The sequence below is a fragment of the Marmota flaviventris genome, chromosome X, assembly GCF_047511675.1.
Source record: "Marmota flaviventris isolate mMarFla1 chromosome X, mMarFla1.hap1, whole genome shotgun sequence".
Lineage (NCBI taxonomy): Eukaryota > Metazoa > Chordata > Mammalia > Rodentia > Sciuridae > Marmota > Marmota flaviventris.
This window is the reverse complement of record NC_092518.1, coordinates 63,822,054-63,894,142: the sequence shown is the minus strand read 5'-3', so window position 1 is coordinate 63,894,142 and position 72,089 is coordinate 63,822,054. Positions and strand designations below refer to the sequence as shown.

The following is a 72,089-nucleotide window of genomic DNA, read 5'->3' as shown; positions in this document are numbered from 1 at the left end:
GGAATGAAACCAACATTTGACCTAACAATCCCCTCTCCTTGTTTTATACACAAAATATTTTAAATCAGCATATGACAGTGATGCAGCCACAACGATATTTATAGTAGCACAGTTTACAATAGCCAAGCTATGGAACCAACCTAGCTGCCCATCAACAGATGGATGCAAATAGATATAAACAATGGGATATTACTCAATCATAAAGAAGAGTGCATTTATGACCTTTTCGAGTAAATGGATGTACCTGGAAACCGTCATGCTAAGTGAAATAAGCCAGTCCCCCCAAACCAAAGTCTGGTGTTTGTGCTGATGTGTGGAAGCTAACCCACTATAAGAGGGGAGAAGGGAAGAAGAGACATTCAATATATTAGACAAAGGGACATGAAGGTAAGGTAGGGGGAGAGGAAAAGGAAAGACAGTGGAATAAATACAAAAATAATTTTCCTAAGCACTTATGCGAATAATGGGGCATAGTGAATCCCACCATCATGTGCATACAAAAGAATGGGGTCCTAACAAGAATAAGACATATTTCATGCTTGTGAAATTTTGTCAAAATGAATTCTACTGTCATGTATAACTATAAAGAACTAATAAATAAATGGTGCCTAAGACATGGCGTATTGACAAGGATGCCAATGTTGAAAAAAAGCACTTTGTACAGAGAAGGCAAATTCACATTCAGAGTGAGGGTCTATTTTAATAAGAACAAGACACTTCCCTTCTTCCCTCGAATCTATGGCAGTGGTTGATGTAAGCAACCTGCAGCCAGGTACTTTGAATGATCACCATGGGGACTCGCTTTGTCTATCACATTGGCCACTCAGTGTCCATTTCTGCAGCTCACTAGGCACTCAGAAACCATTCTGAGAACTTGTGCTTAAGATCCCATTCTCTGGAACTATTCCTGGTGCCAATATCTTATTATGCATTGTTGTCCAGAGACACAGAGGCCATGAATATATATCTCTGCAATTCAAAGAGTTGGCACACACCATTATGCAAGGTGCTGAATCCAAAATCTGCAGGCATCTGTAAGGTGGCAGGGCAGCCTGGAGTTCCAAGGGGTAACCGCTGCTTCATTTCCAGACATAAGAAGTATATCTCCTGAAGAATTCCCTCTTGCTTCTTGTGTATGGTCCAGGTTTTAGTCTCTCCAAGCCTTCAACTCACAGAAGAGTCCCATTTACATTGTGGAGAACAATATGCTTTACTCACCGACCATGGTTCACAGTTATTTTCATCCCAAAGCACCTTCATAGAAAAATCCACAAGGATGTTTGCCCATGCATCCACACTGCAGCCCGGATGAGTTGACTCATACAATTTTTCAGGACTTGTGGTTTACTATGATATATTTTTCACATAATGTCTTCTACATAATTGCTGTCTACATCCTATGAATTCATATTGTCATGTCCCTTTTATACATGAGAAGTCTACATTAAGAGAGATGAGGTGATGTACTCAATGCTGAGCAACCATCATTTTGCTGGCTGGCCCAGGAGTGAAACTCAAGCCTTCTGATCTAAGACTACTGTCTCCATCAAATCTTTGAAATTTCAGTGGAGAGTGCCCTGAATATTGGAATTACAACTATGCCTGAACCACTTACATTCAAAGTATCCAGAGTAGCACTGCCTTTTCTGATGTATAATTTGCAAGGTGTCGGGGTGGGGATGGGGGACATGAGCGTTTTTCTACAGTTTTCTAGATTGCTCTTCCACTTGCATTCTATTTCATTTCCATTACCTTCGATAGTTAACACAACTTAAGGGACACTGGGATCGATCATACAGCTCTAGAAGGAGCAAGATGAATTGTGTTGATCTCCCATCACGTGGGAGCCACCTGTGAATCAGTCAGAAGAAGGGCTTCGGACCTTCCTTGTACTCACAAGGCTGACAGATTTTACTCCTTACATTAGATAATGCTGTCACCTTTTATGAAGGCCTGAATGGAATCTGATGCCTCAGAGTCAGCACTGTTTTGCGACTGAAGCTACAGGGAAGGGTTTCGTTTTTAAATGAGAAGCCCATGGATCAGATGGTATACTTAAACTTTGGTTGACCTCTGTTTCATTGATGACTCTTGGCTGATGACAACAAAACTGTGTGCTTCAATGGATGCGTCGATAAAAGTACAAAAGGAAACAACAGGGACAGAGAGAAGCTGATGGTTAAAATGAAAAAGACAATGCAGTGGCCTTTGAATATTTTACCTTGAACTACTAATTCATATTGTATCGATGCTATTTTTTTCCACTGAGCTTTTCTTCGTGCATAGAATAAAAGCACCAGGAAAGTTTAATAGCCCTCCTTGATGACTCCGAAGCATTTTCTGTATATTTCTTAAAGCAATTCAGTAGAACATATTCAGTCCAACTTGTTGAATCTAGTGAGCCTCTGATTTGTGCCTAGCACGATGTGAGGAACTTAAGGAAGACGAGATTAGGATGTAGTCATTCCCAGTGAACTAACAAGGCATAGATTTCATTCATCAGCATGTGTTCATGGTGGTCTTTCCTCCATCAAGCAGTGTTCCAGGCATCAGGGTTCTCAGAGAGGAGACAGGGAGAAGAAAATTAAAGTGTTTTCTCCTTTTTGAGTTTTGGTGAGCTTAGAACCTCGTTGGGACTAATAGTGAAATGAAGCTTTACACATAGGAATGTGGTAGAGGAAAATTAGAAAGTCATTTGACATTGATCCATAAGTACAACTAGGCTTGAAGGAGATCAAGGTGTACTGGTGCATATGGAAAGGGGGTGGCAAGGGATTCCAAAAGTAGAAATAGACGGGTTGGTGGGATTTATGCAGAGAGCTGGAAGAAGAATGATGGAAAACGAACACAGCAGAGAAATGCCCATGAGTGTGGCATATGTGGAAAGGACAACAGCAAAGTGGACATGAAAGAAAGACCCATTGGTGACATCACAGGAACGAACTTCATGAGATGCTGGAGGATACAGTGAACTGGGAAACAGAGCAGAAGGCCCAAGGGATTCTGTTGTCTCTTCACTTATGAAGTGAATGGTCTCGGTTGGGCCACTTAGGTGCTTTGTGCCCTGGCTTACTTGTTGTCACGTGAACATCTGTTGTACTCTCGTGCATGTTGTAAAATCCTCAAGAGATGATGCCTGAAGAAATATATTTTAAACAGTAAATTCCAAACCCAAACCTCTGCCTTCCATTTTTTATTACACCACCATGGTGAACAAGAATTTCCTCAATCTACAGCAGGTTTTGCTTTTGTGTCAACTCCAGGCAGAAGGTCACCCTGTGGCAGGACAGAGGGTTCTGGTTAATTGATATGAGGGTGACGTTTGCCTCATCGTTGAGGGGACTAGGCTGGTCATTCCTGCAAGTGGTGGATCTTGGCAGGAATGTTGGGATGTATGGGATCATGGCTTCTGTGAAAGAGGTTCCTGATCTCTGACATCATAAGAGACAGGTGATAAAACTGTTCATGAAGACCAAAGGGGTACTGTTGAAGTAGACCTGGACCTGGAGTGAAACCTGAGATGAGATTTTGGGGTTCACACTATAATAAACATCTGAACTTATGCAAGCAATTTCCTGTCTTAGGGTCCCTGACCCCTCACCTCCTAAATTGAACTAAAATGGCACCTGTTCCACCTGCTTGTAGAGAGGGTTAGATCATATGCACAACACATGAGGGGATCATGTAAATGCTAAAGTGATAGGACAAATTATTTTATTTTTCTTCTTATTAAAATAACCCTGGGTTATTTGGCCAGCTACTATGTTAGCGTGCCCTGTCATCACATGAAAAAACGTCGTATTTCAGAGATCTAGCTATGCTCTAACACACTATCAGCTCAGCAGTGAGGCTGGTTTCTTAAGGTCTTTGCCTAAAAAATAAATCAGAATTTTAACTTAGAAGATCACAGAATCAATAAGCTGTTAAAAAATAAGGTTTAGATCTGCAGTCAGGCATAAGTGAAAATTACCTCAGTTGTTTTTTCACTCTACTTTATCATTGACTTTACATATCCAAGATACATGTTGCCATGTTAGCAGCTGTTGCACATTCATGTGTGTTGTAAAAACTTTAAGATATGAAGTGTGAATAAATGTGTTTTGAACAGTAAAATTGAAACCAAGATCCCTTTCTTCCATTTTTCATTACACCACCATGGTAAAAAAAAAAAAAAAAAATGCTCCTCAATCTATGACAGGGTTTGTTTTCTAGCTGGCTGTGGGCAGAAGCACAGAGCCCGATAGAGTTTTCAGAATAATCCAGGTACAAAGGTGTTTCCACTCAGCTTTGCAACCTAAAGCTAGTCTGAGGTATTCTTTACCTGGGGGAGTTTATTGTTCTCTCAGTACAAGAATTCAATCCCTGTCAGGCTTTCAGTGTTCCTCTGAAGGAAACACAGAAGCGCACGCATGTGCACACACACATGGGTCTTTTCACTCTCTCTCTGGGTCTTAATGTCATGCCTTTGTCATTATGTCTGAAGTTACATAAAATTCCTCACTCGGGTGGTTGAGAACAAAAGGGGTTGGAAGAAGGCAAGGGTTTTGTGGAGATCTTTAGAGAGGGCCCTCAGGAGACTGAATTTCCTCAACTGGGCCTGAGAGATGGATGTTGGGTCATTTCTTCACATCTGCTCAGGGAAGCAAGAGGACCTTCAAAGAGACCTCTACCTGGAGAATCAAATCTTTTGCACCCCCAAAAGGGATTTAGCTGTGCTTTGTCTTGGGGCTGGGAGCAAGGGGAGGAGTACATCTTCCCCTCCCCCACCAGCTGGAGCTCCTAGTATTCCCCCATTGAGACGTCATCAGCAGCCACTGTTTGGTCTACTTCTTGTTTCCCTGGGAGACACTACAGGCCTCTCCAATAGCCTCAGGGTGAAGCCAGAGAGTCCTTTCCCTTGGCCAGCCCTCGCCTCAGGAAGGTACCCCTTCCCTTAGCTCCCAAGGGCCCAATTTCCCCCCAGATTCTCTTGAGAAAAGAGAGCAAAGACGGCCTCATGAATGAAGCTGGAGAGGGCACCTCCACAGAGATGGCCGCTTCAATCTCTCCCCAAGCCGCACAGAAACAACTCATATCACTGGGAAGCGGAGATCCTCCAGGGGCCCTAGTCACCGGCACCCTCAGCAGGGACCCGATCACTAAGGCCGCTGTGGCAGGGGGCACCGAGGGAAAGGCTCCCAAGAAAGTCATCGCCAAGAGGGTGCGAGGCTCAGTCAAGTGGTTTAATGTGAAGAATGGGTATGGCTTCATCAGCAGGCATGATACTCAGGAAGATGTGTTTGTTCACCAAACTGCCATCACCCGGAACAATCCTCACAAGTATCAACGCAGCGTGGGCGATGGAGAGACGGTTGAGTTCGATGTAGTGCAAGGTGAGCGGGGCACCAAGGCGGCTAACGTTACTGGACCCGCGGGCGCTCCAGTGGAGGGCAGCCGCTATGCAGCTAACCGTCCCCGCTTCCGCCCAGGCTGCTACATTAATCACCGGGAGCCACCACCGGGAAGATCCCAGGATGCCAAGGACCATCTGGATGAAGGCGAGGACAGCTGCGCGGGCTTCACCGCATGCTTCACAGTAGCCCAGGCCCCGCGGCGCTATCTTCCCAGTCGACCTCAAGATCGATCATTGTGGTGTTTCCCACCCTTCCGCAGGCCGCAGGTCCTGGCCCTCCGTCCATCACTCCTCCCTCGTCCCCACGGCCCGTGGGCCTCTCACCTGGCCTGGTCAGTACCAGCCTCAAAGCCTGAGGTCACATCAAGGAGGGGGCTGGGCCCCAGCTACTTGCTGAGTCGACCCAGGGGCAGAGGAATGCCTCAGGGGCCAGGAACCTCACCGGTCATTTCTGAGGACCTGGAGGCAGAAAATAAGGAAAGCAGGCGCAAAACAGGTGGCCCTCAGCAGAGGCCACCACCACGCTATGGATCCCAGCGTCCCAACAACCCGATCCGTCATCCCCAGAAGGCACACGGCACTGAGGGCCAAGACCTTCAGGAGAAAGAGGGTAAGAACCCTGGGATGGGTCCAGCTGAAACTCCTGTTTGTGCTATTGTGGATAAGAAGAGCAGCGTTGCTGAGAAGGAGGACCCTGACGTCCCAGATGCCTCCCCTGCAGCCCAGGCCGAGTAGCGGCTTGGATCTCTCTTCAGGGACTACCTGGCCTGTGCTGCAGGTGAAGTCCCTTTGAGGAGATGATGATGCCCTTTGGTGTGACCTAGTCTCCAAAGGGCACGTTAGAAAAATAGACATTCAATATTGGACTTGCCATGAGAAAAATACATGACCCTTTACCCAAGATTTGAGGATTAATCTACAAGATCTGTGTATTTCTAAATACCATCTTAGCAGCATCTGTCTCCAAAGTTTCAGTATACATGCTAGCACCCAACTCTGAACATATAATTTCTGATGGCCAGGACCACAGTTAGTATTCTGAATTCCCTGTTGAATTAGTTGAACTCTTTAGAAAATGGCTTTCATTTTAAATTGAACAGCATGAAAATAATTATAAAATATTAAAGACTATCTGACAAGTGGTCAATTTCTCAATAAAGCATTTCATCTTGCTTTCAACTGTTATCAATGTTGTCTGATTTTTCTTAAAGCGGGCCACCTCATTATTACATAATTGTATGGAGAAGACTGTAGTTTGTAATTTCCTTTTGCTTCTCTTGCAGAAACAATTTTAGCAAAAACAAAACAAAACTGACAGGGGCTGGGGTTGTGGCTCAGTGGTAGAAAGTTAGCCTAGCAAGGGCGAGGCCTTGGGTTTGATCCTTAGCACCACATAAAAATAAAGTAATGAGTGGTATTGTATCTAACTACAACTAAAAATAAATATGAAAAAACCCTGAAAGAACAGGTTTACCATTATTAAATCATGAATTTTAAATTAATTTGGCATAGCTATTGAATTCCTCTGGATATTTTAAAATATTAGCACAGTTCAGGGAAAAGAAATCACTTGATCACTTATCATCATCATTTTCCTGCTCCTCCCTTGCCCCACAATTTGAGCACTAAGTGTGAAACAAAACAGCTCTGTGATTAAAGGCAGTCCCAAGTACCCACACTTACTACTTTCAGACCACTATTAGAAAAAGAAAAGAAGGCAAGTGAACAAAACAACAGTACATGTCAAAAATGGGCCCTCGGGAAACAGATAATACTGACTTTTATTTTTCCTTTTAAGTGATTTTATCTCATACCATTTCAGTATCAAAAGTGGTCACAGCAGCAGTCATAACTTTTATTGTGCCTAACATGCAGACCTGAAGAAAAACATCTAGTCCAGAGTTTCCATCTCTGCTCCCTGGTGGGGCTTCATCCAGCTGGCTTTTTTAGTACCCTTGAGAGGCTGAGCGGGTGAAGGTCAGAGCACCTTCAGGGGTAATAGAGACGTTCCAACTGGGAAATGGCACACCGTTCCTGGCTTTCATTTGGACAGGTGGTGGTGCTGGTGGGCAGCAGGCAGGGCCCAGGTTTGACATGGAGTAGGGGAAGGCTGTTAGTAAGTTTGAAAACAACAACAACAACAACAAAACTATAAAATTTTATTTTTCAGGTGAATGACTTTGGAATATCAGTAGAAAAATCAAAATATGTTTGTTGTTTAGATGTTGAGGCAGTTTCACACCACATTGCATTTTGGAGAATGAGTACTGAATCATTAATTGTGGGTAAATATCCTCAAGCCATTTGAGTACAAACTGTGAGATTACTCATTCAACAAATATCTGACCACTTCCTTGTGCCAGGATCTATGAAAGTCACTGGTGGGGGTGGTTGCATCATGCTGAAGAAGATGACCCCTTCTCCCAAAGGTGTCTGCAGTTGAGCAGAAAGTGAGAGAAAACAGGAAGTGGTTGCTCAATGTTATGAGTATACTAGTAGAATTATCGGGGAACATGAAAGTTAATGCAGGCAACCCAAATATTGGCAGAGTTGTTCCACAATAATGAAATCACCTTGGACAAAAGCTTAGCTACTCAGATACCTGAATTTAAATTTACATCTAGTAATCATCACAAAATATTCAGGATTTTGTACAACATCCCAGACCGAGCTCAGACTTTCCGTTTCACAAGTGACCATTCTGGGCATCTTGGGCTGGTTTCTTGAGCAGTGTTTTACTGGACCTCTTGCTTGTTAATGGAAGGATTTTCCCCTTTGTTGCTCTTCTCAGTTTGCCACAGGCCCCAACCCCTCTCCTAGGAAGTGACCTATTATCTCAATTAAGGGTCAAGTTGTTGTTGCCAACTGTGGAATAGAGCCACCTAACTTTAAAAACACAGAGGTGGACCCCACGGTTTGGTCAAATAACAATACAGTGGGAAGAGCACAACTGCAACCCCTGTTGAAATCCATCTCAAGAATTCTTCCAAATTTTCTTACCAACAATAGTGTCCCTGAAAGTCTAAAGCTAGAAAGGGAGTTTAAAATGATTGAACTTTTGGTAGAATGCTTTAGCCCTTATAATTCTCCTATATTTGGGATCCCATAGGGCCTCCATAAATTGAGGTTAGTTTAGCATCTTCATATAATCATTAATGCAATGGTTCCTCTAAACTCTGTGGTTCCAAATCCATATGCTCCCCCAACGCAGATCCCTGAGGCAGCTGCTTATCATAATGTCCTGAACTTAACGAATGCATTTTTTTTCTGTATTCTTCTGCATCCAAGGAACCAGCCACTATTTACCTATGAGATTTATATCTCTAAGGGTAGACAGGTTGCTTGGACAGTCCTTCCCCAAGGGATTCATTGAGAGCCCTCATCTGTTGGGAATATTGGTACAGGACCTCATGGGTTGTTAAACAGTGTTTAAACAAGTAAAACTGTATTATTTCAATATGTAGTGGCCTTCTCTTATGTAGAACTTCAAAAATTTTATCCTTGAAGGGACTGGCTCTCTTCCCAATTTCCTGGCTAACGAGGGATATAAAGTATCCTAAAAGAAGGCTCAAATGTGCCTACCCCAGGTTACCTACTTGGGAATAATAGTGGAATGCGAAACTCAAAATTGTGGCCCAGAAAATATTCCACCCATACACGCATGTCCCTTTCGTCAGACAGTCAAACTCAGCACTTTTCAGGGAACTGGCTACTGTAGCATTTGGATCCCTGGATATGCTGAAAGTGTATAACCCTATTATGAATGCTTTTAGGAAGCATGGGGACTTTCACAGGCCAATTCTTAACTAGATTCCAGAGGCAAGAAAAGACCTTCAATACATTACAAATATAACTCACCAGGCACCTGCTTTGAGTCTACCTACTCAGGAAATCTTTCAATTATATGCAACAGAAAATAAGGGAGTGGTGCTGAAAATAGTTACTCAATTGTTGGGGGGCACTCCTCAGTCTGTAGGTTACCTATGTAAAGATTTGGACAAAGTCACCAAGGGCTGGCCTCGAATGTATTAGAGCTGTGATTGCACAGGGACTCCGTCCCTGAGGCACACAAACTTACTCTGGGAGGGTTTCTGACTGTACTTACCTCCCACAACATAGCAAAAATCCTAATTTCTATAAGTAGTCTTTGGTTAATAGATAGCCATATACACAAACATCAGGACCTTTTGTTGGAAGGAACTGAAATTTCCTTAAAGAATTATCAGATTCTCTTTTATTGGAAATTTATGCTGCCAGATGTTATTTATCTGATCATGGTATAGATAAGCCTGATCTTACCCTGTACACCAATGGGAATGCATCAGTGATTGATGGAATTGAGTGGTCAGGATACTCAGTGGTAACAGATTTTTAGGTTCTTGAATAAGAAACACTTTTCACCAATACCAGCACCACCTGGTGAAACTAGTTTCTCCCACCTAGAACTGGAACTTTTTAATAAAGGATTCAACATAAATACTGATTCCAAGTATATCTTTCATATACATCATGTTCATGCACCTATCTGGAAGGAACAAGGATTATTCACTACTGCTACTACTCCTGTTAAAAACACCAGGAAGATTCTTTATCTCCCAGAAGCAATTTCCCTGCCATCCCGTGAAGCAGTTATCTATGTTCTTAGACATCAGAAGGGAGAGAACACAATAGATAAAGGAAATAAGAAAATAAGTTGCTCTGCTCCTATGGGGGGAAAATGTCTTCCAAAAGCCATCAACATTTGACAGAGGAGACTCAACAGGCTGTTAATACAGGATACCCACTAGATCATACAGAATGGTGGGTTTCTCCCAAGGGTATCCTATTACTTATTCATTCATCACAATGGAAATTTTTAAAGTTGTTCCATCACCTTTACCACTTGTGAAGAGATAATGGTCTTAGCTTAATAAAAAAATATTTTCTTTACTTTATTGATTGTTTCCTTTGCTGACAAGAAACTTTTTAGTTTAAATATATCCTATTTAATAATTCTTCATTTATTTCTTGCACTTTAGGAATCTGCTTAATGAAGTCAGGACTGAATTTGACATGATGATGGTTTGGACCTAGGTTTTCTTCTATTAGGCTCAGGGTCTCTGGGATAATTCCTAGGTCCTTGATCCCCTTTGAATTGAGCTTTGTAGATGGTGAGAGATATGAGTTTATTTTAATTTTGCTGCATATATATTTCCAGTTTTCCCAGAACCATTTTTTGAAGAGGTTATCTTTTCTCTAATGTATGTTTTTGGGACCTTTCTCTAATATGACATAACTGTATTCTTGTGGGTTTGTTTCTGGGTCTTCTAATTTGTACAATTGGTCTACATGTCTATATTGGTGCCAATACCATGCCATTTTGTTTACTATATCTCTGTAATATATTTTAATATCTGGTATTGTGATGCCTCCTGCTTCACTCTTCTTGCTAAGGATTCCTTTGATTACTCTGGGTTTCTTATTTTTTTTCCAAATGAGTGTCATAATTGCTTTTTCTATTTCTATGAGGAATGTTGTTGGGATTTTAATTGTAATTGCATTAAGTCTGTATAACACTTCTGGTAATATGGCCATTTTGACAATATTAATTCTTCCTATCTAAGAACATGGGAAATCTTTCCATCTTCTAAGGTCTTCTTCATTGTACAGGTCTTTTAACATTTTTTGTTAGATTGATTCCCAAGTATTTTTTAGGCTATTGTTAATGGGGTACTTTTCCTAATTTCTCTTTCTGAGGGTTCATTACTGATGTATAAAAATAAATTTGATTTATGTGCATTGATATGATATCCTGCTACTTTGATAAATTTATTTATTAATTCTAGAAGTCTTCTTGTAGAGTTTTTGAATCTTCTATGTATAGAATCATGTCATCAACAAATAGTGATAGTTTGAGTTCTTCTTCAAAATAAAAACCCAATCAGTAAATGGGCTAAAGAACTTAAACACGTCTTAGAAGACAATATACAATTGATCAACAAATAAATGAAAAAAAAGTCCAATTTCTCTCATAATTAGAGAAATGCAAATAAAAACTACTTTATTATTTCATCTCACTACAGTCAGAATGGCAATTATCAAGAATACAAGCAATAATAAGTGTTGGTGAGAATGTGGAGAAAAAGGTACACTCATACATTGATGGTGGCACTACAAATTGGTGCAGCCACTATCAAAGCAATATGAAGATTCCTTAGAAAATTTGGAATAGAACCACCATTTGACCCAGCTATCCCACTTCTTGGTCGATACCCAAAGGACTTAAAATCAGCATACTATAACGACACAGCCATATCAATGTTCATAGTAGCTCAATTCAAAATAGCTACACTTTGGAACCAACCTAGATGCCTTTAAGCACATGATCGGATAAGGAAACTGTTGTACATATACACAATGAAATATTACCCATCAATAAAGGAGAATAAAACTATGGCATTTGCAGATAAATGGATGGAGTTAGGGAATATCATGCTATGTGAATTAAGCCAATCCCCACAAAACAAAGGCTGAATGTTCTCTCTGATAAGTAGATGCTGATCAATATGGGGAGGACATGGGGAAAATGGGGGAACTTTGGTTGGGCAATGCTGCAGTCTGGCTGGGCAAACTAACCGGGGGGTGACGAGGAACTTGTGAAGGTTGATACAGCAGGAGCGGAAGCCGCTTTATTGTAGGATAGCAAGGGTATATATACATAACTGAATACACAGCTTAACTTAATTAACATAAACTAGATACAGAAGTCAACCAATAAGGAATCCTCATCCTCTTAATTATACACAGCTTAACTTAATTGACATAATCTAGACACAGCAGTCAGTCATTAAGGAATCTCTATCATCTTAATGGCTCACTGGTGTTACTTCTCAAACCACTCCCTCTGGCAAAATGCCAGGCGCCATCTTGACTTGTTTACAGACCCTAACACGGCAAAAGAGAGGGAGGAAAGGGGAAGCACCATGGAGGCAGGAATGATGGTGGCGTAAGATGAACATTATTTACCCTAGGTACATGTTGCACATGTGGTGCAACTCTACATTGTGTACAACCAGATAAATGAAAAGTTGTGCAATATTTGTGTATAATGAAACAAAATGCATTATTCTATCATAAATAACTCATTTGGACAAATAAAAAAGAAAAAAAATGTTTCAAGAAAAGGCTTGAAAGGAGAAGTCCAACAGATCATCCAAAGTTGTGAAATCTACCAGTAGGTTAATCCTTCTATTAAATGTCTTCACATTCCCAGACACCAAATGATGGGTTGCTATCTGGAGACAAACTGACCAATTTTGCCCATATGCCTGGGGTCCAAATTCAAAATATTTACTAGTTCTGGTAGATATATTCACTGTGTGGATAGAAGCTTTTCCTTGTAAAACTAAAAAGCCTTGAAATGATGTAAAAGTTCTCCTTCAGGAAAGTATTTCTTGGTTAAGTATCTCTCAGACTTCAGAAAACAATAGACCAATTTTTAAGGCAGAAATAACAGAAAAATTCTCTCTTTCATTAGAAATAAAGTTTCATCTTTATTGCTCATGCAGACCTCAGTCCTTGGAGAAAGTAGAAAAGACTAATGAACTTCTCAAAAGCCATTTAACTAAACTACTCCAGGAGACCCAGGTCCTGTGGGTTAAATTTACACCATTGGTTCTAATATGTCTTAGAAATACCTCTGGCTGACAGGGTCTAACTCCATTTGAGTCCCTGTATGAAAGGCCATTTTCATCTAGCAATTTACTTTTGTATTTTCAGACCTTTAAATTAGTATCCCATGTAACTCATTAGGACGAGTTTCAACAGATTCTTATGGATATCCAACAAAAATATACTGAAGGAGATCATCAAGGGCCCCTTCTCGTCTCTCCAGGGGATTTTGTCATAGTAAAAACTCTAGACCAAATAAGGGACTACTGAATATCAAGTGAGAGGGGGGTCCTTACTATGTAATAATGCCACCTCTTTAGCTACCTATGTAGCAGGACAAGACTCTTGGATACACTTTAACTGTCTTAAGGCCTGGAGACTCCATATTGAGTCCACCACAAATGAATCTCTTAAAGAACACTACACATGTGAACCAACAGAAGATCTGAAGTAACTATTTAAAAGTGCTAAGTGACATGTTTGATTTTATCAGTCTTTTGATTACAATTTCAATGACTTTACTACTTGCTGTTGTGTTAATGGTAACAATTCCACAAGACTGGGGTCCTAAACATGGGCTATTCTTAACTGCTACCTAATTAATCATAGACACCCAGTTGTGTGTATTTATATTCATGTATACTTAAGTCTATTTCCAGAAAAAAAAACCTAATTATGACCATGAGCAGAAAACAGAAATATCTTATAGGGAACTTTATCCTGAAAACCTGGACTCTGGTATACACCTGAACTCAAAAAATGCCTTTAACTCCATCCCATACTATGCACATCTCACTTGCTAAGACTAAAATACAAAGACACAGGGATAAGATAACTTTACATATAATAGTAACAAAAAATGTGTCCTCCCTAATTTGAATTTTCCTATTTTAATTCAATGTAATCAGAAAAAAATAACTTGATATGATACTGTGCTTTGTGGAGCTGGAAGTGGTTTGCGTATAGTAAATTCAGTTGACCTTGAGAACTTGGCCAGTAGAGTGCACAGTGCTAGACAAGAGGTAAAAGCTTTAACAACTAATGCCCAATGGCTGCCCACAACAATCCTGCCTCAGCAAGATACTGTTAACATGGATAAGCAATTCCTGACCTTATTCAATAAATCTACTCTTGATTATTTGAATATAGACACTAATATGAATATGTTGTGTAACTGGACTCTATGCTCCCTAAAAATATGGATACTTCAATATAGAAAAAAGTGCAATGACTGGTAATTGCTGGAAATGATGTCACTTTTAGAGAATTAATTTGCTACTGATATCCCTATAATTGATTAGATCGCTTTATGGCCACTTAATACACAATGTTCTGATCTGTTTTATACTTGGACTATACAGCATTATTAAAACCAATCAATATATGTTTAATGTAATTTTCATATTTTTCTTGCTTCGTTTAATCAGTACTCATGTGTATTAAAATAAATGTAACCTATTCCTCATCTTAATGATTGAGTAGGCAGATGGAGTCCTGTATGCTTAACCATTTCTCTAGTTTATGTGACCTCACTCTGTACACTGTGCATAACTTTTCTGTATGCTGTGAAGTATCTGCTCAACATGTTGGCTTTCCACGTAATAATCAATCTGATATAAACATTCTCATTCAAGTTGCTCTTTTGCTGAGTTTATCATATACCTAGAGATTTTCCGTTCATAGGGTGATAGTGGATGATATTACTATAATATGGGCCCTCAAACCATTATCTTTACTCCACACGTATATAACTTTACAACCCTTAATATATGCCATTGATCACAATACTGTAGTTAAAGATTCATTGACACATAATCAACATCAAATAAATCAATACAAAATCTATTCATAATTTGCAGTTAACAGACTAATTGATGTTCCATATATAACAACTATTGATACCAATCATCACTGTAATTATTGTCTGTTTGTTTCTCCATATGTACAATGATATTTTTCTGTTATGTTTAATAAAAAATAATATTTGCTTTAGTGCTAACCTTACTTTGTTGTTGCAATATCTAACTGTATGGTAAGATTGAAAGAATGACTATACAGATGAAGCCCTGCATAAATGAGTTTGCCAGTTTTTCCAAGTGCCTTGGGATCTTCATGTAAATACCTCTTCACCTTGATCTCTGCTCAGGAGGACACCTAAACTCAAGCTTACAACACCTCTTTTTAAGCTGAAATAGTCAGATGGGTCATCATCCAAACTCCTAAGAGTATTCCAAGTATCCTCTGAGAGGAGGCATTGAGGAAGATTTAGAACTGTATAGGCGGTCAGGTAAGATGGCAAAAGAGGAAAGTACAGACAGGGGCAGGTCCAGATAGTAAGGGCACAAAGAGTATCCCCCAATAAGGTCAACTTCCTGGCTGATGAAAGTGCTTATGGACATGAAGGGGACCCAATCACGTAGATACTTCCATTATTATGGACACAAGTGGGGGATCCAACAGTAAGACTAAAATAGATATTTGGACATAGGGAGTACCAATAAGTGATAATAAGGAAAGCATGGAGAGGGGAGGAGATAGAAAAGGGATGAAAACCCAAAGTCCATAAAAATTACAAGTAAGTACTTCCTAGGGCCCCTTCTCTTTGAAGAAATGTGTTATTTTGTAACTTTTTTTCTTGCAATAAACCCACTGCTTTCTTGTTCCTTTTGTGTCCAGTCTTTCGATTCTTTGCTGAGTAGAAACAATGCACCCAAGACCCCTAGATAGTAAGATTTATCTAAGAGCTCAGATTACCAATTTCTAACAAAAATATCTTTCCCTCTTCTCAACTCTGTAGAATCAGTTTGCAAGTGCAGAATTTCTGTTTCAGTTCATTCCTGGGAAGCCCCTATGACATTTTAGCTTCCTTTGATCCACCTTGATAATTTCCCCCAAAGAAGTAAACATTTTCCTGCTTTAACAATACACAATATCTTCTGAGTAGAACTTACAGCACCTAAGTGGCACAGAAACTTGGTCCTCCTGAGTATAGGAGAGATAACACATAGATGAATCCCAAGAATGATGAACTTCAGAGTGTTAGAAATTCTGAGGTGCCACAAGAAATTAAACATGTGTTCAAAGGTGGGTGTGCAAGGCAAACTTTACTTCTGCCAGAAGGGAGTGCTACCTAACCTGTCTAGCATAACACACCTAGTTGGTCAGTCTGTCTATTCTTATCCATAAAACAGTCTTACACTTTACCCAGAGTCGAGGAGTTCAGGGTTACAATTGATGTGATTAGATAATTTTACAATTGTGATGAGCAAAGTGCAGAGCTATAATTAAAATGGCTTCAGTTGAATCCAATGAGGGTCTAAATATTATATTCTGAAAGTGGACCACCTAACTTTGTATCTCACAAGAGGAAATATCTGCACCAGATCATGGAAGCAATATTACCATTTTAACTTGGGTGAGATTATTTCTCATTGTAGTTTTGATTTGTATTTTATGGATTGTTAATGACACTGAATATTTTTTTTCATATATGTTTAAGTCAATTGAATATCTTCTTTTAACCATCTCTTCATTTGACCATTTGATCATTTTAAATTGGATTGCTCATATTTTCTTTGTTTTGAAGATTTTTTTCAGTTTTTTAAAATATATTCTGGACACTATCTTCTTGTCAGATGCATAGTGTAATCATTTTATTTTATTTTGATAAATTCTCTTTGTCAATTTTTACTTCTGTTTCCTGTTCTTTGGAGTCCTGTGCAGAAAATCATTGTTTGTAAAAATATATTGAAGTACTTCTGCTAGTAGTTTCAGGGTCTCATGTTTCACATTAGATTCTATGATCCATTATGAATTGATTTTTGGACCATATGAGAGAGTTTCAGGCTCAATCTTCTGCATGTGAATATCCAGTTCAATTAGAACTATTGGTGGAAAAGGTAGTCCTTACTCAACATAGTATTTTGTCACCTTTATTGAGGATCAGATGACTGTAGATATTTAGTTTACTTTGAGTTCTCTATTCTGTTCCATGTCCTCTCTTTTATGTCAACACCATGCTGCTTTTGTTCCTATGGCTCTGTAATATTTCTGGAAGTCAGATATTGTGATGCTGCCAACTTTGCTGTTTTTTGGTCAACATATGTTGAACATTCAAATCTTTTTTGCCTTCATTTAAAATTTTGGGTTGTTATTTTCTAGTTTTGTGAAAGATTACATTGGTAGTTTGATGATGTTTCCTTTGTGTATGTTGAGTTTTTCTTTTTTTCTAGTATGGACATTTGAACAATATTGATTCTTCAATGAGAATACAAGAGGTATTTACACATTTTAATATTTTCTTCAAGATCTTTCACCATCAGTATTTGGTAATTTTCATCAATAGAGGTTTTTACTTCTATAGTTTAGGCTGTTTCTATTTTTTTTTGTGTGTGTGTCTTTCTGTGTTTGTGTGTATAAGACTAATGTAAGTGGAGGTAATTTCATGATATCTTTCACTGAAAATTTATTTTTAATGTATAGAGAATTGACTGATTTTATAGCTGCTACTTTATTGAATTCATGAGTCTTTAGGTTATTCCATGTATGGAATCATGTCATCTATTAACAGGGTTAATTTGACTTCATCATTTCCTATTTGTATGCCTTGTATTTATTTTCCAGGCCAAAATTTCTAGTAGTATACTGAATAAGAGTTGTGAGAGTGAACATTGTTCTCATCTTCCTGATCTTGGAGGAAATACTTCCAAATTTTCCTCATTCAGTTACTTGGCTGTCTTTGCAATATATGCTTTTTATTATGTTGATTTATCACCCATCCTTTTGTACTTTGTTCAGAGATTTTTATTGCAAATGGATTTTGAATATTTTTTCAAATTCTTCTGCTGCACTTATTGACGTGATCATGATTTTTGTACTTATTTCTTCTTATATGGTGTATTATATTTACTGAAGTTCATGTGCTGATTTGAATCTTTGAATGAAGTCAGTGGTGATCTTTTTGATCTGCTGTTGACTTACATTTAGTAGTAGTACTTTAGGATTCTTTTCATTTATGTTAATCAAAGATATTGGTCTATAATTTATTATTTTTTTATTTTTCTATACCCAGGTCAGGTTTTTGTAGCTTTGCTCTAGCCTCAAAGAAGTAATTGTGGGTGTTCCCTAACATTAAATTGCATGAAATAGTTTTAGAAGCATTAATGGTACTTCTTGTTTAAAAGTTTAGTTAAATTCAACAGTGGAGCCATTTGGGAATGGGCATTCCTTTGTTGAGTGACATTATTACTGATTCAATCTCATTACATATTACTAGTTTGCCGCAGTCTGGCTGGGCACAATCAGAAGCCACTTGTCAAAAGAAACTAACTTTATTTTTAGAACCACACACCAAACAAACCAGCCTCTCGGGAAAAACCCTCAGAGCCTCAACTGCCACCACCGGCTTTCCACAAGCCTCTCTCTCCCCCCACAAGCTTCTCCCCACCTCCCACAATCCTCCTGCTCTTGAGGCCGATTGGCTGGGTCACGTGGGCAGAGCCAAAAAAGTCCCCCAATGAGCAGCTCCGTGGTCTGAAAGGGCAGGGAAACAGTCCAATGAGCATCACCGCAGAGGAGCCAATCAGCTAGATGTTGCTGGGGCCGAGGAGCCAATCAGCTAGATGTTGCTGGGGCCGCTGTGAGCCAATCATCAGCCGGCAGCTGGATTGCTGGCAGCTGGAAGTTTGCTGGGGCCCCTTCGGCTGTGGCTCTCAACACTGGTGGTGAGTAATATATAAAGAACAAAACCATAATCATCGCTCCGGAGGTTGGGAATTCCAAGACCCAATGCCCATGGAATTGATCATCTGGTAAGAGCTGCAACCTCTGAATGTGATCAATTCTGTATGGACACATGGGAGATGAACAGAACAGTTTTAAACTCCAAATGTCCCAACATTTAAGGCATCTTATATGCAACACCTGAATTGCAATGGCAGGCTAGATAGCTTTCCATTACTTCAACAACACTCCTGAGCTAATCCATTTTAAAGGAGAAAAAGTTTGTGTCAGACCTTGAAGTTCCTGCTAAGTGATCCTGATATTTTGGACTTATTGTGCAGTGAGAACATATGACAGAAGGATTTTGTTTATTTACTGTAAGTAGGGAAATAGAGAGAGCAAAAGGGTCTCCGTCCCATTATCCCAATCAAGGGCCTGCCCCCAATGACATAACTTTTTCTAACAATGTCCTACATTTTAATTTCCACTAACTTCAAAGTTTACCTAGGGGATTGACCAAAATTTTAAAGCATATGTCTTTTGGGGACATTTTCATTCCAAACTGATATTCTGCCCATGGCCCTCAAAGGCACATGTGCATCTGACAATGAAAATGTCATTCATACAATACACAAGAGTCTGCAAAGAACTACAAGCTTTCCTATGTTCAAAAGGCCAAGTGCAACATCTTCTCTGAGACCCAAGGCAAAGTCAGCTCTGATCCCCTATAAAAGTTGTTTACAAAACCCCAAAGTGACATATTTCCAACAAAAATTGCCAGAGGTTAAATGCTCATGCTAAATGAAATCAAGAGGCAAATATTAAGGAAAAATCAGACCAGAGTGAGACCAAAACCCAGCAGGGCAAACATAAAATTCTACAGCTCCATAGCCAGCATCCACATCTTGTGGTAACATGATGTGAGCTGTAAAGCATTTGGCTGCTTCAAGCCTGCAGTCATGCTGGTTGCAGTCCACATGATCACTCTTTTGGTCTGGCTGTGACCACTGCCTGCAGCTTCCCTCAGCAGGAGTTCCATGCTCATGGAGTCTCAAATTTCCTGGGGTCTCCATCATACCTTTTAGCTTCACTTTGACAGATTCACAAATTGCCTTCTCAGGGGATACATTCAGGGATCCAAACCATAGCATATACTGTCTAGCCTCACCAGATTTTCTTTGAATTATCAGGGAAAGCCTCCATGCCACAATAACTCTGGCATACTGCATGTCTGCACACCCAGCATCAAAGAGGTGACATTGAGGTCTGCTGCCAGAATGAACTCTAATGGGGTTTACCTGTATCAAAACTGCAGTGTCCTCAGTTAGTTTGTGGCAGAACACGGAAAAATGAATCCTGAGGAAATTATTTCTAAGGCAGCCTGCTGTGACTTTGGCACCCACATGCTCTTTTTTCAAATAAAATTATTTGAAACAAATTAACACACCTTTGAGATACTTTTTTAAATTTGGGGGTTGTATTTTCTTTTATTTCATCTATCTTTTGTCTGTATTTTTATTGGTTCATTCTGGTTGTACATAACATTAGGATTCCTTGTAACATAGTCGCACATATGCACACACACACACACAAAAAAAAACAGTATAATTTGTCTAGTAGCATTTTCCAGTATTTCCCCTTTGCCCCGGCTCTTCCCTAGGCCTAGTCCTTTTCCTCTATTCTACCCATCTTTTGAGGAAGCTCCTCACTGCTTTCCATCATAATTATTCTAATGTACAGTCCTACCAACAGTGCAGAAGCATTCTTTTCCTCCACATCATATACAGCATGTACTTTTGTTTTACTCTTAATGACAGACATTCTAACAGGAGTGAGATGAAATTAGGTACAGCATTTACCTAATTGCTAACAATGTTGAATATTTTTACACAGGTTTCTTGGCCATTTCTCTTTTTATCTTTGAGAGGTGTCTCTTTGTTACTTTGCTCACTCATTAATTGGGTTACTTATTTATTGGGGTTAAAATTTTGATTTCTTTATGTATTCTGGATATTAAGCCTTTGTCAGAACAATAGCTAACAAAAGTTTCTCCCATTCTATGGGTTCATGTTTCATATTTGTAATTGTCTCCTTTCCTGTATAGAAGATTCATTTTTTTCATTATTTTGAGAAAACTATAATCAAATCACTATACATTGTATTTAATACAATTTTACCAATTGAAAAAAGTAAGTTTAATCTTTCCAGACCTGCGTAACTGTTAATTTTGGAAAATACCAACTCAACACAGTAAGCAGTGATACCTTTTCCAAGTTGGACCGCACAGCTAATGTTCCCAAAAATACAAATTTCATATATATATATATATATATATATATATATATATATATATACATACCGATAATAGCCGTATGTTATGTATCAATAGCAGCTACAGCTTAGAAAATGTTCCGTAGTCAGTTGAGCAAAATTGTACAGAAACTACAGCACACTGCATTAAAAAATGAAAGGAAAAAAAAAGCAAAACAAAACCCAATAAAACAGCAAATTTATTCTACTGTTGTGATACCTAGCACCAATTTTTTATATTCTCAATCACACCTTGGAAAGAAAACATCTAGAGTAACATTCTTGAAAATGTATCTGATAAAGCATGATCACTACTGCATATCATGAAGCATGAGCAAGAATATTTACATTCATAGTGTATGATACAGTACAGTTCTACATCTTTAATACCAGAGGATCAAATTTAAAAGGCATTATTTGATATTTGATTCTACTTTTCCAGCATAGGGGCCAAAGGATGGGGTGACACAACTCTGTGAAGAAATTCCTTATGATTTCCTTTAGCTGGAGGCACAATTCCAAATACTCACTCTCTTTGTGAACATCAATTTGTGAAAACAGTTTTTTTAAATTTTTTAAATATTTTTAGTTGTACATGGACATAATACCTTATTTTATTTATTTATTTATTTTTATGTGGTGTTGAGGATTGACCCCAGTGCCTCACATATGCTAGACAAGAGCTCTACCACTAAGCTATAAAGCCAGGAAAAAATCAAAATACAAAAAGCAAAACAAAACAATTATAGGATTCATAATTTGAGGTAAGCAAGAGTCACCCTAACTAGTAATCAATCAAATCTGTCATGTTTTAATGGTGAGCACTTCATGGAAGAAAGGAGATGTCATGTAGCACTTTGAAGCTTCAAACCAAAGCCAAAACAACTTTCTTTTTTTATTTTGATGCCATCCCATTTGGCATTATTTGGCATTATTTCCTGAGCTTTAAGGTTTTTCTGACAATGTTGTTATCTGTGCCTTATGTTGGAGTGTGCACACTATGTTTCTCTTCTGAGAGTTTCTGATTTTGTCATCTAATGACTCGGTCTTTGATCCATTTTTATTTAATTTTTGTACATGGTGAGAGGTAAGGACCTATTCTATATAAGTGTCTGATCCTTCTACATGAAGATAACCTCTAATCCTGCTACAATTTTTTTTAAATAAGGATGTCTTTTCTCCACTGTATGTTTTTGGAAATTTCATCAAGGATCAGATGACAGTATCTGTGTGGGTTTGTTTCTGTGTCTTTTATTCTGTACCATTGGTCTATATGTCTGCTTTTAAGGCACTACCATGTTGTTTTTGTTACTTTAGCTCTGTATTATAACTTGAGGTCAGGAATAGTGATTTTCCAGCATTACCTTCTGGGTTTAAAATTGTCTTTTGCTATTCTGGTTCATTTATGCTTCCAAATTAATTTTAGGACTGTTTAATTTGTTCTATTTCTATGAAGAATTTCATTGTTATTATGATAGGAATTGCCCTGAATCTGTATATTGCATGACCAATTTAACAGTGTGAATTCTGCCTATCCAAGAACATGGAAGGTGTTTCCATCTTCTTGTGTCTTCCTCAATTTCTTTTTACACCTTCTATGGTTTTCGTTGTATAGGTCTTTCGCCTCCATGTTTAGATTTATTCCCAGATATTTTTGAGATTACTGTGAATGGGATTGTCTTACTGATTTCTCCTTCAGCAGATTCATTTTTGGTATATAGGAAAGATTGATCTTTGTTTGTTAATGTAACATGCTAGTTGTTTTGCATTTATTTTCTTATTTTTGCTTTTTTATATACATGATTTAGAATGCATTTTCACTATAATATATAATTAGAATCCAAATATTTTGGTTGCATATGGTGTGGAGTTTCACTGGTCATGTTTTTAGATAAGAATATAGGAAAGTTTTGTCTGTTTCATTCTATTGTCTTTTCTAATCCCATCCCTCCTCCCTTCCCTTCATTCCCCTTGGTCTAATCCAATGAAATTATATTCTTCCCTCCACTTTGCTGAATTTATTTGTTAGGTCTAACCATCTTCTGGTGGAGTATCTTGCTTCTTCTATTTATAGGATCATATTATCTACAGTGACAATATGACTCCTTCTTTTCCTCCAGTTATCACAATAGAATGAAACAGACAAAACTTTCCTATGTTCTTATCTAAAAACATGACCAGTGAAACTCCACACCATATGCATAATTTCTCAGGCTATAGTTTCTATACTATATTGAATATAAGAAGTGAGAGTGGGCATCCTTGTTCCAGATTTTAAAGGAAATGCTTCCAGTTTTTACCTATTCAATATGATTTTGGCTTTTGGTATGCCATGCATTTTCTTTATCATGTTGTTGTAGGTTTCTTCTGTCCTATGATCCTTCATTGTTTTTATAATGAATCAGTGCTGAATTTTGCTGAAGGCTGTCTTTGCATCTATTGAGATGAACAAGTGATTTTGTCCTTAGTTCTATTTCTATAATGAATTATATTTACTGACATGTTAACCATCCTTGCATATCTGGAATAAAATCAATTTGGTCAAGATGTACAGTATTTTAATATGCTGTTGAGTATAGTTTGCTAATATTTTATTAAGGTATTTTGCATCTATGTTCATCATTCTCTGTGTTAGGCTTTTTAATTATAATGCATCATGGAAAAGTTCTTTCTCAGTTTGTTGATTTGGGGTCCTGAATACACCCTATATCTTGAGGTCTTACTCACTCTCAGGATTTGATGAATTTCTGTTATTATTTTCCTAAAGAGGTTATCAATTGCATTAGCCTATGTCTGACAGCTCTTTTCAATTCCAATGATTCTTAAATTCAGCATCTTAATGTTGTACCAGAGTCTTTGTATTTGTCATCATGGTTATTTTCTTTTTTTAGTACTGTCTGAATGTTCAAAACTGACACTTTGTCTTCCAGCTCTGCGATTCTGTCTTCAGCATGGTCTGTTTTATTAGAGAGACTTCAAGGTGAACATTTTATTTGATTTATTGTGTCTTTCATTTACATGATTTCTGTTTGTTCATTTTTCAGTAGCTCGATTTCCTTACTGAATTTCTCACCCGAATTATCTACTGACTTCCTTCATTCATTCAGTAGTTTTTCTATGCTCCCTGAGAAGCCATTGATAATTTAAAAATTAATCTTTTAAATTCTTTAACTGACATTTCATCATTCTGAAAATTTTGGGGGCCAGGGTAATGATGAATAATAAACTTTAGGAGGTATAATGTTACAGGTTTTTTTCCCTTTTTTGTATTCTTATATTTGGTTTATGCATCTATTGGGATGTATTTCTCTTCCATTCTTATATGTGGGCCATGTTATGGCAAGGACTTCTCTTGCCAAAGGGTCTCATATTGATATATATTGTGAAACTGCATAGGTTCATTCAAGCCTTTGTACTAATATCTCCGTTTTTGCCGTATAAGTAGGTGCCTATGGGTGGTACATGAAGACCTCCCTAGGGTTCTTGCTTGGTGTCTGGTCTATAGTTCAGGGGATTTTGGTCACTCTTATTATTTATACTAAAATATAGCATATATTTTGGTTAATTTGTGTGTGGAACAAGGTGCACTGTCTTTTGGTTTGCATTAATTCCACATAATAATCTGTACCCTGTGAACTTGTAGTGTCCCTTTAGACTCCCAGCACCACACAGTATAGGAAAATAACAGAAACCACTGAAACAAGAAATATACAGCATTAAAATAAGTACCTCACACCTACCAGGACACATGCAACCTAGTTACCCCAAAACAGTAATGAGGGCCAAATATTGTCAACAGCAAAAATAATAAATAACCCTGAACTAGATCTGGCATAAAAGTAAACAACAACTATCAACCATTTCATGTATTGTGCCACCAACTGCAGCACAATGAATGTTAGGGACAGTAGTTATTAAAACCAACTATTTCTGTTAGATGGTCAAAATACAGTTCAGAGGCTGGGGTTGTGGCTCACTGGTAGAGCATTGTCTGATATGTGTGAGGCACTGGGTTTGATGCTCATCACTACATACAAATAAATAAATAAATAAAATAAAGATATTTAAAGAACAGTACATTAGTAGAAAATAAAATGTGACAGGAAGGTAGAAGAAAATTTAGAATTTTCAAAATGTGAACCAAGAGAATGTAGAAGAGACATAGCAAGTGATGGTCATAAAGAAGGAGGAAAAAATAGAAAAAAATAAAACAAAAATGGGGACAGAGAGAGAGAACAAGAGGTTTGGGTTGTTATTGGAAAAAGGAGGGAGAGAAAAAGAAACAATAAAAACCAACAAACATAAAAAGGAAACAAAAATAAACCAAAACTCAAGGAAAATTAACTGTCTTAAAATATAGTAAAATTGAGAACAAAAAAATTGTGTTTATGTGTGTATTCATATAAATTGGCATATATATGTGCATATATAATTTTTAAATACAGGTATACATGCATATGTTTACATATGCATACATATAACCAATAAGCACAATAGGAATGATAAAAATAAAAAAAAATATTCTTAATATAAATTAATATATTTTTCCACTGAGAGTCAAAACAGTCAAAAAAGTTTATCAATGCTTATGCCCAATTTTCTTTTCCATGTCTTCTTGGGATATGTACTGAGAAAGAAAGCCCTGAGGGTTGTTAACCCCTTACACTTTTTGTGTTGCTCACCAAGCTGCAAGCTGAAATTGCCTAAATTTGAAGCTGGTTGAAATAGCTATCAGAATCCTTTCTCACAGTATATGGTAGGGTGGAATGGGAATAAATGTCAATTGGAGTTTTGTTTGAAAATACCAGTTCAATGCATGCCCAGGGTGGTGATGCTTTATAGTTCTGAGGGAAATCCAAATGACTAGGAATTATACGCAATCAGGCCTTAGCGAGTTTGTTGGATGTGGTGTGCTCTGGAAATATTAGATCAACATGTTCCTATGGCTGGGAAGATTCCAATCTCTGCTGGGTTCCTGAATCTCAGGAGATTCCCAAGAATTCTACTCACTGGCAGGGGATCCAACCCTTTGCTGGTCTTATACACTTCAATGTCCATGAGCACATCCTCCCTGGGCTTTAGTTACTGATTTTATTCATGGCCTTCTTTTCATTCCCCAGACACTTCCCTTGGTTTCATGAGCCTCCAGACTCAAAAGGAAAGCAAGTTGAACTCCTCTCCAATTTTCTGTTTTAAATTCCCCTAGATAAAATCTTCTCTGTGCCTGTTTCACTCATGTTCTTCTTGGTATCCTCTAGGCCATATGATAGATGCATGGAAGGACAGTATGATGATGAGATCTCCCAGGCTCCAACATTGGAAAGCTGCTTCATGACCTCCTCATCATGCCTCCTACTGCAGTTCTCTGCATGCCTGTTGTGAAATACAGAGCGTTTTTCAAACACCACTTTGCTGTGCAGCCTCTGCATTGGCTAAGGTCAAGTTGCTCTTCTGATCTACAGGTTTATCAATGCCAAATTTGTTCATTGTGCTTTTCTCTATGTTGCTCTTTCCTTTTGCAGTTTAACCCGTGCCACTGGTGCTGCCACAATCAAACCTGAATCAATGTACTCTTTCTTGTTCTTTGCTCAAAGAACTCTATTTTTTAATATCTAGGACTCTCCGAATATCCAATGTTGAATTGCAGTAATTCCTTATTTCACCCAACTCACTGAAAAACAGTAACCTTTGGCTTGACTCCCAAGCTGGGGAGCATCTTGAAATTCAGCCTTGCCCTAATCATCTTGAAACACCCATCATTTGTATAGCTTTGAGCTTACAATAAGAGATGGGGTATTGAAGATACCTGAGATACACCCAAGGCATCTTTCTTATTGTCACATTGACAACTATTTGGCTTTTGGGAAAGATGGGATCTCACTATATTGATGAGGCTTCCCTTTATTCCACAATCCTTCTGCCTCTGTCTCCCAAGAAGGCACTTACCACTATTTCCAACATGGCTTCAACGTAGTGGCCCTAATTTCATTAGTACTTGGCCCTTTCTTTGGAGCACCTTCACATATTTTCCTTTTCTATGCAAGCTTCAATTTTTAAAAAATATTTCCATTATACTCCCCTTTTGCTGCTGACTCTCAAAGTAAATTTGGCTAAATGCTGTCAGTAATACCCAGGCTGTTTCCTGAATGTTGTGCTTCCCTGATCTTATTCCGGCAGATAAGCTAGTCTGTAAATTGGGTGTCCCTCAAATTCTTAGGGCACAGATATAATGCCTTCAAATTCTCATCTAAGTATAACATGGATGGCATCTAGTCCAGTTCTCAATGGAGCCCTTATTTCTATCTCGTATTTCATGAGCATAAACCTAACTGTCTTCATTTCTATCAGTATTCTGATCTTCTGAGTTCTCATCAGAATTTCTCTTTCAGCTCTATTCACAGAACACTATCCTGCTTCTCCAGAAGTTTTCAAATTTCTCCCATAATCCAGTTCTAAAGCATTTACACATCAGCACAGATATCAACAGAGAAACAACCTAGGTAATATGTAACATTTTTCTGTTAGTCAACTTTCTACTACTGTGAAAAAATTTCTGAAGCATCAATTTTAAATGAGGAAACATTAATTTTTGTCTAAGGGTTTCTAAGGTTTCAGTTCATTTTGCCCTGCTACAATGAAATGACAGAATAGGTAATTTATTTAAAAGCACATGCATTTACTTATAGCAGAAGAGTGGACATTGTATTCCAAGATCATGGCTTTCACTTAAGATCATCCAGTAAGTGATGCATCCTGCAGAGGGGAAAAGTTTCTTTTCTCACATCACAGAGAAGTGAAACAGCAAGCTCAATTTTTCAGTCATCCTCAATGTTCCACCACTTAATAATATCACATTGGCAACACCTATACTCTGGATAGAACTGATAACAACCATAGAAGACATTCACAGAAAGGGAGACCATGTAGGATTGCCCTGGACATGTCAAAGTTACTTTCAATAGTCTGGTTTGTAATGAGAGAAGTGATTGTGCACTCTGCCAGAGTAAAAGACAAACAGAAAAAAATATGTAATATTTTGTAAATACAGAGTATTTCACAATACCAAAAATACCTGTAAATTTCATGAGTTTTTAAAAATAACAATACATATATATGATACATAACAAGAGCAATAACTAGAGAGTTCACTTATAGATTGTAGATTTGTACAGTTTTAGGGATGAATAATATACTGATATTATCTACTCTAAATATTACTGGAATATCTGCCCTCAGGTTAAAAAACTAAGACTAAAATATTTCTCCAAAAGCAACAATTCATTTTTATATAATCTTTCTTTCATCACCTCCTCACTTAGTTCTCATGATGTAAAATAAAATTTAAACCCTCTCACAAACAGAGGCTTGCCCACAGACATACAAAGTCAAATGCATACATACACATTTGTCATGCTATTAATGATTAACAACTATCTATGTGGAGAAAGGTGATAATTTATAGCATACACTTATTGATATTTCTGATCTTCTTCTTCTACCATAGCTATCAACATGATGCCACTGAATATGGAATTTTGGGAGAGGTGTGCTCAATCAAAATCACTTTTGCTTTTTCTCATAAGAAATATACCACAGATGAAAATAAGGAGTACTGAATAATAATAAAATTAATTAAAATTATGAGGAAAATATGAGTTTTGGGTGTTTAGTATATTTGATTTTAATAACATTTATTTAATTGAATGTTTATATAATTTTGAATTTAATATGGCATGTTTGTCAATTGGGTTACAAAACTTCTTAAAAATTTAGTGATTGATATATCAATACACCACAGTAAATCCCATATTTATGCATAACCACCAGGGCTGGGGATGTAGCTCAAGCAGTTACACGCTCATCTGGCATGTATGGGGCGCTGGGTTCAATCCTCAGCACCACATAAAAATAAAATAAAGATGTTGTGTTCACCAAAAACTAAAAAATAAATATTAAAAAATTCCCTCCCCCCCCCTCTCTCTTTAAAAGAAGTTGATTTTAAGTGATCAATTAATTAAGAAAACATATAAGAAATGAGTTAAGGGAGAACCTGCAGGATAAAAAAGAGCAGTTTAATAAAGTGACTGAGATTCTGAAAAAGAATCACATAGAACGAATGGAAATAAGGACACTTTTTCTGGTTGGCTTTAGAGCCTGTGCTTGTAGCTGGACTCCATATTTGATGCTGGCAGTCTAGAGTTTCTGGTGATTCTACTGCTGTGAGGATTGTGTGCTGCCAATGCTAAGAAAGAAGATAGATGCAGCAGCAGGCAGGTGTTGGCGATAGTGTCTCGGGTTACGATTTTTTAAATCATAATGAGAAACACCTCCCTAAACTCCCATAATTGATTAGGGGATAGGCCCTATACTGCCCCCACAACCTTGGAAAAAATCCCGGAAAGTTGACTAGTATTAAGTGTGAGTAAAGTTTGATTTAGTTTTGTCATGGATAGTCTTTGGCAAGATTTAGTCTAGAAACTATGTAGTATTTACCATATGAGAATCAAAATTTCTTTGTTACTGGGTTGGTTTAAAAATTTAGAAAACTCATTTCTATACATTATTTTTTAATTCTTAAATGGTAAATATATCATAGTAAAATAAAATTTTAGATCTAAACATTTACCTTTTTACTACCTGGAGTAAATTATAGTAAAGCATTTGATTATTTACTACTACTTAAAAAAACCTCCATCTTCCATAGCTGAACAATATAATTTATTTATTTATTTATTTTTAAATTTTTTATTGTTGGTTGTTCAAAACATTACAAATTTCTGGATATATCATATTTCACACTTTGATTCAACTCCCATTTCTACCCCATAGACAGATTGCAGAATTACAGCAGTTACACATCCATTGATTTACATATTGCCATACTAGTGTCTGTTGTGTTCTGCTGCCTTTCCTATCCTCTACTATCCCCACTCCCCTCCCCTCCCCTCCCCTCTTCTCTCTCTACCCCCTCTACTGTCATTCATTTCTCCCCCTTGTATTATTTTTCCCTTTCCCCTCACTTCCTCTTGTATGTACTTTTGTATAACCCTGAGGGTCTCCTTCCATTTCCATGCAATTTCCCCTTCTCTCTCCCTTTCCCTCCCACCTCTCATCCCTGTTTAATGTTAATCTTCTTCTCATGCTCTTCATCCCTACTCTGTTCTTAGTTACTCTCCTTATATCAAAGAAGACATTTGGCATTTGTTTTTTAGGGATTGGCTAGCTTCACTTAGCATAATCTGCTCTAATGCCATCCATTTCCCTGCAAATTCTATGATTTTGTCATTTTTTAATGCAGAGTAATACTCCATTGTGTATAAATGCCACATTTTTTTTATCCATTCGTCTATTGAAGGGCATCTAGGTTGGTTCCACAGTCTTGCTATTGTGAATTGTGCTGCTATGAACATCAATGTAGCAGTGTCCCTGTAGCATGCTCTTTTTAGGTCTTTAGGGAATAGACCGAGAAGGGGAATAGCTGGGTCAAATGGTGGCTCCATTCCCAGCTTTCCAAGAAATCTCCATACTGCTTTCCAAATTGGCTGCACCAATTTGCAGTCCCACCAGCAATGTACAAGTGTACCCTTTTCCCCACATCCTCGCCAGCACTTGTTGTTGTTTGACTTCATAATGGCTGCCAATCTTACTGGAGTGAGATGGTATCTTAGGGTGGTTTTGATTTGCATTTCTCTGACAGCTAGAGATGGTGAGCATTTTTTCATGTACTTGTTGATTGACTGTATGTCCTCCTCTGAGAAGTGTCTGTTCAGGTCCTTGGCCCATTTGTTGATTGGGTTGTTTGTTTTCTTATTGTCTATTTTTTTGAGTTCTTTGTATACTCTGGATATTAGGGCTCTATCTGAAGTGTGAGGAGTAAAGATTTGTTTCCAGGGTGTAGGCTCCCTATTTACCTCTCTTATTGTTTCTTTTGCTGAGAAAAAACTTTTTAGTTTGAGTAAGTCCCATTTGTTGATTCTAGTTATTAACTTTTGTGCTATGGGTGTCCTATTGAGGAATTTGGAGCCCGACCCGACCGAATGTAGATCGTAGCCAACTTTTTCTTCTATCAGACGGCATGTCTATGATTTGATATCAAGCTCCTTGATCCATTTTGAATTAACTTTTGTGCATGGCGAGAGAAAAGGATTCAGTTTCATTTTGTTGCATATGGATTTCCAGTTTTCCCAGCACCATTTGTTGAAGATGCTATCCTTCCTCCATTGCATGCTTTTAGCCCCTTTATGAAATATAAGATAGTTGTAGTTTTGTGGATTGGTTTCTGTGTCCTCTATTCTGTACCATTGGTCCACCCGCCTGTTTTGGTACCAGTACTATGCTGTTTTTGTTACTATTGCTCTGTAGTATAGTTTGAAGTCTGATATCGCTATACCGCCTGATTCACACTTCCTGCTTAGCATTGTTTTTGCTATTCTGGGTCTTTTATTTTTCCATATGAATTTCATGATTGCTTTCTCTATTTCTACAAGAAATGCCGTTGGGATTTTGATTGGCATTGCATTAAACCTATAGAAAACTTTTGGTAATATCGCCATTTTGATGATGTTAGTTCTGCCTATCCATGAACAGGGTATATTTTTCCATCTTCTAAGATCTTCTTCTATTTCTCTCTTTAGGGTTCTGTAGTTTTCATTGTATAAGTCTTTCACCTCTTTTGTTAGGTTGATTCCCAAGTATTTTATTTTTTTTGAAGATATTGTGATTGGAGTGGTTGTCCTCATTTCCATTTCAGAGGATTTGTCGCTGATATACAGGAATGCCTTTGATTTATGCGTGTTGATTTTATATCCTGCCACTTTGCTGAATTCATTTATTAGCTCTAATAGTTTCTTTGTAGACCCTTTTGGGTCTGCTAGGTATAGAATCATGTCACCTGCAAATAGTGATAATTTAAGTTCTTCTTTTCCTATTTTTATGCCTTTAATTTCTTTCGTCTGTCTAATTGCTCTGGCCAGTGTTTCGACAACTATGTTGAACAGAAGTGGAGAGAGAGGGCATCCCTGTCTTGTTCCAGATTTTAGAGGGAATGCCTTCAGTTTTTCTCCATTCAGAATGATGCTAGCCTGAGGCTTAGCATAGATTGCTTTTACAATATTGAGGTATGTTCCTGTTATCCCTAGTTTTTCTAGAGTTTTGAACATAAAGGGATGCTGTACTTTGTCGAATGCTTTTTCCGCATCTATCGAGATGATCATATGGTTCTTATTTTTAAGTCTATTGATGTGGTGAATAACATTTATTGATTTCCGTATATTGAACCAGCCTTGCATCCCAGGGATGAATCCTACTTGATCATGGTGCACATTTTTTTTGATATGTTTTTGTATCTGATTCGCCAGAATTTTATTGAGGATTTTTGCATCTAGGTTCATTAGAGATATTGGTCTGTAGTTTTCTTTCTTTGAAGTGTCTTTGTCTGGTTTAGGTATCAGGGTGATGTTGGCTTCATAGAATGAATTTGGAAGTTCTCCCTCTTTTTCTATTTCCTGAAGTAGCTTGAAAAGTATTGGTATTAGTTCCTCTTTAAAGGTTTTGTAAAACTCTGTTGTATACCCATCCGGTCCTGGGCTTTTCTTAATTGGTAGTCTTTTGATGGTTTCTTCTATTTCCTCAATTGATATTGGTCTGTTTAGGTTGTCTATATCCTCCTGACTCAATCTGGGCAGATCATATGACTTAAGAAATTTATCTATGCCTTCACTATCTTCTAATTTATTGGAGTATAAGGATTCAAAATAATTTTTGATTATCTTCTGTATTTCTGAAGTGTCTGTTGTGATATTGCCTTTTTCATCCCATATGCTAGTAATTTGAGTTCTCTCTCTTCTTCTCTTCGCTAGTATGGCTAAGGGTCTGTCGATTTTGTTTATTTTTTCAAAGAACCAACTTTTAGTTTTGTCAATTTTTTCAATTGTTTCTTTTGTTTCGATTTCATTAATTTCAGCTCTGATTTTAATTATTTCTTGCCTTCTACTTCTTTTGCTGTTGTTTTGCTCTTCTTTTTCTAGGATTTTGAGATGAAGTATGAGATCATTTATTTGTTGTTTTTTTCTTTTTTTAAGGAATGAACTCCAAGCAATGAATTTTCCTCTTAGAACTGCTTTCAATGTGTCCCATAGATTCTGATATGTTGTGTCTGTGTTTTCATTTATCTCTAAGAATTTTTTAATTTCCTCCTTGATGTCTTCTATAACCCATTGATCATTCAGTAACCTATTGTTCAATCTCCAAGTGATGTATGCTTTTTCCTTCCTTCTTTTATCGTTGATTTTCAGTTTCATTCCATTATGATCAGATAAGATGCGTGGTATTATCTCTACTCCTTTATATTGTCTAAGAGTTGACCTGTCACATAATATATGATCTATTTTTGAACAATATAATTTAAAAAGAAAAGAAAAAATAAACAAAAATAGAAAAAAAAGAAAAACAAATGCTAAAATTCATTAAGATCCAATTTTTGGTCTTCAAGATTTCTTCACATGATAAGAAAAAATGAGAATTTTTTCCTATCTATATTATTGATATAATAAAAATATATATTTGTATGTAAATTAGTAGTAAAACATTTGATTCCAGGCTGTATAAGCAAGACTTTGAAGGGCCAGTGCTGAATATCATGCCAGTGATGCTGGTGTTGATATAAAAGAAGAAAAATAAATCTTACCTTGGGTAAAAACTAGAGTTTTGACACTGCCAATTTCAGAATGCTCATAATGTTGCCATGCCTTCTACCAGTTGCTACAGAACTTTGCATTTACTCCATAATTATATGTTTCTACTTTTTCTGTTTAAACACTCCTTGATGATAATGATATAGATTCATTTATATTGTATACATTGATATATGTATAAGAATATTCCATCATCTATATTTTGTGGGCATTCAAAAAAGTGTAATATTAGCTTCATGGTACTTTGCTATGTAAGTTCACTATTTTTATAATGTACTCAGATTTAAAGGCTTTTATAGTGTACTTTAAATAGGGAAACTTACCCAGATGTTTTATTTCTACACATTTGAATATGTGTTTGTATGTATGTGTATAAACCCGTTAGTATATGTGTATATTATCTACATAAAAGACTTTATTATTTATATACAAATATACTTTTATTATACAGATTAGGAAAAAATTCTCATTTTTTTCTTATTATCTGAAGAAATCTTGAGGACCAGAAATTAGATCTTGTTGAATTTTGGAGTCTGTTTTTCTTTTTCCATTTTTCCTTTTGTGTGTGTGTGTGTGTGTGTATTTTTTCCCTTTTATTTTTAAATTATATTGTTCATCTATGGAAGATGAAGTTTTTAAAAAAGAAATTTGAATTTGAAGTTCATCTTTTAAATAAATTCTTGTTTAGAGGATACGTAATGTTAGCTGTCTCCTGACTCACAAAGGTTGTTCAAATGGACATAATCTTCCAATAGTTGTGAGATGTTTTAAAGATGTTTTAAAAACACATCCTGTGTTTCAGTTGTGGCTGAGATGTTTCCTTAGCAATGTGAGGAGGTAAATTCTTTGGTCTCATTATTATGAATTCATGGATTCCGTGTTGATTTGACCTACAGGTGTAATAGATTGGAACTCAGTGAAGACACAGGCATTCTTGTTGAGAACAACCAGCTAATGACTGTGTTTTCAAAGACAATTTCTGTGACTTGAGTTGTCATTTGGTAGATTAACCCCATTTCAAGAGGACTTGACACTGACCTTCACCTTGATTAATCAGTGGCTTACTTTAAGAAGCCACATCTGGGCTAAGAATTTACCCAGCGCTTTCTAACCAAAGAGAAGACTTCTATTTTTTTTTTTCTATTCTCCATGTAAAAAAGGTGACAACTGCTCATTCTGTCAGTATGAAGCTGCACTAGGAAATGAAGCTGGTTGCACATTATGGTAAGAAAGATGGTGTTTTCAATGGGTGTGCAGGTGTCTACACATACAAACTGATTTTTAAAAATACAGTGAAATTCCTTGTTATTGAGAAAATCAACCAATGGGATGTCAAAACTTGATCTGCACTTTCCATCACCACAAAGGATGTCATATTGATGGCCTGTTTCTACCTCCAAGCAAACCAGTATTGACCGCTGTGTCTGAGTCACCAGATAAAGTGAAGTCTATCCAGCTAACAGTTCAGCAGAACAAATTGTCTGTTCAATCTAATTCCTACCCTCAGCTGCCGAGAGTTATAAAAGTAGAAAGTTCTGAAAACTCTCCTAGACTTACACATCCACCAGTTATAATCAATGCTGCAGATGATGATGAAAATGATCATGACCAGTTTTCTGAGGAGTGTGATGACATCAAAGCATCTACCCTGCAGCCAACTCCTGAAGTTCATAATGGATTACAAGTAATTTTGCTAGGAAACCTGGGGTCAATTTAAACAAGGCAAATTTTGAATCTTGGAATAAAAACTTGACAAACTTAAATTAAATCAAAGGAAATGAAAGAAAAAAATCCAAGAAGCAAGGTGAAGTTTCCGCAAGAATTTCCCATCTTTTACTCTAACCTTAGCCCATCCCAGGTCTTGAAAAAGAGAATGTTCAGGCTGTGGTGAGGGCAGTAACTCTGTCAAGCAAACAAGGAGAAGAAGCCTTTGTTAGACTGAGTCTCACTGAGAGACTGGTGAAACAAAAAATTTTTAGTAAATGGTGACAGTAATCCGCATTAAAGCAGAGCCTTACACGGAGACTATGAAAGAAAGTTGAAGGTCCAGGAAATAAACTTGATAAATCACCAAAAATAGTGCAAGTTTCCAAGTCATTGAAAGAGCAATGAGGCATGTTGCTTGGTTCAAATAATGAGGAAGCCACAGAAAGAGAGTTAATAAAGCTGGCGAGATCCATATGAAGGCATTTGAAGAAATTATTGAAAGAGCCAGTGAAAACGTGGAGAATTGCAAACAAAATTCAAGAAAGAAGGACCTCCAAAAGCTGAGGATCCTATTTCAGGAACAAGAAGCTCCTCCACTATCTGAATCAAAACCTTCTCTGAGGACTTGGATGAAAAAAAAAAAAAAAACTTTGGCAGAAGGAAAGAAAGACAAACAAGCAAAAAGGCTGCGAGTTTCATGAAGCTAAAGACTGATAGTGAAGTTAAAAAAAAGCAGCGATTCTGTCACCCAAAGTTGTCAGCAAAAGACAATCAAAGGAACCTGCAGGTAGAACAAAGTCTATACAGGAGGTACACATTAAGATGCTGGAGGAAATTAAACTGGAGAAAGAGCTAAGGGTGCAACAGAACACTGAGAGCAGGACCAGCTCTCAGCCCCACCCACCAAGTTCGCTCTCAGGGCAAAGTGGCAACATCAAATCACCAAAAGAAAAGGTATGAAAGAAGAGAAGAAACTTCAGGAAGAAAGTGACTTTGCTTCTCAGAGCAATACTACTAGAACTTAGCTTAATAAGGCTCCAGATGAAACCACAGAATTGATATCAGTAAAATTCTAGTTAAGAATGTGAGACCATGAGAGAGAAGCACATAGAGAAGAAGGAGAGAAGAGACTCATAGAATGAAAAATCAGCTTTGAGATCCCTCTGTGGAGATTCAGCCTCTTGCAATACCCACATCATGGAGACACCAGTACTCACTGCCATGTCAGATATCACATGGCACCTGACTAAAAGCTTCCTACAAAGTCAGTCCAGAAGATGGAGGTAGAAATCTTGTGGATTCAAGATTCCAAATTGAATGTGAAAGGTTCAGCACAGACTTTGTAAAAACGGGGTAAAGCTAAACCCAAAGTCATTGTGAAGCCATCTGTGGTTAAAGTTGTTTCATCTCCCAAATTGGCCCCAAAATACAAGGTAGTGGAGGTGAATCCTTCTATCATTGCAGTTATGAAGCTACTCAGTTTCAGCAGTGTCCTGCAGGAAAGCCCAGCTTTCAAAAGAGCACCTGTGGCTGTTGTACCACTCCTCTATGAGGACAAACAAGTCACCATACCTGAGACAGAAAAACCCAGAGAGAGTTTTGTGCTGCCTCCAACCCAATGGTCTTCAGATCCCTTACCCCAAGAAGTATCTGGCCCTTCCTCATCTGAAATGATCACGAAAACTTACCAGCTCAGCTCTGCCTCAACAGGAAAGCCCCCCAATCTCTGAGGAGAATGATTTTGAGAAACTAATATGGGAAATTTCAGGATTCAAAGTAGAAGCTGAGATTGAACTGAATCATGGGGAGGATGAAAATGACCTTTTACATGAGCTCCTAGAAATGATTGGCAGCTGGAGGTGGTAGGAAGAAGACTTAAAAAAAAACTCACCAAAAAAGTAGACTTAGTTTCATCTATTATATCGATCTGAGGTAAAAATTTCTTTCTTTGGTCTCAATTTTGTCACAAATTAGAAGTATACCTTTGAATTATCTGTAATGTGTCCTGGATTATTTGCAGTCAGAGTTTTCCGGTACCTTGATAACCATTTTTTTTTCCATATAGTGTAGTATCCTTGAGAAAATATTCTTTTCTCCACAAAAGAAGAGACTGAGGGAGATCCAAGTAAAAAGGCTGCAGGAGAACCTAGTGACTCCTTGAGGTGTTTGTCAGTTTGTGTTGTTTTCTCATTTGTGGTATTCTTTCTTTTATATATTGTCTTAATGTACTTAATATTATCTGAGTTTGGATGGAGACATCTGCAACCATTACAGACTAAATTTAATGCTATCACTAAAAAAGGAAAAAAAAATTCTGTGTAACATTGTATCTTTTTAAAGTTATTTGGAGATTCAACTAAGCGTTGAAGAGGTCTGAGCTGCTCAAGAAGCCCAAAATACAGACATAACTCTTTGAGAGCAATAGCTAATTTATTGTTACTGTAATTTTAAAGGCTTTAATGTGTCTCTTGGGTCCCCTGAAACTAATTTCCTACCTCTGGGATTCACTGGATTTTTTTTTTATAAAAGATGGCAAAATGATTAGAGAATTTTTTTAGTATAAAATTTGTCCTTTCTTCAGTACTTGCCTCCTGTTGTCATTGAATTATCACAGGGCCAAACACTGGTTATCATTTTTTTTAATTTCTAATTCTCCTAGCAAGCTCCTTTGCCTACTATTTAGTTGGTGCCCTTTAAGAACCATAGGATAAAAATAAATGAACTCATCATTCAGGATGCTACTATTTATCTACAGGCCAAAGCAGTACACACAATTGTACTCTAGCAGGGATATTGAAATACTCTGGGGGTGTATGTTATATCTTCCAGTTCTCTTTATTTCTGAATTTAATTTTCTTTTCTTGATGTTGGTCTCCTTCACATCACCTCAACATTTAGACTTGTGAAGGAACAATAATAATGAGGATAATAGTCTTGAAAGGAGACAAATTGTGCACAAGCTGAAGGAGGAGGAAATAAGGACTTGCCCATTTTAATACTTTTCTGTAGATGGCCATTTTTATTTCTCAAGGGAGATCTGAACCACATGTCAGGTTGGCTCCTAGGGAACTGCTGTTGTACATGGCTTATCAAGAATTGAACTTCAGGAGGGTTTCAAGATGGCAGGATATAGGGAAGCTGTGTTCCTTGTTGCTCTGTGACCAGGAATTTAAATAGTGAGAATATTGTTTCCCTGCAAGTTATTATAGTACCTCTGACCACTGTGCCTATGCAGGACCTACAGCTACCCCTCTTGTGCAGGACCCCTGGTAGCCACACCCCTATGGATCCCCATCTACCATTGTGGGGCTTCCTCAGTTGCCTCCATCTGGGGACACTGCAACCACTGCCATACTCCCCTCTACGTGGTAGCCTGCACCTGGGGACATTGGAAAGGGTCTGGAGGCAGCCTCCCACCTCAGCAGCAGATGTCACAGACCTGCATCTCCAAACATGCTGCCGAAAGCCACCACCAGGAAGCCCTCCTTGCCCCATCTCTGATAGTGGTCGCCATATCCTGTTTTGATAATAACTTTGAAAGTCATGTCACTTTTTTTGATATCTCTGCAAAAGTGAAAATATGCCAAAGGATTAAATAGGCTTAGTTTTGTCAAAAAAAAAAAAGGAAATAAGTACAAGATTCCTCTCAATGTAGTGCTATTCAGGGGGTCTCATGTGAAATAATGATTCAATGATCCCCTTCAAAACAAATAGTTTTGGCTCCAGTGAATACAGAAACTTAAGACATTGTAAAGAATGTTAAATACACAGATTTTATGTGCACCTGCTTTCATAGATATGTATCGAGATGAATATATCCTTGTAAGAAGAAGGCATCTACTATTGAAAATTGGGTGTGTTTCACCTAGCCTATAGTAGAATTACATATTTCTAACCCCATAGTACTTTTGGGAGAGAGATATTTTCCTGGGATATGCACATGAGAAAAACCACATGTAAATTTCCCTCCAAAAACAGGTAGTATAAAGCCTTACTCTGGAGGGAAGGCTAGAAGGAAGTCAGTGATACTGTCCCCAAGATGTGTGGTATGAATTCAACAATATTATTTTCCAGAAGGCTATGGAGAAATAACAGGTACTATTCAGGTACTGGAAAGTGTGAGTATTGTGCATCCTGTGTACAAGGGCCTATTCAAAAGCCTGGTGTGAACAGGAAAATAGTCTGGTGTCATCTGGAGAAAAGTCAATTACAGGGAATTAAATTAGATGATTCTGCTAACAATCTGCTTCCTGAGATGTGGCTCAATTACTGAAAAGGATGACTACTTATTTAACTATGTTGCCTTATTTAGTATACCATTAGAACCCACAGCCCCAGGACACACTTTCTTTCGCCTAGTAGAGCCAACAATGAACCCTTCAGGAACGCCTCCAGGGACATGTACAAGGTTTCAAATTTGCCAGTTTTTGGTGACCAGAGACCTGGGCATGTTGAATTATATGTCTGGGAATTCCTTAGGAAAATTATGCAGATAATATTTTCCTAACTTCTAAAAACTTGAGTCTTTTGCAGAAGGGCATACAAAAGGTTCTGGAGCATGTACTATCCAGAGGATTGCTTATAAAACTGTAGAAACTCCATGGACTGGGGGAATCACAAAATCTCTAGGCATTATTTTTTCAGGCAAGATTTGGGTTTTGCCAACAGCCATTATTGAAGAAATATGGGCATACCAATGTGGAGCACAGTGACAGAGAATGGGAGAGCAGTGACTAAGATTTGGAGTCTCTGATGACATCATGGCTGTGCTGTGCCTGCTTCATGGAATGTTTTTATGCAAGGGCACAGGATGCACAGCTGCCATGGCTCTCTGCAAGAGTCTTAGCAGCTTCAACCTTGATCTTAGGCATGTAGATCCCATGGATAGAGGAATTCTCATGGTAGATAACCACAGTGTTTCACAAGTTCTGCTACTCCTCAGACTGCCCACTTAATGGTAACTTTAAACAATGGACCTCCGAGAGCATTACACAAATCTCCTATCATTGCACGTTGCAACTGTGGAAAAGGTGCATATGTATTTCTTGTTCTGTAGCTTTCCTGAATACAAAGAATGATGCTTACATAGTCTTTAACCAGATAATGAGACATATATAGGTAACAATTGCTTGCATATCTCTTTAGATCTGCTTCTCCATCAGAGAGCAGCATTCCACCTGATCCTAGCTTTATATCTGCGTGTGTGAGTTATTCTTTTCTAACCCACCATTGCCCCTCGATGATACTGTGAGTTTGACCATGTTGGTCATAGCAGTTGGTGGCCCATATGGATCCAGACACAGAGGAACTTCAACAATGACTAAATGAGGGTATGCTCTTGAGGATGTGTCAGAAAACCAAAATCCTCAAGGTAAGGAGGTGAGGAGTGACTGAGTCAGGTATTAAAAATTGGGAAATACAGAATCCAAAGAAAGGGATCATTATATTTCTATGCTTAAAGATATGCTTTTAAAAAGAGGTACTTTTGTTAGAAGAGCAGAGTTGTTACAATTGATACACTTTATTATTGAAACTTGCCCATGGTTCCCTACAGAGAGGGCAGTAAATGTAAAGACATGGGCAACTGGCACCCTGCTTAAAGTAAGCTTAAAGCGTGAGGAACAAAAAAGAAAAGAGGGCTTTCCAGAGAGAATATGAACTATAACACTATGCTTTAAGAGAATAATCTTATAAAAGAAAAAATGGTTGGAGCAGTTTTATTTATGTCTTCTTTTCTGTTGGATCTCTATCTCTCCTAGGCTTACATTTAAGATGTAAATTACAGAGCCTGAAGGATTTTACAAGATTTATAAAAAAACAGTCAAGAAAAAATGGGAAAATAGTGTCCTTTTTAAATCAAATCTTCTTGTCTGGCTATCTTATCTGTTTTCAGCTGGCTTTCTTAATAAGTTCCTCCTTAATGCTACAGCACAGAAAGAGAGAAGTGGAAAGATTCTGAATGTACAAGTTTTTATTTTCTAATTTTTCCCCTGAGGACTTCACAGGCTCCCACATTTTCTAGATATCTAAACTGATTGTTTTATGAACTAAAAGTACACTCTGACTTGATAAAGATTTTAGTATTGAATCCATGTAATATTTTTAAGAACTCCTGTTTAGAAAAAAAATCTATAGTTTTGAGCTCATGGTTTTACATGCTTAAATTACTTTCTGATCAGTATTATTTGATCTAACTATAAAGGTTTTTACATTCTGTCTTTGTTAGAGGCCAATTTCTCCAGGGTTAGCTCTCAAATACATTTAAAAATTCTTTTTAATAAATCCTAAGTAGGATATAGACGTGGTGATGTGAGGAATACATCTGATAACCATCAAGAATAAATAGCCAGCTTCCTGAAACCATTGCTTTCAGTGTCCATCATGGCTCTCAGATTTTACACCTGGCATATCAAACTGTACAGGCCTGTCCTTTTCTTGAGCCTTAAGTCATATTATAAAATCTTATGGGCTGTATTTTAATTTCTAATAAGTTAAATCTAATAGAGGCTTTAATACATATCCACAACATTACCTCCTAACTGTGGAGCTTCAAAAATCTTTGTTTCTTATCAGGTTTTGTGTCTGTGTACACACCTGTGTATTGTGTTGTTGTGTCTATATATTATGTACATGGTATAAAATTTGCATATAGACAAATGATCACACATAAATTAAAATTTAAATAAAGAGACGAATGATCCAAATCTTTTATTTAATGAAATTTAAAATAAAGGAATTTAATTTGAATCAAATAATCAGATAAAAATAAATATATCTTTAAAATTCTAACTCAAAAGATTTTCTAGGTGGTCACATATTAATAAAGTGTTGATTTCTATAAAATGTCTAAATGTCTAAAATGTTCTGTTGCTTCTAGGATTTTTCTTCTACAGGAAAGAGATGGTTAATACTGTTAACTACTTTTTTCTAACATTTTGATTTTTACAGGTAAAAATTTTACAGGTATCTAAAAATTAAATTTAAAATACATGGGATCAATCTTCATAAATGTTGTTGTTAAAGGTGACATCTGATTAATTTATAAAGTTAAAGATCTAAAATATCAATTACTAAATATAAACTCAAACATTCTCAACTTTCTAAATTTCATGATGTGATATATTTAGACATTAAATGTGTTTTTATAAATTGGTAAATTAGAAAAGGAGTTTAAGATTGCTTTGTTTCTGGGTCTTCATTAAAGAAAAGTTACTAAGATTTAAAGTTCTAACAGGTGTAACTCTATATGCAAAGGGCCTAAAAAGTTTCCGCTATGTTTAAATTAAAGTCCTGTAAGTAGCATAAAGTATTCCATTTTATTAAGGGGAGTAATTGCAAAAAATCAGAAATTTCATGAGGATTATCTCAGAATTTGAATTTCAAAAGGGTTCAACAGCTAGGAAAGAGATATAAGAAGATTCTATGTATGGAAATATATTTTAGTATAAAATGTTTCTTAATTAGAAAGACTTTACCCATGTCCTGAGACATTCTCTAAAACTAAATTTAACGATGATGAACTAATTAATCTGGCAGAGGAGATTTCTAGGCAGCCCAGCATTCAGGCTGTGGCATGGATAATGATAGAAGATTTTACACATGTTTATTGTGACAATCTAGAGTGGAAAGCAAAGCAGAAAGATGTAAAAAAAATTCAGTTTGGACAGAAAACTTCAAGTAAAATTTTGGCTAAGTAAGCTTCTGTTGTGAAAGACATTAGATCTACTAAAGAAATGCTATTAAGTACTTTACCAGAAAAAAAAATAGAAAAAGATGGCTTAAGGGCATCTCAGGAATTGGCAAGAATACAAAAATCTCAGGATCAGTGATGCAAAAGTAAAAATTCCTTTGAGAGAAAGAACAGTAGGGCACACCCTACATGTGCAGGGCAGCTCAGTAAGCTGTTTCACCATGCTCAGCTACCCAGGTACTCAGGCTGCTGCAGTTGAGGTCACTGGAGGCTTGGATATTGCTCCATATGGTAGCAAACCTTGCTGTCAATCATGTGGTTTTGTTTATGCAGATTGCAGGAGTGCTGGAGTTAGGAGGTCATGGAGGCTTTCACCAAAATTTCAAATGAAGGCCTGGGATGCCAAACAGGGTGAACCAGGGTCAGAGTTCCTGTTTGCTGCTCCTGAGAGGCAATGCATGGAGATGTGAAGAGGAAGTTGAAGCTGCAATGGAGACACCTGTGATTAAGAAATGCCAGTACCATGGAACATCTGCAGAGAAAATCAGAAAGAATTGAGCAGAACCAAGCCAAGAGAGAGACCACCTGGGCTGCATCCAGCAAGATAATAGGGTTAGTGCTACATAACCCATTTGGAGAGAATATCAAGATGCCAAGTGTGTATGTATATATGTCAACATGCAATCCACTGTCATGTATATCTAAAAATTACAAATTTAAAAAATAAGAAAAAGATGTTAAGTGCCTCCAAATTCTGGATGTGGATATATAGGACTGGTTTGCCCAGAGAGATTTTGGTATTTCTTTGGTCCCGTCCATTCATTCTATGTCCCTATTTCTTCCTTTGGTAATGGAAATGTTTACCTGTGACTTTATACGTTGGTTATAAGTAACTTGCTTTTGATTTTTACAGGGATTCACCCAAGCAAATTTTCCCGTGTCTCAGTAGAAACATTGGAATTGAAATTTTGGGCAATGTTAACATTACAGGGACTCTTAGAAATGCATTGTTAGATGAGCATGAGCTTTGGGGAGCCATAGACAGAATGTTATGTTTTAAGTATGAAGTATACTACAAAACATCATGTGTGAGACAAGACAAGAAAATTTGGAGGTGAAATTATTGGGTTATGACACTCTTAACTCAATCAGTGAATTAAACTCCTGGTAGGGATTTACTGAGTGGTAACTGAAGTCATGAAGGGTGTGTCTAGATGAGGTAGATTATTGGGGGCATGCCTTTGGGGTATATATTTCTATTTGTTGAGAGGCACTTTTTCTCCCTCTCTGATTCCTGATGCCATGTCCCCAGCTTCTTTCCTCTATCACACAGTTCTACCATGATGCTCTGCCTCATCTCATTCTCCAAGGAATAGAGTCAAACACCTATGGACTTAGACCTCTGAAACTGTGAGCCCTTACATCAACTTTTTCTTCTCTAGTTGTTCTGGTTAGGTCTTTTGTTCAAATCAGCAAAAAAGGCTGGCTAAAACTTATACTATACAGAGGCTGCAAAGCTTGGACCTAATGTAAGATACCACATGAACAATAACATTCATCACAGACCACAAGTGACAGGCTCACTAGTACAACACTGGCCAGAAAGAAAGGTATTACATGGCAATTCCATCTGCCTTACAACTCACAGAGATGAATAATGGCCACTTAAACAAAGATCTAAACAGGATTTTTCTTATTGAGAAATGTGACTATGGTTTTGATGGAAACTGTATATGTCTTTTTTTTATTTGTTCACCTTAGTTATACATGACAGTAGAATGCATTTTGACAAATCTTTTTTGAGAGAGAGAGAGAGAGAGAGAGAGAGAGAGAGAGAGAGAGAGAGAATTTTAATATTTATTTTTTAGTTTTTGGCGGACACAACATCTTTGTTTGTATGTGGTGCTGAGGATCGAACCCGGGCCACACGCATGCCAGGCGAGCGTGCTACCGCTTGAGCCACACCCCCAGCCCTACATTTTGACACATCTTATAAATTCAGTATAAATTCTTACTCGTATGGTTGTACATGATGTAGAATTACATCAGTCATGTAATCATATATGAACACAGGATAAAAATGTCTGATTCATTCTACTATCCTTCCTATTTCCATACCCCTCCCCTCCCTTCACAATCCTCTGGCTAATCCAAAGTAACTCTATTCTTGCCTACCCCTTATTGTAAATTATCATTCATGTATCAGGGAATACATCTGCCCTTGGTTTTCTGGGATTGGCATATTTCACTTAGTATGATATTCTTCTATTCCAACTTTTCACCAGCAAATGCCACAAATTCCTTCTTTATGACTGAGTAATATTTCATTGTGTATATATACCACATTTTCTTTATCCTTTCATCTGTTGAAGGGCACTTATGTTGGTTTCATAGTTTAGCTATTGTGAGTTGAACTGTTAAAAATATGGATGTGGTTGCATCACTGTAGTAAGCTGATTTTAAGTCCTCTGGGTATACGCTGAAGAATGGGATAACTGGATCAAATAGTGGTTCCATTTCATTTCAAGTTTTATAAGAGTCTGCATACTGCTTTATAGTCTGGTTGCACAAATTTGCATCCCCACTAGCAATGTATGGATGAACCTTTTCGCCCACATCCTTGATGATATTTATTGGTACTTGTATTCTTGGTAATTGCCATTCTGACAGGAATAAGATGAAATCTAAGTGTAGTTTTAATTTTCATTTCTCTAATTGCTAGTGATATTGAACATTTTTCATATATTTGTGGATTCATATTTCTTCTTCTATGAAGTGTCTGTTCAGTTCCTTAGCCCATTTATTGATTGGGATTTTGTGTGTGTGTGTGTGTGTGTGTGTGTGTGTGCTAAGTTTATTGTGTTCTTTTTAAAAATATATATAATTATTTTTTAGTTGTAGTTGTACACACTACCCAAATTTTACCCAACTATTTTTATGTGGTGCTGAGAATCAAACCCAGGACCTTGCATGTGCTAGGTGAGCACTCTACTGCTGAGCCTAACACCAGCCCTTATTGTGTTCTTTATATATTCTGAAGATTAATGCTGTAACTGAGGTGCAAGTGGCAAAGATTTTCTCCCATTCTATAGGCTCTCTCTTTACCTTTGTGATTATTTCTTTTGCTGTGAAGAACCTTTTTACTTTGATTCCTTCCCATTTATTGATTCTTGATTTTAATTCTTGTGCTTTAGGAGTTTTGGTAATGAAGTCAGTTCCTAAACTGAACATGATGTAGATTTGGACCTATTTTTTCTTCTATTAAGCACAGGGTCTCTGTTCTAACCCCTAATTTTTGATCCACTTTGAGTTGAGTGTTGCGCAGTGCAAGAGATAAGGGTTTAATTTTGTTTTGCTGCATATGGATTTCTAGTTTTCCCAGCATAATTTGTTGAAGAAGCTATCTTTTCTCCAATGTATGTATTTTACACCTTTGTCTATTATGGGATAGTTATATTTGTGTGGGTTTATCTCTGTGTCTTCTATTCTGTACCATTGGTCTATGTATCTGTTTTGGTGCCAATACCATGCCATGTTTGTTACTATAACTCTATAGTATAATTTAAGGTCTGGTATTGTGATGCCCCCTGTTTTACTTTTCTTGCTAAGAAGAGCTTTGGCTATTCTGGGTATCTTGTTTTTTCAAATGAATTTCATAATTGCTTTTTGTATTTCTATGAAGTATGTCTTAGTGATTTTAATTGGAATTGCATTAAATCTGTTTAATGTTTTTGATAGTATAGCCATTTTATAACGTTAATTCTGTCTCTCCATGAATATGGAAGATCTGTCCATCTTCTAAGGTTTAATCAATTTCTCTTGAGTGTTGTGTAGTTTTCATTGTAGTGGTATTATTTCACCTCTTTTATTTGATTGATTCCCAAATATTTTATTTTATTCAAGGCTATTGTGGATGGTGTTTTATCCTAATTTCTCTTTCAGTGAATTCATCACTGATGCATAACACTACATTTGATTTATGGGTGCTAATTTTATATACTGGTACTTTACTGAATTTGTTTATTAGTTCTAGAAGTTTTCTGGTGGAAGTTTTTGAGTCTCCTAAATATAGTATCATGTTATCAACACATATTGGTGGTTTGATTTATCCTTTTGCTATTTGTATCCCTTTAACTTCTTTCTTCTGAAATTGAAGACACCATCAAAGCCTACCAATTATGAAAAGCCTGGGATCAGATGAATTCTCAACTGAGTTCTTTAAGACCTTCAAAGAACAATTAACACCAATACTCCTCAAATTATTCCATGAAATAGTAAAGGAGGATGCCCTCCCAAACTCATTCTATGTAGCTATTATCACCCTGATACAAAAAAAAAAAAAAAAAAAAAAAAAAAAAAAACACCAGAAAACGACACATCAAGGAAAGAAAACTTCAGACCAATATCTCTGATGAACGTAGATGTAAAAATTCTCAATAAAATTCTGGCAAATCACTTACAAAAACATATCAAAATATAGTGCACCACAATCAAATGGGGTTCATCCTAGGAATGCAAGGTTTATATAATGTACAGAATTCAATAAATGTAATTCATCACATCAATAGACTTAAAGTCAAGCATCATACAATTATCTCAATAGATTTAGAAAAAAATAGTTGAAAAAAAAGGACCCTTCATTTTCAAAAACACTAGAAAAACTAGGAATATTAGGAATATACCTCAAGATTTTAAAAGCTATATATGCTAAACCCAAGACCAACATAATTCTACATAGAAAACATTTGAAGGCAAATCCCTCTAAGAACTGGAACAAGACAAGAATGCTTTCTTTAACCCCTTTTATTCAAACTCATTTTTGAAACTCTATCCAGAGCAATTAGAGAGGAAACTGTACATATCTTGATGGATACCTTTATTATGAGAAGAAAGTTGATTTGCAAATGTGTGGTGAACATAAAGGTCATGATGCAAGCTGTGTGGATATGGAAAAAATCAAATATTTCCCTAATCACAGAACTACGTTTTACTTGAAATATTCTAATTTTGTGTTCCTTTTATGCCACAATATTTGGACTGGGAACTCTGATATGTTCTAGGGTAAAAATGCCCCTAGGCTGGGCTAGTGTTCTGATCTTGAGGCAAAAGCTCACCTCCAACCTGGATCAGATCCTTACTTTTGTTTTTGAGGAAGGGCCTGATGGAATGCATTGGAAATGGGAAAACTGTGCCTTCATACCAAAAGGCACATAGTAGTACTATTACAATAGATTTAATATATCATTAACGTTGTGGATTCTGTAATTAATCCCACACTAGAATGAAAGTTCTGGTATGGCCTGCCTTGGAATACTATAAGGGCCACTGATTTTATTGCCAAAAGAGGGTCTAATACCATGTTTATTACACAGGATGAGTAGGAGTCCCCTCTATGTGTTCCTAATAAATTATGTCTTTCTTCTGTTATCTTGAGCTGCCTTCTTCTTTTGTTTTGTCATCCACATTCATGCTTAGATATTTTCAGACAATATTTTTTTCACCCTAGGACAATCACCTGATTTCTAGGTACAGTGTAGTTCTGCCTTTAGGTAGCCAAAGAGGGACTCACATTGGGCTTAGAAGCGATGGCATGAGGTATTAATCTCTGTACAAATTTTACAATGAAAATACGTGTGGAAATGTGTACTCTTGATACCTCTGACATTATGCATAAAAAGGTGAGACATTGGGATACAATATTAGACAACCCCAGATAATATGTCTGTTTTACCCTAAACATGTCCCACAGCAAGCCAAACAGTAAAGCCAGAGCATGCTAAAAATCTGTCATATACTGACAATGGAGATCATACTATTGAAGGTGAGGATGACTTTGTAGCTGTCAGCTACTAAGGATTGGTGTTCTCTCAAGTTGCAAAGATATTTGGTGAACAATCTAACCACTAAGGAAACTCAGGTAGAAATATCAGTTACCTAGGGTCCTTTCCAGCTCCCTAGTACCAATACTTCATTATATTTAATAATAGAATAGTTTTCTATAGACTGGTCCTATAAACCTGAAGTATAATTGATTGCCTTGAATGGCCCTGAGTGGCTCGGTGACCATACCTTCTGGCCCTGGCTTACTTCAGGGTTACTTGGATGATGCACCCTTTCATTCCTGTGACTGCACTCCAAAATATGATGTTATATTCATTCCCATTTGGAGGGAAAAGTGGAGTAGATCTTTATTTTATTTGTAGGATTACATTATTGACTATATTTGGCATTTATAAGTCTATACTAAGGCTATGGAGAAGGTAGAATCTCTCAAGAAAATTCTCTACAACTTTGAATGGCACAAGGATAGTTTGGAAGGCTTGAACATTGAAACAGCCTCAAAAATGTGGTCCTACTGGGCTGGGGGATGTGGCTCAAGCAGTAGTGTGCTCACCTGGCATGTGGGTGGCCCGGGTTCGATCCTTAGCACCACATAAAAACAAAGATGTTGTGTCCGCCGAAAACTAAAAAAAATAAATATTAAAAAATTCTCTCTCTCTCTCTCTCAAAAAAAATGTGGTCCTACAGATCTAGATGGTTCTAAACCTGCTGATATCTGTGCAGGGAGAATTTTTATGTATTTTAATATATATATATATATATATATATATATATATATATATATATATATATATATATATATCAGACAAAGAAGCTAGACTTAACCATGTCTTCATTCATTAAAGTCTTTGAAACTAATTGGCTATTTGGAGTATGACTCCTGACTGTCCATAATGAAAGCAAATTTTAAGGTCAAAGCAATCCTTGGTAGAAAGCTCTGTCCATAATAATTGTGGTTCTAGGTCTTAATATATGTACATGTATTTACTGATACTATTATGTGCCTTAACTTCAATATTTAACAAAAGGAGAAAAAGGACTGCTCACATAATTCAACCCTATCCTACTGATTCAGAGAACATCATGGAAGAGGTTGGAATATAAAATTGTAAGAGACAGACAAGGCATGAATTTTAGGGTCCCCTATTCCATCCATACTTTCTTTCCTGACTGAAAAATGACAATGTGCTATTATTTCTATATGACCCATCTACCGCCAGGTTTTTCCTCAGAAGACTTATGCAGCAATTAAGGCCCTAAATATTCCCAGGCACTGATAAAAAAATTTATGTTTCTTTTAAAATACTGAGTAACACCAACTATGGTGCATATCCATAATTCCTTAAGCCTTCATAAAAACATACCCTGATCCAACTGTAGAGACATAATTAAGAATAGCATCTCTTATATTTGACTGTTCCTTCAAGGATAACTTAAAACACTCTGTAAGTTAATGATAAATACTTTGAATTGATCCCAATTGTGTTTCATATTTTTTTCTTTGTGATCTCAACTGACCCCATCTGGGAACAAGTTGAAGCACTTTCATTTGAGAATTTCTCTGATACCCTTGTGAGGTGACTCCAGCAGTAGATTTAGTAACCTTCAGCAGACCTTTATCTTACTTCATATACAAAAGTCAACTAAAGTCAATTAAACACTTAATCATAAGATGTAAGATTAAAAAAATATATAAAACTAGAAGAAAACATAAAAGAAAGTCTTCTTCTCTTTGCTAATATTCTTTTGTATTGGAAAAGTGAAGTTGAAAAAGTCAAAGTATAGAAAAGAGATTACATCAAACTCAAAAGTTTCTTCACAACAAAGGAAACATCAATCTAAGAAATATCTTAATTAGTGTTTAAAAAATATTTGCAAGCTATCTATATAATAAGAGCTTTATATCACAATGTATAAGAAATTTAGAAGAGATTCAACTTGGCTGGGGGTGGGGAGGTAGCACTCCCATGACCTGCTCTGCTACACTGGCAGAGAGCGAGTTCAGAACGACCAGATGCTGTCCAGCAAAGTTGGGCTGCAGTGAAACCTAATGCAGAGTGCTTGAGGGCAGGTGAATCCGGGCCACCCAGCGTGCGGAGGGAGGTACTGGCTGGTTGATAGACAACATTCCGCAGTCAGAGGCGACTCAGTGCTATGGTGACCCGCGAGTGGCGTAAAGAAACAAAACTTCGGATCCTGTGAGGAGATGCCAGCCAAGCCTCCATGGGCCAGCAAACCGAGATCTGAGGCTGGAACTTAGGAGAGACAGAGCAGATCCACCCTTCCCATCAGATACCCCAGCAAGGACACCGGCATGCACCATGGCAGAGAACTGACGTTATCGGAGTTCAGCGGATGGGATCACTTCACAGTGAAATCGGTGACAACAGGTGTGTGACCCTCAGCCCACCATATCCATACAGCTGGGAAAACTCAAAAATCTCTCCCCAGCTCTCCGTGGGTGTGATTATTGGAGGTGAGGGAAACAGGAGAGGCACCTGACCCCCAACTCCCCCTCCCACCAGTGGCGACAGATGAGACCTTTCTGGCCAGCTCTCAGGGATGTGGCTATAGGAGGGAATCAGGCAAAATAAGCAGCCGGTCCCCAGCTCCAGCACTCCACAACCTTGGGGTCTGGGTGAATGGCAAACAGAGAGAGTACCCATTCAAGAGAGAAGGACATCCAGGGGGCTGCAGGCCCAGAGTATAGCTAGATCTGTGGAGAACGGCACTGGTGAGTAGGGCCTGGCTAGCAGGAGAAGCTGGCGGGGGCGGGTCCTGGGGACCAGGAGTGGCCCTGGGTGACCAGGATTAGAGAGCCGCCCAGCTGGGGAAGAGGAGCCGCCTCACAGAGATTGTTTCTTGTGTCTTGAGGGCAGAAGCTTGGCCCAGAGGGCACAGCTCCACCTACTGGAAAAGAAGATAATAGAACTCTAAGAGTGCATATTTTTTCTTTTCAATTTTTATATTTCCCTTTTCTTTTATTCTACCTATTTTTCTCTCTCTCTTTCTATTTAATGACTTCTTCCTTCCCCTTCTCCTACCTTTCCTCCCAAGCATTACGACTTCTATTATGTGTAATTTACTAAATGCAAATAGGTGAATGTTCCAAGGCTGTCTATAGTGCTCCCAAGTCCCTAGCTACCCCCAAATACTCTGGTCTATTCTCTTGTTAATACCCCCCTTCAGTAGAGCAATCTTCCAAGGTAGCTATGATATACTAACCCCCATACCATCACATCACCTGACCTAAACATAAAATCCTAAGAACAAACCACAGTTCGCTACACGCCATCAGAATCCGTATGCCTTTTATGAAACAAATGAATTTGCTTTAAATTACAATAAAACCCAACATCTCTAGACATTGTCTCCCATCACAAAGGAGAGATCCCGGAGATATACAAAACCAAAACAAATTTATAGGAGAAAATAGTAACACAGCAGTCAAACAGAGCTGGAAAGTAACATGAGCATCATGAAAAAACAAGGAAAAAAAGGATCACAAACAATGCAGGACAGCTTAAATTTACAGGAGAACCTAGAGGCATCAGAAAAATGGTCAGATAAAGAACTCAAGGAATATCTGACTCATATGGAATGGAATCTTAAAGAGGTCATTGGACAGCAAATGCAAACAATGAAAGATCTCTTTGACAACGAATTACATAAACAAATTCAAGAAGCAAAAGAACAACTCTACCAGGAGATAGAGGTTATAAAAAAAATCAAACAGAAATCCTAGAAATGAAGGAAATTATAAACCAAATTCAAAACTCAAATGAGAGTATTACCAGTAGAGTAGATCAAGTAGAAGTCAGAACATCAGACAATGAAGACAAAATATATCATCTCGAAAAGAGTCTTGTCAACTCCGAAAGGCTGGTAAGAAACCATGAGCAAAACATCCAAGAGATATGGGATATCACACACACACACACACACACACACACACACACACACACAAACTTAAGAGTTATTGGGATAGAGGAAGGTATAGAGGTCCAAACCAAAGGAATGAGCAATCTCTTCAACGAAATAATTTTAGAAAACTTTCCAGACATGAGAGATGAAACAGATGTCCAAATCCTAGAAGCCTACAGAACACCGAATGTACAAAACCACAACAGACCAACTCCAAGACACATTATTATGAAGATATCCAACATACAGAACAAGGAGATATTATTAAAAGCTACAAGAGAAAGGAGGCAGATTGCATTCAGGTGTAAACCAATTAGGTTAACGGCTGACTTTTCATCACAGACACTGAAAGCGAGAAGATACTGGAACAATGTATTTCAAACACTGAAAGATAATGGGTGCCAACCAAGAATATTGTATCCAGCAAAATTAAGCTTCAGATTGGACAACGAAATAAAAATCTTTCATGATAAACAAAAGTTAAAAGAATTCGCAGCCAGAAAACCAGCACTGCAAAGCATTTTGGGCAAAACACAACACGAAGAGGAAATGAAAAACAAACAAAACCAACAGTGGGAAGTACCTCGGTAAAGGGGGGGAAACTAATCAAAGAGGGAAAAACAAACCAAATTAAAAATAAATAAATAAATAAACAAACATGACTGGAAGTACAAACCATATATCAATAGTAACCCTAAATGTTAATGGCTTAAACTCACCAATTAAGCGACATAGGCTGGTAACCTGGATTAAAATCAGATCCAACAATATGCTGCCTTCAGGAGAGTCATCTGATAGGAAAAGACATACACAGGCTCAAGGTGAAAGGTTATGAAAAATCATACCACTCACATGGTCCTCGGAAGCAAGCAGGGGTGACCATACTCATATAGAATAAAATCAACTTCAAGCCTAAGTTAATCAAAAGGGATAAAGAAGGACACTATATACTGTTAAAGGGAACCATTCACCAACAAGATATAACAATTATCAATATTTATGCCCCAAACAATGGTGCTGCTACGTTCGTAAAACAAACTCTCCTCAAGTTCAAGACACAAATAGACCACAACACAATAACTATGGGTGACCTCAACACACCTCTCTCACCATTAGGCAGGTCTTCCAAACAAAAGTTGAATAAAGAAACTGTAGAACTCAATAACACAATTAATAACCTAGACTTAACTGACATATATAGAATATGTCAACCATCATCAAGCGGATATACTTTTTTCTCAGCAGCACATGGATCCATCTCAAAAATAGACCATGTTTTATACCATAGGGCAACTCTTAGAAATTATAAAGGAGTAGAGATAATACCATGCATCTTATCTGATCATAATGGAATGAAACTGGAAATCAACAATAAAAGAAGGAGGTAAAAATTCTACATCACTTGGAGAATGAACAATATGTTACTGAATGATCAATGGGTTACAGAAGACATCAAGGAGGAAATTAAAAAATTCTTAGAGATAAATGAAAACACAGACACAATGGATCAGAATCTATAGGACACAATGAAAGGAGTTCTAAGAGGAAAATTCATTGCTTGAAGTTCATTCCTCAAACAAAGAAAAAAACGGACAAAAAATGATCTCACACTTCATCTCAAAACCCTAGAAAAAGAAGAGCAAAACAACAGCAAATGTAGTAGAAGGCAAGAAATAACTAAAATCAGAGCTGAAATTAATGAAATTGAAACAATTGAAAAAATTGACAAAACTAAAAGTTGGTTCTTTGAAAAAATAAATAAGATCGACAGACCCTTAGCCATGATAACGAAGAGAAGAAGAGAGAGAACTCAAATTACTAGCATATGGGATGAAAAAGGCAATATCACAACAGACACTATAGAAATACAGAAGATAATTAGAAATTATTTTGAAAACTTACACTCCAATAAAATAGAAGATAGTGAAGGCATCGATAAATTTCTTAAGTCATATGATCTGCCCAGATTGAGTCAGGAGGATACACACAACTTAAACAGACCAATATCAATTGAGGAAATAGAAGAAGCCATCAAAAGACTACCAACCCACAAAAGATGGGTATACAGCAGAGTTTTACAAAACCTTTAAAGAAGACCTAATACCAATACTTTTCAAGCTATTTCAGGAAATAGAAAAAGAAGGAGCACTTCCAAATATATTCTACGAGGCCAACATCACCCTGATTCCTAAACCAGACAAAGACACTTCAAAGAAAGAAAACTACAGACCAATACCTCTAATGAACCTAGATGCAAAAATCCTCAATAAAATTCTGGCAAATTGGATTCAAAAACATATCAAAAAGATCGTGCACCTTGATCAAGTAGGATTCATCCCTGGGATGCAAGGCTGGTTCAATATAAGGAAATCAATAAATGTTATTCACCACATCAATAGACTTAAAAATAAGAACCATATGATCATCTCAATAGATGCAGAAAATGTTTTCGACCAAGTACAGCAGCCCTTTATATTCAAAACTCTAGAAAAACTAGGGATAACAGGAACTTACCTCAACATTGTAAAAACAATCTATGGTAAGCCTCAGGCTAGCATCATTCTAAATGGAGAAAAATTGAAGGCATTCCCTCTAAAATCTGGAACAAAACAGGGATGCCCTCTCTCACCACTTCTGTTCAACATAGTTCTCAAAACACTGGCCAGAGCAATTAGACAGACGAAAGAAATTAAAGGCATAAAAATAGGAAAAGAAGAACTTAAATTATCACTATTTGCAGATGATATGATTCTATACCTAGCAGACCCAAAAGGGTCTACAAAGAAACTATTAGAGCTAATAAATGAATTCAGCAAAGTGGCAGGATATAAAATCAACACGCATAAATCAAAGGCATTCCTGTATATCAGCGACAAATCCTCTGAAATGGAAATGAGGACAACCACTCCATTCAAAATATCTTCAAAAAAAATAAAATACTTGGGAATCAACCTAACAAAAGAGGTGAAAGACTTATACAATGAAAACTACAGAACCCTAAAGAGAGAAATAGAAGAAGATCTTAGAAGATGGAAAAATATACCCTGTTCATGGATAGGCAGAACTAACATCATCAAAATGGCGATATTACCAAAAGTTCTCTATAGGTTTAATGCAATGCCAATCAAAATCCCAATGGCATTTCTTGTAGAAATAGATAAAGCTATCATGAAATTCATATGGAAAAATAAAAGACCCAGAATAGCAAAAACAATGCTAAGCAGGAAGTGTGAATCAGGCGGTATAGCGATATCAGACTTCAAACTATACTACAGAGCAATAGTAACAAAAACAGCATGGTACTGGTACCAAAACAGGCAGGTGGACCAATGGTACAGAATAGAGGACACAGAAACCAGTCCACAAAACTACAACTATCTTATATTTGATAAAGGGGCTAAAAGCATGCAATGGAGGAAGGATAGCATCTTCAACAAATGGTGCTGGGAAAACTGGAAATCCATATGCAACAAAATGAAACTGAATCCTTTTCTCTTGCCATGCACAAATGTTAACTCAAAATGGATCAAGGAGCTTGATATCAAATCAGAGACACGGCGTCTGATAGAAGAAAAATTTGGCTACGATCTACATACTGTGGGGTCAGGCTCCAAATTCCTCAATAGGACACCCATAGCACAAAAGTTAAAAACTAGAATCAACAAATGGGACTTACTCAAACTAAAAAGTTTTTTCTCAGCAAAAGAAACAAAAAGAGAGGTAAATAGGGAGCCTACACCCTGGGAACAAATCTTTACTCCTCACACTTCAGATAGAGCCCTAATATCCAGAGTATACAAAGAACTCAAAAAATTAGACAATAAGAGAACAAACAACCCAATCAACAAATTGGCCAAGGACCTGAACAGACACTTCTCAGAGGAGGACATACAGTCAATCAACAAGTACATGAAAAAATGCTCACCATCTCTAGCTGTCAGAGAAATGCAAATCAAAACCACCCTAAGATACCATCTCACTCCAGTAAGATTGGCAGCCATTATGAAGTCAAACAACAACAAGTGCTGGCGAAGATGTGGGGAAAAGGGTACACTTGTACATTGCTGGTGGGACTGCAAATTGGTGCAGCCAATTTGGAAAGCAGTATGGAGATTTCTTGGAAAGCTGGGAATGGAACCACCATTTGACCCAGCTATTCCCCTTCTCGGTCTATTCCCTAAAGAACTAAAAAGAGCATGCTACAGGGACATTGCTAGATCGATGTTCATAGCAGCACAATTCACAATAGCAAGACTGTGGAACCAACCTAGATGCCCTTCAATAGAAGAATGGATAAAAAATGTGGCATTTGTACACAATGGAGTATTACTCTGCATTAAAAAATGACAAAATCATGGAATTTGCAGGGAAATGGATGGTATTAGAGCAGATTATGCTAAGTGAAGCTAGCTAATCCCTAAAAAATAAATGCCAAATGTCTTCTTTGATATAAGGAGAGTAACTAAGAACAGAGTAGGGATGAAGAGCATGAGAAGAAGATTAACATTAAACAGGGATGAGAGGTGGGAGGGAAAGGGAGAGAGAAGGGAAATTGCATGGAAATGGAAGGAGACCGTCATGGTTACACAAAATTACATGCAAGTGGAATTGAGGGGAAAAGGAAAAAAAAACATGTGGGAGAAATGAATTACAGTAGATGGGGTAGAGAGAGAAGATGGGATTGGAGGGGAGGGGAGGGGAGGGGTGATAGTAGAGGATAGGAAAGGCAGCAGAATACAACAGACACTAGTATGGCAATATGTAAAACAGTGGATGTGTAACCAATGTGATTCTGCAATCTGTATACGGGTAAAAATAGGAGTTCATAACCCACTTGAATCAAAGTGTGAAATATGATATGTCAAGAACTATGTAATGTTTTGAACAACCAACAATAAAAATTTTTAAAAAATCATATGGCGATTATCTTCAAAATGTGTTCAATAAATATGATGAGTTAGTAAAAAACAAACAAAGAAGAAACTTCTAGAGCTAGTAAATGAATTCAGAAAAGTGGCAGGGTATAAAATCAACATGCATAAATCAAAGGCATTCCTGTATATCAGTGACAAATCCTCTGAAATGGAAATGAGGACAACCACCCCATTCACAATATCCTCAAAAAAAATAAAATAAAATTCTTGGGAATCAACCTAACAAAAGAGGTGAAAGACCTATACAACAAAAACTACAGAACGCTAAAGAGAGAAATAGAAGAAGACCTTAGAAGATGAAAAGATATACCTTGTTCATGGATAGGCAGAACTAATATCATTAAAATGGCTATATTACCAAAAGTACTCTATAGGTTTGATGCAATGCCAATCAAAATCCCAATGGCATTCCTCACAGAAATAGAAAAAGCAATCATGAAATTCTTCTGGAAAATTAAAAGACCCAGAATAGCAAAAGCTATTCTAAGCAGGAAGAGTGAAACAGGCAGTATAGCGATACCAGATTTTAAACTATAATACAGAGCAATAGTAACAAAACAGCATGGTACTTGTACCAAAACAGGCAGGTAGACCAATGGTACAGAATAGAGGACTCAGAGCCCAATCCACAAAATTACAACTACCTTATATTAGACAAAGTTGCTAAAAGCATGTAATGGAGAAAGGATAGCATCTTCAACGAATGGTGCTGGGAGAACTGGAAATCCATATGCAACAAAATGAAATTGAATCCCTTTCTCTCACCATGCATAAAAGTTAACTCAAAATGGATCAAGGAGCTAGGAATCAAACCAAAAACTCTGCATCTAGTAGAAAAAGTTGACTCTAATCTCCATCTCGTGGTGTCGGGCTCCAAATTCCTTAATAAGGCACCTATAGCACAAGAGTTAAAATCAAGAATCAACAAATGGGACGTATTCAAACTAAAAAGTTGTTTCTCAGCAAGAGAAACAATAAGAGAGGTAAATAGGGAGCCTACATCTTGGGAACAAATATTTACCCCTCACCACTTCAGATAGAGCTCTAATCTCCAGAGTATACAAAGAACTCAAAAAATTAAACAACAAGAAAACAAATAACCCAATCAACAAATGGGCCAAGGATCTGAACAGACACTTCTCAGAGGATGATATACAATCAATCAACAAATACACGAAAAAAAATGCTCACCATGTCTAGCAATCAGAGAAATGCAAATTAAAACCACTCTAAGATACCATCTCACTCTAGTAAGAATGGCAGCCATTATGAAGTCAAACAATAACAAGTGCTGGCAAGGATATGGGGAAAAGGGTACACTTGTACATTGCTGGTGGGACTGCAAATTGGTGTGGCCAATTTGGAAAGTTGTATGGAGATTCCTTGGAAAGCTAGGAATGGAACCACCATTCGACCCAGCTATTCCCCTTTTCGGACTATTCTCAAAAGATCTAAAAAGAGCATACTACAGGGATACAGCTATATCAGTGTTCATAGCAGCACAATTCACAATAGCTAGACTGTGGAACCAACCTAGATGCCCTTCAACAGATGAATGGATAAAAAAAATGTGGCATTTATACACAATGGAATATTACTCAGCACTAAACATAACAAAATCATGACATTTGCAGGGAAATGGATGGCATTAGAGCAGATTATGCTAAGTGAAGTTAGCCAATCCCTAAAAAACAACTGCCGAATGTCTTCTTTGATATAAGGGGGGTGACTCAAAACAGAGCAGGGAGGAAGAGCATGAGAAGAAGATTACCACTAAACAGGGATGAGAGGTGGGAGGGAATGGGAGAGAGAAGGGGAATTGCACAGAAGATGGAAGGAGACCCTCATTGTTATACAAAATTACATATATGATGGTGTAAGGGGGAAGGAAAAAAAGAGAGAGAAAATTGTGTTACAGTAGATGGGGTAGAGAGAGATGATGGGAGGGGATGGGAGGGGAGGGGGGAAAGGAAGGGGATAGGAAGGACAGCAGAATACAACAGATACTAGTATGGCAGTATGTATAAACGTGGCTGTATAACCAATGTGATCCTGCAATATGTACACATGGGAAAAATAAGAATTCATAACCCATTTGAATCAAATGTATGATATATGATATATCAAGATCATTGTAATGTTTTGAGCAACTAATAAAAAAATAAAAAAATTAGAAACCTGACAAGACAGAAAAAAAACTAAAATATAGGCAAAGGCTTTTCTTCAGGATGGCATTTCTGAAAAAGCCATAAATGACTAATAGTAATTTTGAATTTATTTATTCTATTTATTAATGCACTATAGTTATTCTTAACTGTGGGTTTCATTTTAACATAATTATAAATGTATATAATTTACTCCATTTCAATCCTCAGTACTTACCAATAGGTAATTTTAAAATGCTCACTATTACTATTCATCAGGGAAATAAAATTATAATCATCATGCATTGTTAATTTACACCTACTAAAATGGATTTTATTTAAAAAGGTAAATATAAGGATTTGTGGTATGTGGATAAGGAAAATTCTTATACATTACAATTTAGAATATAAATTCTGTACTCACTATGGAAATGTTTATGTACTTTCTTCCAAAACTAAATAATTACCATGCAAGCCACAATCTCACTTCTGTCTATATGCTCCCAAAATTAAATCAGTATGTTGAATAAATGTTTGAATACTCACTTTTATTTTAGTGGTATTCACAATAACATAGGTATAAAAATAACCTAAGTAAGGGTCTAACAACAAATGAATGAAAATAAAAAAGTCATATAAATATACAAGGAAATTCCATCTTACAGAAGAAGGAAATATTTACATTTCCAACAGCATAGATAAAACTTGGAAAATATTATACTAAGTGATATAAACCAGGAAAAAGCAAAAAAAAAAAATACTGTGTTATTTCATTTATGTGTAGAATTTTAAAAGCTTGAGTTAAAGGATTTGAGAGGAGAATTGTGGTTGTAAAGTGTTGAGGCTGTGAGAAAGCAAGATGTTTGTAAAAGGGCACAGACTTAGTTAGGCAGAAGCAATAACTTCCATATATGTATTGTACAAGGGATGACTGTAATTAATAATGTACTGTATACTTGAAATCACAGAGAATGTAGATTTTAAATGACCTCACCACAAAATAGTAAGCATTCCACAATTGTATAGATATCAAAATATTATGTTGTACTAAAACAAGAGTAAAGTTCGAGCAGTCAGTGCAGGTAATGAATGACAGGGGTTAAGAGGGTGACGATGGGTTATCAAAGAGAGAACAATGGGTTGCTAATGGTTAACAACTACAATTGTGCTTCTTGGCACACTAGGTTGCTAATAATTGACCTCCACGGACCTGATCCTAGTTACATACATGGGAAGGAAAAAGAAAACAATGATTAAAAAGAGGTGTTATGACATCTATAAGAAAGCAGTTTGGAACTTTCTGGAGGAGTCTTCCCCCATTACATTGTTAAAACTTGTTTGCTATAATTGCCTCAGGGTTACTGGTGTGTTCATTCTTCAACACTAGGGAACAAGAACCCATTCCTCATCTGCACCATACATATATCAGTACTCCACAAATATATAAAGGAAATATTCAAACACTTTTGTCAAACTATAGAATATATTGAGATTGCTTGGTTACTCCCAATATTTTTGTAGAAAAGACACAAGAAACAGATATGTACAGAGATTCAAATGTCCTATAAATCATTCAAAAGACCTTAACAGACACCTCACCAAAGAAAATATACATATAAAAAATAAGCATGTGAAAAGATGCTCCATATAAAATGTCATCAGGAAAATTTTAAATTTAAACAATAATGAAGTCATTGTACAATTATGGCCAAAATCATAAACACTGACAACAGAAATTGCTGGTGATGATATTGAACAAAAAGAACATTCATCCTTTGCTGGTTGGAATGCAAGATGATGTAGTCACTGTATATGCTTCTCATCAAATTAAACATACAACATGTTCTAGCAGTCTCACTTCTGTATATTTATCGAAAAGAGTTTTAAAAACACATTCATACAAAAGCCAGGATGGTGAAGTCTATAGCAATTTTATTTATTGCTATGGTTTAGATATGAGATGTTACCCAAAGTTTCATGTGTTGAAGGCTTGATCCCCAATGCTTCAATGTTAAGAAGTGAGGCTTTTGTGAAGTGAGTGGATCCTGAGAGCTCTGTTGCACTAATTCACGTATTAAATAATTGGTAGGTTCATAATTGCAGGGATTTCTGGAGATGTTAGAAAATGTAGGAGGGGCCTAATTGGAGAAAGTAAGTCACTGGCATACATGTTCTGAAAGCATATATCTTATCCCTGGCCCTTTCCTGACTCTTTTTGCTCCTGGTTGCCATGTGAGCTTTACTTTGCCAAACCATTCCATCATGATGTTGTGCCTTTCCTCACCCAAATGATAGAGCCAGCTGGTTATGAACTGAAATCATGGTCCAAAATAAACCTTTTCTTCATTAAAAAAATAAAAACCTAACAAATGCTGGTGAGGTTGAAGAGAAAGGGGAATTCTTTTATGCTACTGATGTAAATGAAAAATAGCCATTATGAAAACCACTATAGAGGGTCCTAGAAAATATGTAAAAACTTTATAGTACTTAAAAATAGAACACCATACAATACAACAGTCCCACAACTGGAATAAGGGATTGATTGATTACATGAATGTTCGCATCACCTTTGTTTTGATCATAACATCAAAAGGAGATACAATGCAAATGCCCACAAGTAGGTGACTATACAAAGTATTGGTTGAATATCCATATAATTAAAAAAAATAGAAATAACAAAAAACAGTAAATATATAATAAAAATCTCTAAAATAATATCTTATGTAAAAGAGGTCATACATAATAGAATATCTGCCAAATAACCACATATACAAAATGCAATAACAGGAAAAGTTAATGTAGCAGTAAAATAAATAAGAAGAGATTTTCAACCCTAGATAAGTCTGTAAGGGATGTTGTCTAAAGATAAACAGAGAAATATATTAAAGTTGTTTTGTGTGGTGGTTATTGGGGAATATAAGATTGTGAAAACTATTCTAACCAAATTCTTTATGAAACCACAGAAAGTTTATCTCTTGATAGTGACATTAAAGAATGCAAGTAAAACAAATTAAATTGAGAATAATATGGTCTCTAATATTTGCAGGCATGTCTTATATGGGCATCATGAAAATATAGGATTAAGAATAAATACACACTGAAAATTAAACTGTGATTATCTCCAATGAGGATCATGAAATTTGGGGAACAGACTACATGCCTTTCCTATAGCTAAATACCTATGCCTTGGCCTATTTCTGGACACAACTTATTGGACTCTTGTTTGAGAATGACACATGCAGGGGAGAAAAAAATTTTGAGGCCCCACCAAGACTCAGATATATTTGATTTTCTGTCTTTCTCTGGTCTTGAGTTCCACAAGTTCACAGACAGGAGATGGATGAGAAGTGGCCACTACACAAGCAGTGTCCCATTTGGACCTGCTCCTGGCCACTGAGAACCCACCTAGAGCAGCAAGGTAAATTTAAGCAGAAGAGCCTGGGGTGATCCTGAATTCAGCCAGAGGCTCTGATACCCTCAGAGCAACTGCCCAAGGGGTCATTGAAAAGTGTGTTTGAAATATGTTGGATGAAAATGTTGAAGTCTCTACCACTGGATTTAACCCAAAGGAAATGAAATCAGCATGTTGAAGAGACATTTGCACTGCAAGAAAAAAACTAATAAGAGCCAGGATGTAGAAAAAAAACCCTAAATTATGATCAATGAATAAATGGATAAGGAGTATGAACATCTTCGGGAAACTGGCTTGTTTCAGTTATCATAAGACTTTAAGTTCCATCCATTTACTGGAAAGTATTTCATGCTTCATAATTATATCAAAATTAATCCTATTGTCATGTTTAAATAAAAAGGACCAATAAAATTGAATAATGAAAAAATAACATAATGAAAAAAAACTTATTTAGAAAATTTAAAAAAATAAATAAATAAGAGTATGTATTACATGTACACAATAGCCATATAAAGCATAAAAGCTTTTCTTTTACAACAAAGTGGGTGGATCTAGAAGACTTTACCTTAATTGAGATAAGACACACATAGAAGCCCTGCCCTTATATGTGGAATCTAAAAATAAGATTGGGACTCTAGACATTAATATAGACTATTAGTAACTAGAGACTGGTTAAGGTGGGGTTGAGGAGATGGGAAGTGGTCGATCATTGGGTACAAGGTTTCAGTTACATAGGAGGAATAAGTTCCAGTGTTCTATGACACAGTGGTATTAACATAGTTAACAATGGTGCATTGTGTACCTTCAAATATGTAGAACAGAGGATGTTGGATCTACTAACCATACAGAAAGGATAGAATTTAGGTGATGGATATGCAAATTAGCCTAGCTTAGTCACACTCAAGGTGTATATGAATTAAGAAATTACAATGTAATTAATAAATATGTAAACATATTTATAAAAGATAAAATAAAATTCATAAAAATGGAATAGTCATACGAACCGAGGCCTACGACATTGGCTAGATGATTGTCCTATTCCTAAAAGTAAAGCCCACCATATTTGTATACATATGATGAATGATTTCTAAGTTCAGTGAATAAAAGTCAAATTTGATTCATGAAAACAGAGCTATAATTCTTTAGTCAATAAGATAGAGAAAAGACAGATATTAATTGTGGGAATATAAGGCTAAGGGGATAATTCTATAAACTGGGCCCACACAGCTGACTCCCCCCATCACACACACATGCAAGATTTCTTTTCAAAATAAATTTAACTGGAACCCTTCCTAGCTTATGGCAACAGGGTATGTAACATTCCTCAACAAATAACCTGTGATCTACAGGGGGAATGCAGGTCTGAAATGCCGACAGAAAGAACCCAAGTTACTCTGATTAGGCAGTGGGGAGTATGTGAACCTTACACAGACAAGATGCCAGAATTCAGAGAAATAAGGATAATTCCCACTAAGCATAAAATATGTAAGAACATGTGTCAATTAGAACCAATCAATATGGGTCAAAATGACCTAGAACTGTCATGCACAATGGGGACTGAAAAGGCTGGGGTTATCCTGCTGTCAGTAAAAAGTCAAGAGGGGGGCCTGGGTGGGATTCACTGGAAACTTCCCTGGAACCTGAGAGGGTACATTCTCTCCTATGAGCAGGTCCCCTTTCACTTTTCCTAAACTTTCAATAAACTCATGCCTGCTACTATGAGTGACATGTCTGAAATGTTTCTGGCATGATTGTAAGAAATGGTGTAGAGATAAACTGCTGTGGCTGTGGCAGCTGCACACATCAGTCCTTTGTCCCATAACAAATCCACAGATTGAGCCAGTTTACAGACCAACAGCCTCTTGAATGAGAAGGGTGTCAGTTATCCTTGATAAATCATGCTGAAAATTCAAGATGCATGAAGAGACATGCCCAAAACTCAACTTCTCTTTCAAAAAGAAGAATCAAAATAAAAGACATAAGGTTGAATCCTGAGGGATATGACCATGGGAGAACACTGGAAATCGATAACTATAATCTGGACACTTATAAGATTCAGAGACCTTGGAAAAATAATACAGCCAAAGAAATAAAATATCCCAATATTTGCATCTAGACTTCACAGTTCTGGAGGGGGAAACCCTACAGGAAAGGCAGTAAAAGAGTCACAGAAAATGCTATCAGCATGGAAGCTATCAATGCCAGCTACTGTAAAGTTTAACAGTTCTCACAGGCCTGCGGCCAACTTAGATAAGTAACCTGAAATCTGAACCAGAGCCTTACTTTGAAAGTGGATCTTATATCATACCACAGCAACAACAACCCGGGTGCTGTAGTTAGAATCATTTTGAGAAGTTTGAGATGATGATGATGATGACGACGACGACGACGACGACGATGACTATCATTATATGAGTTTGGGCTTCTCCAGGGCAGAGACACCTGCATATTCACACATCCAGAATTCCACAAACATTCTAATACACTGGCTTTTGGGGTGGTATCTGTCTTTTAAATTCAACTTGGCCCAGCATAGTGACTATGACATAGACCTGGATGCTCTAGAAAGAATGTGGAAAGGCAGAGAATAATAGAGGGCATCATTCACAGGAAACAGGAAATTATGACACTTACCCTCTGTGAACAAGGTTGCAGACAGCTATGTTTTAATCCACATGGGCCAAGAAAGAAGGCAGGCCCCAAGGTGCATCCCAATGGCCCATCCCCTGTTACTGAGAGGGTAATGAAGGAATATCACCATGGTTATCACTGTTGCACTGCCTGCATCACTGTGAGATGGCCTTGAGAAACTCCATTACTTGAGGCACTGATCCTACCCATAGGCACACAAGGTCAAAGTGGGCACTGGTAAGAATTGTCTTTGGCTCTGGCCATATACTCAATCCTGGGCAGACATTGTCAACAAAGTGGCAGACAGAAACATGAAATTTCCTTTTGCAACTCCACCTATGAAGTTCCTAATGCTGCCTCAACCATCTCTGTCAGACCATAACATTTACTGGCCAAATAATAAGTTATATGGCTCCTGGCCACTACTGGGGTATCTAATACCAGAGAACTTCACTAGTAGCAGAGCTGGCACTACATATGAAAATCCCTACCACTGTATAGAGGCCCCAGATCCCATTTTAGAAGTTGTCACACCATGAGGACCCCACACCGTCAGCTGTTTATACCATACCTACCTGAACTGCATGCTATGAAGATAATGGGTCTCTCCAACACTAACACAATACACAATGTGTGCCAAATCATTAATAAAAATCACAGAAACTATAGGGATGTCACACAATGGTGCCCAGCTAGAACCAAATCTATTGTTGCATAACAAAACAAGATATTAAGATGCATCTTCAGAAGAATGTAAGTAAGAGGGCAACCCTGTAAAAGTGGTAGACATATCTGATCTAAACAGGTGCACAAATCCCAAGGATGGAGCACAAGAAATATGAAAAAGCAAGATAATGTAATACTTCCAAAACAACATAATAATTCCCTAGGATCTGATTTCAAAGAAACCTAAATAGATGAAATACCTCACAGAGAATTAAAATAATAAAATTTTAAAGTGTCAATGAAAGATAAGAGAATACAGAAAAATAGCTAAATGAAATTTGGATATAATTTAGTATATGAGGGAGAAATTCAGCCAGGAGGTATAGAGTTTAAAATGAACAAAACAGAAATATTGGAAATTAAGATTTTAGTAAGTTAAACTAAAAATAGTTGAAAGTATCAACCACACACTAGCAAACAGATTTTGAACAAATGCTCAAAATAATTAGCCATCAGGGAAATGCAAATAAAACCTACAACTGGGTGCCTTTTCACTCCAGTTAAGATGGCTATTATTTAAAATAAAATAACTATACCTATTGAAGATGTGGAGAGAAAGAATGCCTTATGGACTGTTTATAGGTAGGTATATTAATGTAGACATTATGGATAATATATGGAGGATCCTCAAGAAAAATAAAAAATAAGATAAAAATATAACTACTGCATGATGGTCCCTAATCCAATTCTTGGTATATAACTGAAGAGATGAAATCAGCATACTGAAGAGATATTCGCATTCCTATGTTTATTGTGACATTATTCATAATACTAAGGAATGGAATCAGCCTAGGTATCCATAAAAAATGAAAAAATAAAGGAAATTATATATATATTTAATATATTTATATTAAAATCTCCAATGAAGTATTATTCATCCCTAAATAAAACTAAAATGCTGCATTTACAGCAAAATGGATGGAACTTGGGATTTTATATTAAATCAAATAAGTCATTCACAAAAAGACAAGTACTATGTGTTCTTCCTTATATTTGAAAGATAAAATGATTTGACCTGAATGTTGAATATGGATGACTAGAGATTGGGAAAGATATGTGTTGGGGGATAGATGAGCAGAAAAAGGCAGCTTGTATTTGAGCAGTACTCACTGAATCAATGTATGGGAATATCACACTGAACCCCATTAGTGTGTACAGTTAATAAAATTTAGTATTAAAAAATAAAAAGCCAGGGCTTTTTTTGAGTTGCATTTCTATGGTGATTAGTGATTTTGAAAATTTATTCATATACTTGTCATTTGCACGTTATTTTCAAAAATATCCATTAATATGATGTACCTATTTTAAATTATGTTTTTTATGTTCACTTTTTTGAGTTTCTTATATAGCATACATTTAACCCCTTTTCAGATGCATAGTTTGCATGTATTTTTCCACTCAGCTGGTTTTCTGTTCACTGTGTTAAATTACTCCTTTGGTGTAAAAATTATTTTTAGTTTAATATTCTGCAATTTGCCTAATTTTCTATTGTTGCCTTTCTGTATATTATTTTTTTTAAAAAAACTTGTTCAGGAGAAGAGAGGTGAGTACAAGCAGAATGATGACCCCAACTCCTCTACAGTTTGGAATCAAACAGTGAGAGAATAGCTAATCATTCATATGAGTAACAGAGGAAATCCACTGAAGCCTAACATTAGTCTGTAAGTAACTGGGAGAGACTCAGAACATTGAGTTACTAGAAAAGAAAGCAAAGAATAATTCACCACTGTACTTGCAACAAAAGCATTGAGGCAGGGCAGGCGGAGAGGTGACAAATAAAGAAAGAGAAGCAAACCCAATGAGCTTGCCTCAGAAATAGGGGTAGAAGAGAAAGTCACACTAAATTAAGTTGTGGAAGAAGATGCAAAGAGGGCCAACACATAAGAGCCCTGCTTTACTAATTTGTTGGTGGAAAACAGTGGTGGGCAGTGATTTTTTTCTTTTAAAGAGAACACCTAAATCAAAAACTCTGGGCCAGGGTTGTGGTTCAGTGGTAGAGTGCTTGTGTAGCATGAGGGAGGCACTGGGTTTGATCCCCAGCAGCACATAAAAATAAACATATAAAATAAAGGTATTGTATGCATCTGCAACTACAAAACTATTTTTAAAAAACTCTGAAAAGAACTAAATTCCTATAGAATTGTCCCATCTAGAGATGTCACAAATGTTTTCATGGGGAATGCCTTCAAACCAGGCCACCTCATTAACATATGTAGTGAGATTTCTGTGATGTGCAAGCCATTGAGCCCTGCCAGCACTGGCAATAAAATGGAGTGGAATGGACCAAGAGGAGTAGGCAGGGTGCTCAAACTGTCCAAGAATAATACCTTACTGCATACTGGGAACTATGTGGTTGCACACACATTTTGCAACCCAGCACGTTTTAATTTGCCTCATTTATGGGAAATAAAGTGCAATATTTCATCACATCACTTCCAGAGCCACCTAGGCCAAAACAGAAGGGAGAGATGAAGTCTGTACTGAGTCCCAAGCTTGCTATTTCCCACAGAATTCATACAGTCTCATCTGAGCCAGGGAGACATATGGCCAATGGGCATCAGACAATACAAAGCAATTTCCTTGGACCCTGCCAAGAGCTCCAAAGATCACAGACGTGTCACAGAACTGCCAGACTCACTTAGGGTTCTGCCAGAAATGGTGGGATAAGGTCTCTGTGGAGAGGCACCCGACTTAGAGTTCTGCAGTTTTTGAAGCAGAACTAAGCTAAGCTAAGCTAGATTGGGGAAAAACTGAATAGACAGCTCCTTAATCCTAGGCAAACATAGGTGTGGTCATCACTACCTCATGCTAAGAGATGTTCCGAGGTCATGCTGATGAGATTCAGGCATTTATCATGCTTGCCCAAATCTGGCAGAATCCCAATCTGAAAGGACCAACAGGATATATCCCATCTCAGCTATCTCAACAAGGAGTAATTCTAGAATATTTATTGTTAGTTTTTGGATTTCATTGGTTGTGTCTTCTGTGTTGGTTGAATAGGTTTCTGCTCATTACTTGACATTGCGTACTTTAATCCAATTTAATTTTTTTATGTTTTAGTGTGGTTTTTGTGTTTATTCCTTCTTTTTCTTCATGTTTTCACACCATATTTCCCCTTTATCTTCTCATGTTTTTGTCTTCACTCTGCCTTTCATCACCCCTCAGTTTACTTTATTTTATTTTTTATGTCTTCATCTTTCCCCTTAATTTTCATCTTCTATTTAGTTTAATATTAATTTTACTTCCCCTTATACTTAATTTCAATGTTTTCTTACTCCCATTTTCTACTTTTGGATTAATGGAATGGAAGGAATCATTTTCAATAATTTTTCATGTTTTATAAGTATATGGTTTTTTTTCAAGGGGTTGCAGTTGCCAGTGATTATTATCACCTCTTAAAGTGATGCTAGGGACTGATCACAGCACTGTGAAAAGTTTAGTGGCTTCATCAAAGCAGAGATATATCCAAAGCTTGAGGCATATAGTAAACAGAAAGTACCTCACTAAAAATAAACTCATGTAATAGTGGAAGAGATGTCTATCCCAGTAGGTGGGTAAATCTCAATACACAAATATATTAAAACTGAGATAAAAAAAAGTAATAAGACACCTCAGGAGGTTCATAATCCTTTAATAATTGAACACATACATATTGAAGTTGAATAAATACAAAACAAAGAATTCAAAAATTGATTATAAAGATGACCTATGAGTGGGTGGATCTGGGCTGCTGGGCTTGACCTCCCATGGTAGTCTGTTGGTTGGAAGGGGTGGTCCTGTGCCAGAGGCTAGGATCTGTCAGTTGTCTGCCCCACCTGAGGACGGGTGGACTGGGCCTGCTGTGCACCTGGGTTCAGCACAGGCAGGTGTGGATAGATCTGGGATGCTGGGATTAAACTCCCATGGTAGTCTACTGGTTGGAAGGGGTGGTCCTGTGCCAAAGGTTAGGCACTGGAGGTGTCTGCCCCACTGGGGGAGGGGTGAACCAAGCCTATTGACCACCAAGGGATGTCAAGCCCACCAGCCCAGATCCACCAACACCAACTTGTGCAGGACCCAGATCCAGGGTGCAGTAGCATTCATTGAGGAACACCAGCAAGGTCTGGAAGCCCAATATCAAGGTGAGGTACAGACAATCTGCACAGGTACTACAAGAATACAGGGAAGAAACTGTAATATCTCAGAGCCACATTGCAAGAAAGGAAGACACATAGACAACATGAAAAAACAAGGGTGTAAAATGTCCCAAACAAACAAGGACACTATAATAACAGAACCCATGGATAGTGAAGTTGATGAAATAAAGAGTTCAGAAGGTTCATAATTAAAATGATCTGTGAATTAAAGAATGACCTCAATGAGCAAATACAAGCAAAAATTTATCACACCAACAATGAAATAAGAGAGCAAATACAGGTAGCAAAAAAAAATAATTCAAGAGACAGACAGAGAGACTCCGAAAAAAAAAAAAAAGTCTTAAATCCTTGAAATGAAGGATACAATAAATCAAATAAAAACTCAATAGGAAGTGTAAGCAACAGACTAGATCAATTGGAAGAAAGAATGTCAGATAATGAAGACAAAGTATAGAATCTGGAAAATAAAGTTGATCACACAGTGAAGAAAGTTAAAACAGAACCTCCAAGAATTATGGGACAGCATCAGAAGACCAAATTTAAGAGTTATTGGGATAGAGGAAGGCACAGAATTTCAAACCAAAGTAATGCACAATCTCTTCAATGAGTTTATATCAGAAAATATACCAAGCATGAAGAACAAATTGGAAAAAACAAATACAAAAGGCTTACATAACAGCAAATGGACAAAATTACAACAGATCCACACCAAGACACATTATGATGAAAATGTCTAGCATACAGAATAAGGATAGGATCTTAAAAGCCACAAGAGGAGAAGAATCAGATCACATATGGGGGGGGGTGGATACCAATTCTATCTCACCAGATTTTTCAACCCAGACCTTCAAAGCCAGGAAATCATGGAAAAACATATACCAAGCTCTGAAAGAAAAGTGATGCCAACCAACAATTTCATATCCAGTAAAACAAAGAATTAGATTTGATGAAAAAAAACTTCCCATGATAAACAAAAGCCAAAAGAATTTACAACTAGAAAGTCTACATTACAGAACATCCTCAGCAAAATATATTCCAAGAAGAGGAAATAAAAAAAAAAACAATGATGAAAATCAGCAGAGGGAAGGATTACACTAAAGGAAAATCTAATCAGAGTAGAAACCAGTCACATTAAATACCAAAAACAAACAAAAATGGCTGGGAATGCAAATCATGTCT

At 37.1% G+C, this 72,089-nt stretch overlaps 1 protein-coding gene and 1 pseudogene across 1 annotated transcript; both read left to right on the top strand.

Moving 5' to 3' along the window:
* The first annotated feature begins 4,996 nt into the window (after nucleotides 1-4,996).
* LOC114091051 (Y-box-binding protein 3-like) lies at nucleotides 4,997-6,127 on the top strand. The gene has a single exon (XM_027933399.2). It carries the CDS (start codon nucleotides 4,997-4,999, stop codon nucleotides 6,125-6,127), a length of 1,131 nt encoding a protein of 376 aa, XP_027789200.2.
* A 9,923-nt stretch (nucleotides 6,128-16,050) lies between these two features.
* On the top strand, nucleotides 16,051-37,338 carry LOC114082564 (zinc finger CCCH domain-containing protein 11A pseudogene; annotated as a pseudogene).
* The last annotated feature ends 34,751 nt before the right edge of the window (nucleotides 37,339-72,089 follow it).

What these genes read in the sequence shown, in the direction of transcription:
- LOC114091051 (XM_027933399.2), top strand. Translation starts at nt 4,997, where the DNA reads ATGAATGAAGCTGGAGAGGGCACCTCCACAGAGATGGCCGCTTCAATC.